This window comes from Pleurodeles waltl, chromosome 4_1 (assembly GCF_031143425.1).
Source record: "Pleurodeles waltl isolate 20211129_DDA chromosome 4_1, aPleWal1.hap1.20221129, whole genome shotgun sequence".
In the NCBI taxonomy this organism is placed as follows: domain Eukaryota; kingdom Metazoa; phylum Chordata; class Amphibia; order Caudata; family Salamandridae; genus Pleurodeles; species Pleurodeles waltl.
The window spans coordinates 423,781,689-423,853,777 of record NC_090442.1 but is presented as its reverse complement, the minus strand read 5'-3'; positions in this window follow the sequence as shown (position 1 = coordinate 423,853,777).

The window sequence follows — 72,089 nt, the reverse complement described above, 5'->3', positions numbered from 1 at the left end:
CCAGGTGTTCAGAGGCGGAGCTAAGGGTCATGATGGAGGAAATCATCCGGGTAGAGCCACAGCTATTTGGACCACAGGTGCAGCAGACGTCCATTGCAAGGAAGATGGAGCTATGGCGGAGGATCGTGGACAGGGTAAACGCTGTGGGACAGCATCCAAGAACAAGGGATGACATCAGAAAGAGGTGGAACGACCTACGGGTAAGGTGCGTTCCGTGGTTGCAAGACACCAGGTAGCTGTACAGAGGACTGGCAGTGGACCCCCACCTCCTCCCCCACAACTAACAACACGGGAGGAGCAAGTCTTGGCAATAATGCATCCTGAGGGCATCGCAGGAGTATCAGGAGGACTGGACTCTGGTAAGTCAAATCTTTACTACTAAATCCCCCACCCTACCTGCATGCCATCACAAACTCCTACCATCACCCCCATCATCCCAAAACCAAGCCCTGCATGTAACGCCAATCAATGGACCCCCATCACAGACCTGCATGGACACCCATCACCCCAGGATGCCCATTAGAGAGAATCACCTAGCCCACAAAATCAAGACGCACACAAGCCTAAGCTGCCAGGGCTATCACAACCATACAGGGAAACAAACCCATGCACAAGATGGCACACGCAGATACAATAACACTGCATTTTCATCCCCACAGGACCCCTACTCAACGTCACTGGAGAGGAGTTGCCAGAAACATCCAGTCCCCCCCGAGGAAGCCCACAGTGATGACAGCAGCTCTGCACGCCTGGATCACGATGACCAACCTGGCCCATCAGGGACCTCTGGACAGTCGGTTACCCTGCCACAGTCCCAACCTGCTGCAGAGCCTCCCCCCTCAGGAAACACCAGCACAGCACCCACCCAGCGGGCCCATGCCACTGTCCCCAGGACACGTCAATCAGCAGTGTGTCCACTGCTACAGGGACCCCAGGCAACCCCACAAACACAGGACGTTCAGGGACCTGGGGTCAGTGGCAGTGGGCCCACGGTTCAGGGGACAGAGGCACAGGACAACAGGGAAACTGGGAGGAATGCTGTGCGACAGGGGGAGGACAGGCCCAGGGAACCGACTCTCCAGAAGGCACTCTCCAACATCCTGGGAGCATACCACCATTCCCAGGCGACCATGGGCCAGATACTGTACAAGTTGCAGGAGACCCAGCGGCTGTAGGAGGGACAGTACCTGGGGATCAAGGAGGACCTCAAAAACATCTACACCATCCTGGTCACCATTGCAGGGGTGCTGGCAGACATGGGCAAGACCATGAGGGAGGCAGTGGCACAACAACGTGCCCCTGACACCAGCCACACCGAAGAACAGCCCTCCACCTCTGCTGGCGCTAGTGGACAGGAGGCCCTGCCACAGGACCAACAGGCCACCAGTACCCCACCCCCTGCAGAAGGAGAACCACCCTGCAAACGGTCCCTATAATCCAGGCAGAATCCAGAGAACATTGCCAAGACCACTGCCAGGAAATAGGACTCTCCTGATTGTCACCCTTCTGTCCCACTCTGTCACCCTGTCCATCTTGAATTGCCATTACTCCCCTTCCTATGCCCCATTGGACAATGCACCTGTGATACCAAGAGACAGGACCCTAACTGGACTTTCCTCCACCATCACCCCAGCCCATTGCACATCCCCCTCTACGTATGAGCACTTAAATAAACACCCTGGGAACAAATACACATCTTGAGTCTGTCAAATGATTGAATTATGTATTAGTACAACATCCTGAAAACATTGCAAGTCATATGTACAGTCATGTATTCATTGGTATGACCTTTAGTGGGCAGCAGTAAACATACCAGGAGCCAGAGTGAGCCACAGAGATCTGAAAATAGAGATGCCAGAGGGTACAGTAAGTGGCTATAGAAATAGGGAAATCAGGCTGCCATGTACAATGTCCAACAGAAAACTGAAATGTAAAGTGAAGTTACAGTGTCTTACCTGTGTCGTTGGAAGTACTGCTGTATTATATTACTTCTGTTGTCCACATCTTCTTCCTCTGCCTCCTCTTCCTCACTGTCCACAGGCCCCACCGCTGCCACAAGACCATCTCCAGGCTCATCCTCCTGCAGAAAAGGCACCTAGCATCTCAAGGCCAGGTTGTACAACATGCAACGATGATCTGGAACACCTTCTTGGGTAGTACAGGGATCCACTTGTCAGATGGAGGCACCGGAACCTGGCCTTCAGGAGGACAAAGGTTCTTTCAATTATCCTCCTTGTTCGCCCATGTGCCTCATTGTAACGTTCCTCTGCCCTTGTCCTGGGATTCCTCACTGGTGTCAGTAGCCATGAGAAGTTGGGGTAACCAGAGTCACCTGCAAATATTGAGGGATACCTGTTAGACACACACTAACCCTTAGGGACAGCACCATACCCAGACACCAACTTATACTGGGTGGGGACCTTGGGCTCACCTATTAGACACACTCGGTGCCTCTGGAGTTGACCCATCACATATGGGGTGCTGCTATTCCTCAAGATAAAGGTGTCATGCACAGAGCCAGGAAACTTAGCATTCACATGGGAGATATACTGGTCCCCCAAACACACCATCTGCACATTCATCGAGTGATAGCTTTTTCTATTCCTGAACCCTTTTTAATTTTTCCGGGGGGGGGGGACAAATGGCACCAATGATGTTGGGGATATGTCCCAGGGCATGAAAGTCAGCTTTCACTGTGGCCAAATCCTCCACCTGGGGGAATACGATGTAGCTGCACATGTGTTTCAGCGCAGGGCTAACAACACTCTGGTCAACACATTGGAGAACATTGGCTGAGACATCCCTGATGCAATGGCCACTGTTGTTTGGAAGGAACCACTTTCCAGGAAATGGAGCACTGACAGGACCTCCACTAGACGGGGGATACCTCTGGGCTGGCAGATAGCTGACATCAGGTCTGGCTCCAATTGGGCACAGAGTTCTTGGATTGTGGCCCGATCAAGTCTGTAGGTTAGGATAATGTGTCTGTTCTCCATAGTCGCAAGGTCCACCAGGGGTCTGTACACTGGAGGATGTCGCCATCTCATATTCATCCTCAGTGGTTGAAGGCTATGGAGGAAAACGGTGAGAAGAGGGTCATATTCACACATCAATTGAAATAATGATGCATCTTTTCCTTTACAGAACCTGTATGTGAATGTGAGAGTCAGTTGCTGTGCCAATGTCTGCTGTGACGCAATTAGGTGCCATGGCCTGTGCCCCCCTGAAATGTCGGCTGCCTGACCTGTGAGGAGGGACAAGTGGAAATTAGGTAATTCCGCTGGCGTTGTGCACCGTTGTGGTAGGCGGTCGATGACCACTGTGCAACTTCGCATTGGTTATCATTGGGCCCTATGGGTTCCAGGAGCCAATGGCGATGTACACCAGCAGTGACGGTATGCACCGCCACGACCGTGACCGTCATTTTCTATCTGTGCTCTCACTTGTTACCTGACCGTCAAAAGGAGAGGACCTACACTGCAAGTGCTGCTGTGATCTGTGTCTGGAAGCTACATTGGCTCATGTGTCTGGGGAAAGGGCCTCTGCCTTCGCTGCGGAGGAGTTGAAGAAACTGGTGGATGGGGTCCTACCCCAGTACACGTTACTCTACAGTCCTCCAGACAAACAGGTGAGTACATTGTGAGCATGATGCGTGGGCCATGAATGTATGGATTGCTGTGTGTGTAAGCGACATGTAGGGGGGGGGCTGAGGCGTCCTGGCCAGGGTGCTGCATGTATGGTGGTCAATGTGTGTAAGTCAGGGGATGGGAGAGATCTGGTGGGCCATGAGTGTGACGGTATGGACGGTTAACTAATTTGCTTTTCTGCTGTCTTTTCCATGCAGGTCAGCGCCCATCAGAAAAAGGGTATTTGGCGTTACCATCGCCAAGGAAGTGCAGACTCTGGGGGTCTTTGACAGACGAAGCACCCACTGCCGCAAATGGTGGGAGGACCTGCGCTGCTTGGCAAGGAAGATGGCGGAGGCCCAGCTGGGGTTGGCCTCCCAATGAGGAAGGGGTGCCCATCGTACCCTGACCCCCCTGATGTTCTGCATCCTGGCGGTGGCCTATCTGGAGTTGGATGGGCGCTTGAAGGCATCACAGCAGCCACAAGGGGGTGAGTACAAATCCAGATTCATGACTGTGCACACGTTAAGGTTTACCTGGGTGGGGGATGTGGGATGTGGGTGCCTCTAGGCCAGGGAGAACATGGCAGGATATGTCCCTTGTTGGGCAGGCTCTAAAGCACTCCACCCCCAATAGTGTTACTGGGCATCTACTACTGGGCAGGGTCCTGTGGGTTTCAGGTGTGCAGCTAATGGCGTTAGGCATTGTACCCCATGGGCTGGTGACTATCTTAGTAACTGGTAGTGCATGGCCTAGTGCATAGGGCTGCTCCCTGTGAGTTGTAAACGCCAACGGTAGTGTTGTTGCTGGCATTGACCAAGTGTATCCTCTGTCTCTCCCCCCCTTTTTGTTTTGTCACCCTGTCCTTGTGTGCATTAGCATCATCAGGCAGAGGAGCAGAGGCACCGGCGACAGAGGGAGCTGCATCCCACATGAGCCTGGAGGCTGAATCCACCGACGGTGAGGGCACCAGTGGGACGGAGGGCGAGGGGAGCACCACGATGGGGACAGGGGACACCAGAGACACCAACTCCTCCTCCGATGGAAGCTTCCTGGCGGTGGTGGACACCTCTGTACCCACTCCAACAACAGGAACAGCCGCCACCCCCCCGACCAGCACCGCCCTCCCAGCAGCCCCTCCGCGTGTTTCCCATGCCCTCTCACCCAGGAGGGTGGGCATCTCCTTTGCCCCAGGCACCTCAGGCCCTGCCCCAGTCAGCCCTGCTGCCCTCAGTGAGGAGACTATTGACCTCCTGAGATCCCTCACTGTTGGGCAGTCAACCATACTGAATGGCATCAGGGTGTTGAGAGGCATTTGCAACAAACAAATGCATACCTGGAGGGCATTCACTCTGGTGTGGCGGCCCAACAGAGAGCATTTCAGGCTCTGGCCTCAGCATTGATGGCAGCCATTGTCCCTGTCTGCAGCCTCCCTCCTCCAACCTCCTCTACCCAGTCCCAATCCGCTCAACCTCAACCTATCCCAAGCACACCTTCAGACCAGCATTCACCCAAATCAACACACAAAAGTGGCTCAGGCAAGCACAAGCACCACACTTCATCTCACAGGTACTCACACATGCACCATCCCCATGCAGACACACCAACATCCACTGCCTCCACTGTGTTTCCCTTCCTCCTCGTTCTCCACCTCACTCCCAGTAGCATCTCCACTCACACCTGGATGCACTACATCCTCATCCACTACCTCTATCACCAGCACGCCCATCACAACACGCCCCTCACTGGCAGTCACCACCCCCACATCCATGTACACATCCCCTGTGTCCTCTCCCAGTGTGTCTGTCACTCCTTCTCCCAAAGCACACAAAAGCAAGCACCCACCCACCCAACAGCTATCCACCTTACAACAGCATCCAGTCCATGCACCTGCACCGAAACTCAGCAGACAGACACCTCCTACAACCACTCCTGCTTCCTCCACTCCCAAACCCTCTCCCTCTTCCCGTCCCAGTGTCCCTAAAATGCTTTTCCTGGCCAACTCTGACCTCTTCCCTTCCCCTACCCGTCCTTCCTCTCGGGCCAGGGTGGCCAGAACCCAGCCCAGCACCTCAGCCACCAAATCGTCATCCGCTGTGGTTCCTACAGCTATCAAAGGCTCAAAGGGGGCACCCGTCAGCCCAGCCAGTGTGCCACCAACCCCTGCCAAAACCATTCCGCCACCTGGCAAAACCATTAGCCCTGCCGCTAGCACCGCCGCAAGCCCCGCCACCTGCACCGCAACCTGCACCGCCACCTGCACCGCCGCAAGCACCACTACTGTCAGCAGCAGCAGCCCCAGTGGGTAGCCGTCCGAGGCTGCATGAGAAGGGCTGGAGCCTCCCTCTACCAATGGCAGCACCGGCACTTGCACCATGGCCAGCACCGCCGCAGGTTTGCACCCCCAAAGCCCCCTCCAGAACCAGTAGGAGAAGGCATCCACTCACCCAAACCTTGGCAGGATGAAGCACACTGGGCACAAAGCCCCCTCCAGAACCAGTGGAAGAAGGCATCCACTCACCCAATCCTTGGCAGGATGAAGCACACTGGGCACAATGCCCCCTCCAGAACCAGTGGAGATATGCATCCACTCACCCAAACCTTGGCAGGATGAAGCACACTGGGCACAAAGCCCCCTCCAGAACCAGTGGAAGAAGGCATCCACTCACCCAATCCTTGGCAGGATGAAGCACACTGGGCACAAAGCCCCCTCCAGAACCAGTGGAAAACCGGCACCCACTAGAGAGACTGTGGCCTTGCACTCCCCAGGACCAAGCAGTGGGTAAACCACCCACTTAAGAGACTGTGGTTTTGCACTGCCAAGGACCAAGCAGTGGGCAAACCACCTACTTGAGAGACTGTGGCTTTGCACTCCCCAGGACCAAGCAGTGTGCAAACCATCCATGAGAGACTGTGGCTTTGCACTCCCCAGGACCAAGCAGTGGGCAAACCACCCACTTGAGAGACTGTAGCCTTGCACTCCCCAGGACCAAGCAGTGGGCAAACCACCCACTTGAGAGACTGTTGCATTGCACTCCCCAGGACGTCGCTGTGGACAACCCACCCACTTGAGAGACTGTGGCCTTGTACTCCCCAGGGCATCGCTGTGGGCATGAAGCCCCCTCCAGGAGCAGTGGCGTTTTACCATCTTCCGGCTGAGGTGCAACCCTCTTCACCCTCCCCCTGAGGTGCCTGTGTGTTTTTGACCTGATGCTCCTGCAGTGTTCTCTCCGTATTGAGGCAGGAGTCAAGTGTGGGCTTGGCCTATGAGTTTTGGCCCAGTTGCCCACGGACATTTTGTGTGGACAATGTACCCCCTTATGTACATATTGTATATTTTTGTGAATACTGTTTTTAAAATTCTTACGTATATCTGTCTGTTTCTAAAATATCACTGATTTAACTCTATTGCTTTAGTCCTTGCATTCTTCCAGGGGGTTACGGGGTGTAAATGTAATGTTGATGCATGTGTTTGTGTGTATGGTGTTGTGGGTGAGGGTGGGGGTGGGGGGGTGGCGTTTTGCATGTGTGTGTCACTCTCTTTTTCCTCCCCCCTGTGTACTAGGTGCAGTACTCACCGTGGTCGTCGCCGCCGCCATTGGTACTCCTGGTAGATGAGGTGGTAGACCAGCATGGGGAGGACCTGCAGCTCAGGCTCCATGGCGTCCTGGTTCTTCGTTGAGTGTCGAGAGGTGAGTGGTTTCCTTTCCAAGTACTGTTTCCGCCGTGCTTTTGATGGTGTTGGTACCGCCCTGGAAAAGCTGGCGGATGGGCAGGTTGTGATGGGGTGGCCGGTGCATTGACTTCCACCTGTCTGTTGGCGGTTACCGCGGGGGTGTTTGTTGCTACTGCCATGGCGGTCGGAGTGTTAAAGTAGCTGTATGTTTTGGCGGTTTCCGCCGTGGTTGTGATTCCATTTTTTTTTACCGCCGGCCTGTTGGCCGTATTACCGCCACTTTAACACCGACCGCCAGGGTTGTAATGAGGGCCATAGTCATTATGAGAGATTTCTTTGAGCCTACTTTAACTTTTGGCACTGCGTTCGCTCACAGGAATAATTTAACATGTTTACTAACTCCTGTAGAGAAGAAAGTTTTAGATAACACAGAAGATAGAAGAAGAGAAATAAAGTCAAATAAAGACAAGGGAATAATAAGTAGAAAACCTGGGGTTGATTAAGCTTATACTGATATTACTAAACAAGGAAAACTAACAACAGATGCTGAATACGTGGGAAGACTTTGTATATGTAGACCGTGGAATAAGAATGATAGAGTGTTTTTGGGAAAGAGTGAGTGTAGGCATGTTTTTATGTTTAGGAGTAAGTGGGATTTTATGATGAATGGGCAGGATCTACCAGTACCTGGAATTTACTATATTTGTGGGAGAAGTGTATGTTACCGTCTTCCTAGGGGATGGTATGGAACATGTTATTTGGGAATAGTCTTTCCAAAAATCTATCAATTGGAAGACTTGAGTAAGATTCCTGAAACAATGAAATTTCAAACGAGACACAAGCGAGAATCAATTTCTAGCATTGTGGGAGACATTTTTGGGGCTATAATTCCTTCAGTAGGAGTAGTCTTGAATTCGATCAAAATACAAAAGTTGTCTACAATAGTGGATAACATGTTGACAAGATATTCTGTAGCTAATATTCTTCTAGATACTGAGTTGGCTGCTACAAGAACTATGGCACTTCAGAACCACCTTGCTTCAGACATTCTTTTAGCAAAAGAGGGCGGAGTTTGCAAATTGCTTGGTTTGAATCATTGTTTCTCATTTATACCTGATAATTCAGGAAAAGTTAAAGAGTTGATTAAAAATGTAACAATTAACAAAGAAGATTTAAAAGAACTAACAGAAACTACTGTTTGGGAAAAAGCTGGCAAGGGAATTAAAGCTGTTGGAAATTGGTTTAGCAATGTGGGAAGAAGTGTTAGTTTGACAATAGCAAAATGGGTGTCAATAATTTTATTTTGTTTAATTGGGATTTGGGGCAGATATAAATTGATAAAATGTTTAAAAAGAAGAAATTTGGAGAAAAATAGGAGTTTTGAAATTCAAATGACTAAATTTTACAGGAAAAATAGAAGGAGAAAGAGAAATAATGCGAAAATAAATGAGACCACATTTTGAAGAATTGATGATAATAAATAAATTTATTATGGATTGATGTGATGACATAAATAGTCATCAGAGAAGGGATTGTGAGAGTGTGAATTTTCTAGCATGTTTATTAATGATTTTATTATATTAGTTATATGTTGAATTAACACGTGAAAAATGGGTGACTTATGAAAATGGTCACCACAGCTCATTTTCTGTTCTTAACTGAGTAAAATGCTGATTAAATGTTGTAGTTATTTTCCATAATTCAATGCTTACATTAAAGTGTGTTTGATGCTCTAATAGATGTGTCCACATCTACCCCTAGTGGGTTGCTGCATTAGGTCTTACAAGGTCATGTTTAACTGAATCTTTGAAGAAGTTGAATGTTCTATTGTTTCAGAATGTTACTAATACGTGGTTTCTTCCTCAAGGATGGAAGTGGATGTAACAAATAAGAAAGTGTCTTCCTGAGAAGAGAAGTTTAGATGAGATGGAACAATGAAGCTACAGATGAGACGGAAGAGGGAAAGTTACTATTGAGAACATATCCTGGTTGACGAAATGATGTAGCATTTTAGGTTATCAATTAAAATGACTATTGGCTGAAGTGTAACCACCCCATGAACTGACCAATCATAAGCTTTTTGAAGATTAGTATAACAACCTGTGTAGGATTTCTAGGTGAGAGGATTCAGATTCGAGGAGAGAAGTTTTAGTTAGAGAGATCAAAGACGTTAGTTTCCAGTGTTCTTGCTGATGATTCGAGTCGTATTAGCAGTGTGGGTTTAGCAGTTGTTAGGCCCGATTCTTCTGAAGACATATCTGATGGTGACCCCTTGCTGAAGTAGACTACATATTGTTATCAATTGGGTAATGTATGATATTGTAATGTCATATGTGTCTATTTTGCTTTATTGGTACCAGCTGCAATTTATAATCTGATTTCAGCGTATTAATAATGTTTTTTTCTAATAACCGGTGTTAAAGAGATTTTTCTAAATTTATTTTTCTAAATTCTTTTTACATGAAGCCCAACATGTTGATGCTAATTCGTGGTTAGTGAGGGTATTAATACTGAATGCTGAAGATTTATAGTGACACATTTGAATGTTGTACCAATGCATAAATTGCCATTATTACTGATTTTGGTGTTGTTAATCAGTGTTATAGTTTTGGAGATTATTTGCTTGATTGTTTTGATTAAACTTAGGTATATTAGACATTCTAATCAACCGTTATTAATTCTATATGCCTATCATTTGTGTTTGCGAGTTATTTTCCTGACTTTAGCATTGTTAATCTAGGGAAATACATTTTATAATCCTTCTTAATAAGCTGGTGTGGTTATTGATTGAGGTTCAAAATTCTTAACTATGGTGATTATACTTGATGATTACATGCCACATTGATGACATCCCCTCAAACCTATGTCGCTTTGATTCATGGACCTCTTGCGCAGAATCCACTTATTGGTATGAGTATTAGCTAGGATTCCATGGCGCTGCAGTATATGCAACGGAGGACAAACAGGGCAAGCTCCTCTAATGAACAATAAAGAAAACATGCGTAGCCAAGTTTTTATCAAGGCTAAGTACTTACAGACAAGAAAAATACATAACTTGTAACAAACACAATGGTACCGTCACAGACCACATTGCCACCACACAATAGGTAGATAGATTGTATACATCAAACTTACCTTTAAAAATGCATACTACAATAACTACATTATCACCAGTGTATACTAGGAACCATGCAACTTGTAATTCACTCTTTAAAAACTACACAGACCATGTAACCATCAATCTAGGGGTGGATAAATTGTTTTATTATGTAAAGTGCTCTTATACCCAAGGGTCAGGTTTGTGCGATATAAAACTTTCAAATAAATAAATAAAGGTGAGCACATGATTATATGTATGTACGTTGTGTACATATTAATCTTTTTCTGTGTTTTACGTATATGTATTACATCATTCTCTATCTCATATTTAGAAAATGTATGTGTAAATGTGTTTCTGCATATAGGTTTGTGCTGCTTTCCAGGCTCATATAGATCAGAGTAGAGTATGAACATATGATTAGCTGGAAAAACAACTATAATAAAAGCGTATGACAATATATTTTGACATAGACAAATACAGTCTCAAAAGTCTATTGCTAGGCATACCATACATGGTATGTCTGAACATGTAACTATTACTACAAGCATTTGCATATGGATTGGTTGCAGATATACTGTATAGGGATGTATTCTGTGTACATCAGTAGTAATAAGTATAATGTTTATATATGTGTATGATACTAAAGGTTATTGGTTCTTTGAAGTTATGTTCTGAATTTAGTCACACAAAACCAGAGAAATTCAGCAGTTATAGTTAGAGTTACTTGAAATAAGTATAACTCATGGCCTAAGGTAACTATAACTCGAGCTCTCGCCATGCATATCTTCTTCATCAATAATTTTACTGCAACTGTTCCAGTGATATTATCAATGATGTCACAGAAGATGTCATAAGTTATATAATATCAGGGGTAAGTAGCAGTGCAAGGTTCCAGTGTGCAGTGGAACCGCAGGGGAGCCTCAAGGCCCCCATGGTCCTAGCTGGCTCCCCGCCTCCTGTGGTAGGTGGCATTGCTTTTGTACACAGGGAGCTGCTAAACATGCAGCTCACTGTGTGCAAGAGCGATAGTTTCCTCTCTTTCCCTGACGGCATGTCTACAGACAGAGAAAGTGATTAAACCTCCACTTTGTCCATTTTGACAGCTCTCACCTGCTGGAAGCAGAGTGTTTGCTCTGACTTGGCGGGAGCTGTGCCCACTCCCGGGACATAGCAGGAGCCGCCCCATGTATGGCACCACGAGGTGAGCCACGCGACCCCTCTAATCTTTGAATTAGCCCCAGGGAGGGACGGACCCCCTTCTTCATGCTATTTTAGCCCAGTGGAGGTAGCGGTCCCCGGGGCTGTGGAGGGCGCTGTTCCCCCTTCATTGACAAATATTGTCCTGGGGAGGTGGCAGTCCCCAGGGCTGTGGGGATGGCATGCAGGCCCCCTCATAAATTTCATATTTAGGCCCGGGAGGTGGCAGACCCAGGGCTTTGGAGGGGGGTGGGGGCGCATGGGACCACCCCACATGAATTTCATTTTTAGCCCCAAGGAGGTGGTAGTTCCTGGGGCTGTCGGGGAGGCCGTACCGGTCCTCCCCATTAGAAAGTATTGTTTTTCCCCAGGGAGGTAGTGGTACCCGGAGTGCGGGGGTCAAAGGGCCCCCTGCATACCTCAATATCATCACCCCGGGGAGGAGGTGGTCTCGGTGGGCATTGAAAGCTCCCTCCTTTTTAAGTCCCCAGCCCCCCCAAGACCTGGCCCACCCGGTGGTCAAAATAAAAGAAAAGGCCAAGAGACACACCTGATACACCTACACACTGCACTATAAAATACACCCCTATACAACCCACAATTCTTTGCAACCAGAACGCCACACAGCCATATAGAAGAAATAACAATCCCACAATTATAAATAAAATACTTTGCCACCTATACACATTTCACCACACATACATCACACACCTGCACAACACACAATTCACTTTTACACACAACAACTGTCACCCACTCACATCACAACACCAACACCTCATCACTTAAATTTTTTTCAGCCTTATTCCTTTAACACTACCTGACCATCTTTACCCCCACAAAAATACCTACGTATCATGTATGATGAGTTGAGGGTCATCGTGGATGAAATTGTCAGAGTAGAGCCACACCTATTCGGAGCACAGGTCCAGCAAACATCAACAGCCAGAAATATGGAGTTGTGGTAAAGAATAGTCGACATGGTCAATGATGTAGGCACCTATCCATATACAAGGGGGGCTCAGGAAGAGATGGAACGACCTCCAGGGGAAGATGCGTTCCATAGCATCCAGGCACCAGCTGGCAGTACTCAAGACTGCCGGTGGGCCCCCACTACCTCCTCCTACTTTCACATCTTGGGAGAAGAAGGTCTTGGACATACCGCATCCTGAGGTCCTGATAGGAATACCTGGGGGAGTGGAGTCTGGTAAGTCACCACAACATTCATTTCAACCAATTGTATTCTCCTGCATGCTCCCTCACCACCTTATCCCACCTCAATTAACAAACCACCCACCACCCCTCAGTCCAAATGTGATAATATCCCTCACTGTCATGCCATTTGTCCAGTAAATTCATCTGGCACCACAGCTCTTGGGAATGGCATGTGAAGTACTGGGAACTGATAGCACTACAACTCCCAGAAGGCAATATCCCACCATTATGAAAACCTGAACAGTGCACCAAAAGTGAGTTGTCATGCATGTGAAACTAACTACCAATCTAACCCATCATGAGTGTCCAACTGTGAAGCAGTTTATGGTAATAACAGCAATGCCAAGGCCCACTCCCACCATCATTGCATGCAAAACACAGCTACTGCTGAGTGCCCTGTCAAACTGCCCTTAAAACAAATACACCTAAAATAAAAATATACTCACCTGGGCTAGAAATCTAGATGCCAAAGTGGATTCACATGCAGTACATCCAGATAAAGGTCAATGTGTATTGATTACTCCCATACTGTGTCCCTACTCTGACACTATTGTGTAGTGTCCAGCTTTTTATTTTGTGCCATGTATCATGCCAGACACTTCACTAGGCAACAAAGGTGAACATCAAGGTCAATAGTCAGACAACAGGAGATGTTATTAGCAGTCTAATGATTACCAACATAGTTTAACATCTTCAAGCATGGTATATGGTATTGAAATGACAGTCTCATGTTGTACTAAGTAAACTTTTGCAGTAGCTGTCATTGTCATTTCTGGGGATCATGTTAAGGCACTGTGTGCATCTCACACAACATCACTAATACTCTAAATGAAACATCACTTGTTTATCACGTACTGCAACTCTGTGTTCCATTCTCCCACAGGTAACCTTGCCATTGCCACCATGGAGAGCATACCAGAGACTGCTACTACCCTTCTGGTTGAAGGTCTCAGTGAGAACAAGGCCCCTGAATGTGTGGACATTTAGGACGAAGCTGGGCCATCAGGGACACCTGGTCAGTCAATAACTGTCAGCCTCACCCTGCCCACAGCGACTCCTCCCAGCCCTGTTGCATCAACATCACAGGCAACCATTTACATCCAAACCTGTGTCCCATGGAACTTTCATTTATTGTGTGCCCCCTAGTACAGGTACCTGAGTCTCACCCTGCCACCCCTAACAATGATGGTCCTGCCACCACTGGGAGTGGGCACACTGTGACAGGAGCACAGACACGTGGGGGGTAGGGTGCGTGGGAAGAATGGGGACAACCATCAGAAAGTTGTGCAGCAGTTGCAGGCACAAAATGCTCTCCTGGCTTCCATTCCTGGGGTGCTGAGGGACATTAATTCTACCTTGAGTAGGTCTGCCACACACCATCAGGCCTCTTCCACTAGTAAGTACCCTTCAGGCCCTTCAACATCTGCGGCTGCTAGTGGAATGGAGTCCCTGCCAGGTGAAGGGCATGCCTCAGATACCCCACACTCTGTAGCAGAGGAACCCCCACACAAACATGGAGTCCACCCAGACATCCAGGAGGAGCAGATGGCAAGACCAAATCCACTGCTAGGAAGTAAACCTCTCCTGACTGGTTCCCCTTGTGTGCCACGGATACACCCTGTTGACTGTTCTGAAAACGAACTCCATTTTCTTGTGGTGCAAGGACACTGGACTTGTGTTTCCTAACGGTGTAGCAGCTACCCTGATGATTTCAGCCAACATGCCAGAACCCTTCACTGTTAACCTTGTGTTTTTTGCACATATTATTTTGCACTCCCAAATAAATAACACTTTAATACAGGTCCTGTGTAAGTGTCATTCCTCAACCAAGTACAACTTTCATCTATGCCAACTATGGTATCAATATGTCCCTCTGTATTGTACAACTTTTGATATGGACATAACATGTGTACTCTATCACTAGGAGACTCATTTCATTGGGTTTGTAACATGGACAGAAGCAAGTACAGCTGTATTCTCCATCTCCACACATTTATTCCTAGATTTTCAAACAGCAGATAGAATAGTACTGCTAGTGACTTCTGATTGTCAGCTTATGTGTCATACACTACTAAGCCATAGGATAGAGAGGTTAGGGACATCTCAGTCTTTCTACAAGCCAGGAAGCATTCAGATTGGTCCATTGTAACACCATGTAAAGCTTTATCACATACCCATACCTTAGCTTCCTAATAATCATACCCCATTATTGAGATCAGTACTGATGTCACCAGTCCAGGGACTATTCACTTACATTGCTCATGTACCTGTAGGCTTGCCACTTACCTATGTCAGTCCACAGAAACATGCATATTGGTCTGCAAAGTGGGAGCACACCGACAGCTATGTTACAGGTAGGTCACTTACAATAGAAACCATTATGATGATAGAGGCTCTGGTTCAATATTTTCACGTGTCAGGCACATATGGACACACACAGGACATCATTTGACCACTTCCAGTACCAAACAGGTCTTCCTGGTGGGAAAATGCACTTCCACCCAGTGTCCTGACAGACTGGCCATATTAGATACACCCCACATACTCATGCCAATCAGTACCTTGTTTCATCCTTGTCCACTTCTCATGTCTGCCTGCAATTCCCATTTGCCTCTCACACTGTCTGTGACTTGCCACTGATGAAGAGCCAACAGAAACTCAGCAAATCTGTGACTGACAGAGAAGAGGGATAGGACATAGTTGTAAACATACATACATTCTGACAAGTCATTTTCACAAGTGTGACTTTGCATGTGCAGTAACAAATCAAGACCCTGTATACCATTCTTTTCTGTACACAATACCAAATTACAAACTGCATCCACAACTACCTGATTAGCGTTAGAGCTATCTATGACCTCATGGATGATGCTAGATAGAAGGTGACATGCCAGCCATCAATTATAGGTTACAAAATGTAATCTTACCATCAAGAAGACATCACATACCTTGAGTCAGCTGAAGTACTGATTGATGAGATCTGCCCTGGAGTCTCCATCTTCATCTTCATCTAGCTCATCATCACTTGGCAAATCTGCATTTCCACACACAGGTTCTGCTGCCTCCCCTTATCTGGTATGAATTGTATCTGACATCCCAGGGCAAGGTTGTGGAGCATGCAGCAGGCAACACTTATTTGTCATACCTTGTTGGGTGAGTAGAGGAGGGCACCCCCAGATATATCCAGGCAGCAAAATCTTGCCTTCAGGAGCCCAAAAGTCTGCTCAACTACACACCTCATCCTTCCGTGGGCCTCATTGTAGCAGACTTCCCCTGGCATTGTTGGGTACCTCGTTGTCATTAACAACCAAGGATGGTTTGGATAGCCTGAGTAAGGAATAGGTATAACAACACAAACATATATCTGGGACATGCACATTTGTGATAGCAAGAGAGAAACATAGCAAACACACATGTCAAATGTGACTTAACAACCAGCCAGGCACTCTCTATGTAGAGTCATGTCATCAGCAGTGGGATTTTGCTGTTGTGCATGATGAAGGAATCATGGACTGATCCTGGATACTTCGCACAGAGTTGTGAAATGTACTCAGCTGCTAAACATACCACGTAGACGTTGATGGAGTGGTAGTGTTTCCTGTTCCTGTATACCTGTTCATTGGCACATGGGTGCCATCTGTGTGTATGTGGAATATGTCCCATTGCATAAAACTCTGCCTTCACATAGGCCAAATCTCCACATTGGGGAAACATGATTAACTGTCCAGGTGCTACAATGCACACAGTACATCCTTCAAAACCAGACTGAACACAGGCTGAGACATAACAACAGTTAGGGCCACTGTATTGTGAAAAGATCCAGTGGCCAGGAAGTGTAGCTCTGATATGATTTGAACAATGAGAGATATGCTATTGGGATTGCAAATGGCAGGCATCAGATATGGCTCCAACTGATCACAAAGGTTCATGATTGTCTGCCTACTCAGGCAATAGATCTGTATAATATATCGGTCCTCTATGGTGTGAAGGTCTATTAGTGCCAGTACACTCGAGATTGTCTTCCTCTCCTCATGCCTGGGTAACAATGTGTAAAAATAAATAGATTTTAGGTGACTCTTACAATGTACACATAATGAATATGTTCATATACAAGTCAGACATATCTGCTGTCATTGCCAGAGACAACATATGACTTCTGAAGTACAGCATCTTGCTATGTATCCTATGACACTCCCCTTGGTTCACATTCACTGAATCTTTTAATGTACTATACAAGCATACTTATCTGTGACTGTCAGTGTTTGATAGTACAACTTAGTGTACATGTGAAACATACTTGTTGCACCTATGCTACATTACCCACACACATAGGATGTAGAGAATAGTTGTACATTTCCATTTCCACCATTCCCTCTGTCCCACAGCTTTTACTACTCACATGCACAATTAGACTATTAAACATGAAGGCATCACTCACTGACATTTCGCACAATATACTGAATTGGTAATGAAGCAGATTCCCCTACTTTCCCATACATATTATTGCATCAAAATGGCAGCTGCCTGACCTACTGTACTGTGGATGTCGTCATGGCGGTAGGCGGTTACAACTGCAGTGGACATTGCCAATGGAACACATTGATGCCTTTGGTTGACTTGGCCCAATGGCGATGTCCACCGGAGGTGATGGTCCTGTAATTTGGCGGGCGTGACTGCCATCTTCTGCCTGGCACTGTTGCCATAAGACCTCTATTACGTGAGCTGATGTGTACTGCCTCTGAGGGCTATCATGCCAGGTAATGCAGGTGATAGGGCCCCAGCCTTCACCCCAGAAGAGCTGGACAAGTTTGTTGAGGAGGTCCTACCCCTGTATGAACCGATATATGGTATACCAGAGGAGCAAGTGAGTCCAATGGTATACCACTGTGTGAAAGTTGGAGTGTATGATGGTTTGTATGAAATGTGAATTAGTGAAGGTTTCACAACTCATGTCTGGGTGTAAGGAAATGTGTACGTGTGCATAAGTAGACATACAGTAACGTCACATGGTAGATGGTGTGTTATGCAACTTCATTCATACACAGTATAGATTGCAATACTGACAACAATGATGTAGTGAAAAATGTTTCTGTAGACACTCCATGTTATGGACAATGATGTCTGCTGCTCATATGTGTGTAGTTAATTGTAGGTAGTGATTATGCATGTTGTGTGGGACACTCCACTTCACACATGGGCTGCTTGACGATGCTAAATTGTGAATGTTTGAACATAGAGAATTTGGAGGATGGGAAGTTTGCCTACTTGCTGTGACTAAAGTGTTTTGACCACTTGTGTTGGTATGGTGCACGTGGACATGAGTTTCTCCTTTTGTCTGTGTCATCCATGCAGGTCAACGCCCATCAAAAAAAGGGAATTTGGCATGCCATCACCAAGCAAGTGCAGACCCTGGGGGTCCACAGCCAGCGGAGCACCCTCTGTAGCAAGTGATGGGAGGCCCTGAGACGCTGGGCCCTGAAGACCTCGGAGGCCAAGCTGGGGATGTCCTCCCAACAAAGGAGGGGTGCGTGTTGGACCTTGACCCCCCTAATGGCCTGCACTTTTGCAGTGCCCTACCCTGAGATGGATGGGCGTTTGAGGACAGCACAACAGCCATGAGGGGGTAAGTACTGACCACAGACATTTAAATCCCTCTGCCATTTCAGTGTTTGATGTGTAAGTATCTTAACTGTAACAATGTGCTAAAGGTAAGGAGTCTCCTAGGAACCCTTAGAACAGTTGGTACCATTGATATACAGCTGTGGACATGGTAATGTGTATAGGGAAATATAACTCACCTATGTTAAGCCTATTGTATGACAGCATGTGGTGATGCACATGTGATGCTGTCTTATGTGTGGCTCTACAGTGCTATACATATGTGTAACCTGCTGTATCATCCTTCCCACCTACTTATCCATACTCCAGATATCCTGTTGGTAAGTTGTCCATCTCTTTGGTCTCAGTCCATTCCTATTCTACTGGATCGACCTCTGTGCAACATAGGCTCTGACAGGTGAGAAACAGGCCAAATATACCTGAGTTGTGAAATAGATGTCAACTTCATGTGTGGGTGTTATCTCATTCGGATAGTTTAAATGGCATACTTGCTACACTCACTCAGATGTTTGAAAAGGTGTCCCCACTGTTAAGTGTGGACTGTACATTGGAAAATGTGATGTTTGATCAGGGTGGACATCCTACATGATGAAAAGCATGGTGGTAATTATACATTCCTAGTGCAAGACATATCATAGACATGTGAGTTCAGACTAGCTGTACCATGTACGTTTTATTGAAAAGGTAAGTGGCTAGCCTGCTATTCACTTATCCATTTTATTTTGTCCATCCTATATTGGGCAGGACATCTCTTATAAAGGTACAACATTCACTGTATTTTGGCAAAATCTTGTGCACATTGGTACTTCCTTCCATTTGTAAGATTTAAGATGTAGTTTTTAGGGGCGAGCGCAAAGCACTCCGTCCCCTGAAGTAATCTCTCTTTGGGCTTCCAACCACACCCATGTCACGTCAGTCACTTTCATTGGTTGGTGGACTTGCCTTTTAAAATCTGCTTACTTTCATTTGTGAAAGGCATGCATACGTCATGCCTTTTCCGGTGTTTAGCCCACCTACACAGCACCGGTAAACTACTGAAAACATACGAGGATCAATGTTTTCAGCATGGTTTCCGGACTACCTTATCTGTTTATTTTCCACAGAGCGTGATTGCGCTGGGGTTTACATAGCGCGATCGCGCTGCATTTTTTTTTCTTTTAATTTGTGTGGCAAGAAAAGTCCTGTTAGGAGTTTACAACGCTAATAGATCTAACTCGAACAAATGCGAGACCCGTTGCATTGAAAATGCTTGTTGTATACTTACTTTTGCTATTCTGAATATGTTTTGAAGTATTTTAGTGTGGATAAGCTCATTTAACCATGGCTACATAGTGTTGATGGTGTTTTAGTTGACAGTTACATGTTGGTGGAATGGTATATGTTGTCAGTCAAATTGCTGGACTCTAGGTGTATGGGTCAATCATGGTTACTGTAGATGTGGTTTATATCAGTGTAGCTGTACTCCAAAGATGTAAGGTGACTCAAGTCTGAAGTGTTGATGCTGATGTTGATCATTTGATCAGGTAATCTGGAGGTTGCAACTCAGCATGGTTGGTGGAATTGTATGTGGCCCTCATGCACACAATAGGTTTCCATAATATTGAAGGTGTTGGCATGCTCCCTCTGGCTGCATCCTGTGTGCTATGTAGACCCCTATTGCTATACATGTCTTTGTTTTCTATGTGAGAATGACTAAAATGAGTAGGTTCTGATTATCTGTGCAATACCTTGCAAAAACACAGTTGAGACATGTACTGGAGAAATTGTTTCGGAGTCTATCATACTTCAAACTTGGACATGCCAAATGGTGTAGATGCATCTGAGTAATTTGCCATTGTGAATGTTTTAGACACAGTCACACTTTAGAGACGTTATAGCTAAGAACATGGAATGTGATGAGGTGACTTTCATTGAACATCTGGTTATGGACTGAGCAAGTGTAGATTTGGAGTAGGTATGAATTTGATATAAAAATGAACACTGGTTTCCATTGATGGTTTGTTGTTTCACAGTGATGCTCTGTTTAGGGACACACATTTTACAAATCATCTTGGGCAGGAATGGTGTGTGTTTTAGCTGTACTGATAGGATGGTGATGTAGTGGTCAGATAGTAGGCTCATGTTGGGTTGAAATTGTTGTCATATAAGGTTGTGGGAAGTATGTTGTTGTGACATGACGTTGGTTCACAATGTTTCCTACATGGGGGTGTTTTACACATAGATGTGATGTTACTGTTATATGTGGTGTAATGTATGTGTATATAAAGAATGTGGTGACCCTACCTTTCTCTCTATTTCTCAGCATCAGCATCGGTAGGCAAATGAGATGGGGCACAGCTGAGTGGGGAAGCTGCTGACCACGGGACCCGGAGTGCTGATACCACTGATAATGAGGGACCCAGTGGCCTGGCAGGTGAGGGGACTGCCACAGGGGAGACAGGATCCACATCTTCATCTGTGGAATCCTCCTCCAGTGGACACTCTGGGGGTTATTCCAACTTTGGAGGAGGTGTTAATCCGTCCCAAAAGTGACAGTAAAGTGACGGATATACCACCAGCCGTATTACGAGTTCCATAGGATATAATGGACTCGTAATACGGCTGGTGGTAAATCCGTCACATTTCCGTCACTTTTGGGACGGATTAACACGTCCTCCAAAGTTGGAATAACCCCCTCTGTGTTGGTGTCGGACCCATCTGGGACCACCCCAGCACCATCTAGGTCTGCCACCCCCCTTATTACTACCGCCGTCCGTGTAGTTCCCCACCCAGTTGCCCGTGCCCACTCACCCAAGAGGGTGGGTGTCTTCTGTGCCGCAGGCACCTCTGCCCCTGCCCCTGTCAGCCCTGCTGCCCTTAGTGAGGAGGCTATTGACCTCCTGAGGTCCATCTATGTGGGTTAGTCGACCATCGTGAATGCCATCTAGCGAGTGGCAACTCAAGTCCAACAGAGTAATGCGTCTTGGAGGGCATTCACGGTGCACTAGTTGGCCTACAGAGATCCTTTCAGGCTCTGGCCTCCACACTGACCCTTTGTGTCCCCTCACCCTTCCATCTACCTCTTCCCAATCCCAAACCCCTCTTCGCAGACCCAGCCAAAGCACACAGACAGACAGACAAGCATGCACCCACCTCAACATCCAAGGATAGCTCAGACAAGCACAAGCACCACAAGGCACACCACTGGCATGCACACAAACAACATTTTGATGCACACACAGCAACAGTCACAACCTGCCCTGATAACCCCTCCACCCCCAGCATCACTGACAGCATCTGCAGACACTATACCAACATTAGCTGATCCAGCCACCACACCAATCCCGCCCACAGACAGCACGCAGCAGACCCTCAGACATCCACCATAGTCACCACACCCACAGACACCACAACCACTGACACACCTACATGCAGCACATTCACTATACCTGCAGTCACCACCCCAGCAGACAGTCACCCACCCACCCACCATGGCATCCCCCAATACATCCACCCCCATCATCCCAAGACACGTAAACACCAGCACTCACCCACCCACAAGCATACCTCACACAAACATGCACCCAAGACATCCACACCAACACCTCAGACAACCACTCCCTCTCCCTCCACACCCAAACCCTTTTGCCATGAAAGTCCCCATGTGTGTAAGAAATCTTTCCTTTCTGAGTTTGCACTTTCCCCCACTCCTCTCCCACCCGTGATACTCTTAAACATTGAGTGCCCCTCTCCAAGCCCGTCCCTTCTACCCCAAGCCCTCCCTTGCACCCCCTGCAAGTACCCATGCCCCTCCCACTGCCAAGAAGTCTACCCCTCCTAAGAAAACCCAACCCTCCCCTAAACCTAAGATGAAGTCAAGACCCCCGTCCCAAACCAGAACCCAAAGGCCTCCCTCCAAAACCTAAACCCAAACCCTTCCTCTGCCACTCCCTTCCCTGATAACCCCTGAGGTGCCTGCCTGCCCCCTTGATGCTCCTACCTCTGGAGGTTACATGGCAGCAAAGATGTGTGCATTGTGTGCATTGGCACTCTTATTTATGGACTGGCCTATGGCCTTTGTTGTTTTTCCTAATTATAATTTGAACCAACCTGTTGTTGGTTTCCTGCTTCAATCTTTGTTATGCATATCTTTCCCTAGTGTGGATGTGTTCCTGGCTGACATTAGTTGTGTGTCTGTATCTGTGTGTGTGTGTGCTGCTTGGGCTACCTGTGTTGTTTAGCCAGTATGTGAGATTGTGTGCAGTGCTTTTGTCTGAAAGTGGCAGGGTATGTTTTGTGTGTTGGACATTTATATGTTGAAGATTTTTTGTGGTCTTGGGATTGAGTGATGTTTGTGTTGAGACAAGTTTGTGGGTGTGTTGTGTGGCTTTGTGTGCTTTGACTGTGTGCATGTGCATGTTTTATGTTTGGTATGTTAGATACGATGTTCTGTGTAAGTCGTTCGGTAAGTAGTATGGTTGTGTATTTGTGTGTATTTTTTTTGCCTCTTGGTGTTACGCTGTGATGTATGTGTGATGCGTCCCTCTGTAGTGTCCCCTGTAGGTCCCTGCCATGAGATTGGAAATGGTGCAGTTGTGTTTTGGTTGTGATGTGTTGTGGTGTTGTGGGATAGTATGTGAATGTGGGTCTGTACAGTGTTTCTGTGCGTACCTGTGTGTGTTTGTGGCGCTTGTATCTGTTGGTCATAGCGTGCTTGTTGTTTATTTGCGAGTGTGTGTGTGGCTGTATCTGAGTGTGCGTATTCATGTGCTGTTACGTGTGAGTGTTGCCTTTGCACCCCCTTTCTGAATGTATGTTGCGTAAGTGTACAAAAATGACAATATATAACAGTATTAGGTAGGTGTGTGTACTTACAGTTGCTGTCGTTATTGTTGCAGATTCCAGAGTTGTTAGGCGAGCAGGAGCAGTGGGAAGATGTGTAGTTCAGGTTCCATGGCAGCTCCAAACAAGTATGGCTTCTTGAAGGTGAGTGTCTCCTTTTATGCAGTTTGATTCCCCCTGGGTTTCTGTGGTGGTGCGACCACAGCGGAAATCTTGGCAGTGTGTAACCTCGTAATCTGTCCAGTGGAAACATGGGGCCATACGTACTAAAGCTTTTTCCCATAGAAACAGAATGGGTAAACTCTTTTGATACATCTGGCCCATGGTGAAATCTGTTGTGAATACCGACTGGTCATTAGTTGGATGGTCTTCTCCGCGAACATAGTGGTCCTGAGACAGCCAAACCTATAATCAGGCCCTAAATGTTTGCTCCATGTATGGTAAGAATCTCGCCCACATATAGCCTACAGATGATCCATCACTTGCCTCCTAGTTTACTAATAGCATTGCCATCAGTGCAGAAGTGTTTCTCAGTTAATGCTTAAACACTCACTTTTAATAAATATCTTACAAAAGCATAATGTGGTAGCACACTGTCTTTTACAGACAGTGGGTGTCATTCTGACCCTGGTGGCCACCGACCACGGGAGCACCGCCAACAGGCTGGCGGTGCTCCCAAGGGCATTCTGACCGCGGCGGTTCAGCCGCGGCCAGAAAGGGTAAACCAGCGGTCTCCCGCCGGTTTACCACAGCTCTACAGAATCCTCCATGGCGGCGGAGCGCGCTCCGCCGCCATGAGGATTCTGACACCCCCTACCGCCATCCTGTTCCTGGCGGGTCTCCCGCTAGGAACAGGATGGCGGTAGGGGGGGCCGCTGGGCCCCTGGGGGCCCCTGCAGTGCCCATGCCCATGGCATGGGCACTGCAGGGGCCCCCGTAAGAGGGCCCCACAAAGTATTTCAGTGTCTGCCATGCAGACACTGAAATACGCGACGGGTGCCACTGCACCCGTCGCACCCCTGCAACTCCACCGGCTCCATTCGGAGCCGGCATCCTCGTTGCAGGGGCATTTCCGCTGGGTCGGCGGGCGCTCTTTTGGAGAGCGCCCGCCGGCCCAGCGGAAATGTAAGAATGGCCGCCGCGGTCTTTTGACCGCGGTGCGGTCATTTGTCGGCGGGACTATGGTGGGCGGCCTCCGCCGCCCGCCATAGTCAGAATCAGGGCCAGTATGTTTCCAAGAAACATCCAAAAACCTTCCCACTAACTTGCAGCTTTATTGATAAAACTATATAGTGCTTTAACAATAATCAGTGAAAATTGGGTTTCAGAAAACAAATTTATCATTAGCACAAAACCAAGTAAAATGTTTTGATTTGTTTTCATTCTAATAAAATATTTTTTCTTCACACAGAAGTACAAAAAATGGGCTTTCACAACTACTGAAATATATTTTGAAATGTTTGTACAGTTGATTTAGTTATTTAAATGTGTATTAATGGAAACCTGACACCCTACAGCCTTTGATTTCACACTCTTTGTACAGCAGGTCAGACAGTTCACCTGGAATCTGCAGTCAGAAGGAAAATTAATTGTAAGAAGACAAACTGATTTTGGACCTCTGTCTCTGAAAACAGAGCCAAAGTCGCAAGCTAACAATATTTAGAGGCGTCTTTATTGAGCCTTCACTTTTTGACTGAACAGAACACCTGCTCTTTGTCAACTCCCGAGAAAGGGCGAGTAGGTCTGAGTAGGTTCTAAAAATAGCTCGACCTGATGAAATTTGACTCGCCATAGCGAGTGGCGAGTAGATTTTTGGAGTCCTGATAAACCTATATTTATGTGAATGTATATATACTGACAGTGTATGTATACTCAGACATGGCAAACTATGCTTCTCATGGTATGGAGATAAGGTTGCTGTTATACATCTGTCATTGTACATTGAACTATGCTTCCAGTTATAAGCAGATACACTTATATAAGGGAGCAATAATTTGTATATTACACCACAAGGTACATGTGTATATCAGACCATGTAAATATTGCTTCTTCTATACATGTGGGTGTATATATAGAAGGGGTTATGCCTGCTACTAAACTTTCACTAAGTGTTGTGTGTACATGTATGTATAAGTTAGTTTTAGATATTTGATCTGGCTCACCCAACTAGCAGACACACATGTCCACTATTTACAGTAACAGTATACTACTACTTTCACCTTTCGAATCCATTCCGATAATTCTATTCCTACTCCAAACACTACTAAAAACACAAAAACACAAACTTGACACAACTAATCCACAAATAAAAAAATACATATTACTAATCTACTAAATATTTAACTCTAATCTTGTGTCCTGGAATAGCATGCTACGTGCCACAAAACACACCAATGTCTCGTCAGGGTTAGTAAGCAATATATAAATACAATTAACAATTACAGTTACAATTTTGTGATTTGCCTTAGGAAGGATTATGATTATTACGTGAGGCGGGTAGATACCCCCTACTGCAGATTTCTTACAAGGAATTTAAGAAACTGTTGCTGAATTCTTTTACTATAGTCCTTTTACTTTTTTTGGGATTCCTTCACTTTTTCAAAGACTGAGCTAAATTTGACTAAAGTTTGCCCATTTCATTGGTGGTTGGTGTGGGGCTACTAAGTCTAAGATTGTGTACCAGTAATACAGAGAAGTCAGAGGGCCTGATTTAGACTTTTGCAAACAGGGTACTCCACCACAAACATAGCAGGGTACTCTGCTAAGCTGACAGTCCACTTGCTTTATTTAGAGTCGGCTAGCGGTGACCTTCTGACTCTGCCAGCGTAAACCTTACACCAACTGACTTGAAGCTGTAGGTGTAAGTACATCAGACCGTTTGCCCTATCTAGAGCAGAGAGGTTGATGTAGTGACTTTTTAGGGAAGAGCCAGCGAGTGCATACATTAGTGCATGTGTCTTGCTTGCAAGAGACTCTTGTATACATTAAATGGTAAGCCCATGCTTACCATTTGTGTGTTTCAGCGTCACTCTTTTTTAGAGGCTCCTTCATTGGATATCACAGGCAAAATGTCATTTTCGGTGATTTGTGTGGAGCAGAGACCAAGCACAGATTAATTAAAGTTACTCCATGCGGGTCTGATGCTGTCGCCGTGATCACGGTATTAATTCTTCCCCATCCTACACCCCCTGCCTGCAACTCTCTCCATAGCGTTTGTGCTTTGTGTTATATCGCTGCTTATCACGGTTTGCTATGGAGACGCAGACACTCTTTTCAGCCTCGGTGTATGTTAATCAGCAAATAAATGTACGCTCATTCATGCATCACTATAGAAATGATCATCTCTCCCTGTCTCTCTCTATGGTGCTAGTTTTGGCCAAGCCTTCAATCTCCCCTGTTCAGACTACAGAGTGAGTATAATACAATGAAAGCGTGTAACAAGAGCATTGGCATTCACATAAAGAAGCTATGCTCTTCTTGTTTCCCTCAAGCATGTGAGTGCACATTTGCATCAAGTCACACAATAGTGCCTCAGAGAGCCAACAGTTCTGGGAGACATGTGCACTTGTACAACTGTAAGTCATTATGTTTTCCTCTTTTATGCCCAATTAAACTCATTTTTCACACTTTTCTCCTTGTCTAACAAGATCCCCAAAAAGTAACTGGGGAGAGTAAATCCATTTGTTGGCTCCTTCTGGAAAGCATATTTTTCATCTTGCACTGGTATAAGGCCAGTTAAAAAAATGGTATGCATGCCAGTGTTTTGTGTTACACCCCACATGGACTTGTATTGTCCATGCTTCCATTTGCTGGGGGGAAATAACATTGTTGTGACTTCCTCTGGACTGGTTTACCAGGTTTCGTGTTGTGTATATGTTCTGTGTAGGAAAATGGGCCTTGTTGCAGTTACCCCCCAACTTTTTGCCTTATATTGATGCTGACTTGACTGGAGTGTGCTGGGACCCTGCTAACCAGGCCCCAGCACCAGTTTTCTTTCACAAAAAATGTACCATTGTTTTCACAATTGGGACACCCCTGGCACACAGATAAGTCCCTTGTAAAAGGTACCAGTGGTACCAAGGGCCCTGTGACCAGGGAAGGTCACTAAGGGCTGCAGCATGTGTTGTGCCACCCTAAGGGACCCCTCACCTAACACATGCACACTGCCATTGCAGGTTGTGTGTATTAGTGGGGAGAAAAAGGCAAAGTTGACATGGCATCCCCCTCAGGGTGCCATGCACACAAAACGCTGCCTGTGGCATAGGTAAGTCACCCCTCTAGCAGGCCATAAAGCCCTAAGGCAGGGTGCACTATACCACAGGTGAGGGCATAGCTGCATGAGCAATATGCCCTTACAGTGTCTAAGTCCATTCTTAGACATTGTAAGTACAGTGTGGCCACATTAAGTACATGGTCTGGGACTTTGTCAAAACAAACTCCACAGTTCCATAATGGCTACACTGAATGCTAGGAAGTTTGGTAACAAACTTCTCAGCATAATAAACCCACACTGATGCCAGCGTTGGATTTATTTAAAAAAATGCACACAGAGGGCATCTTAGAGATGCCCCCCGTATTTTACCTAATCCTTCTGTGCAGGGCTGACTGGTCTGTGCCAGCCTGCCACTGAGAGATGAGTTTCTGACCCCATGGGGTGAGAGCCTTTGTGCTCTCTGAGGCCAGAAACAAAGCCTGCACTGGGTGGAGGTGCTTCACACCTCCCCTCTGCAGGAACTGTAACACCTAGCGATAAGCCTCAAAGGCTCAGGCTTGTGTTACAATGCCCCAGGGCACTCCAGCTAGTGGAGATGCCCAGCCCATGGACAGAGCCCCACTTTTGCCGGCAAGTCCAGAGGGATAATTAGGAAAAACAAGGAGGAGTCACCACTGACTGACCGCTGAAGTGACCCCCTCCTTGCAGAATCCTCCATCTTGGTTTGGAGGATCAGGGCCAATAGGGATAGGAATGTGCCCCCCTCACCAAAGGGAGTGGGCACCAGGAGGGTGTAGCCACCCTCAGAGACAGTAGCCATTGGCTACTGCACTCTAACTCTAAAAATGCCCCTAAATCTTATATTTAAGGGCTACCTGAACCCAGAAAGTCAGATTCCTGACGACCTCAAGAAAAGAAGAAGAACTGCTGAGGTGACAACCCTATTAAAATCCTAATGGTCTGCAGTTAAGTCATTGAGTGTGTGTTTCTTCTATTGCTTCTGTGTGTAAAACAAATGCTTAACACTACTCTCTGATAAACCTAACTGCTCGACCACACTACCACAAATAGATCATTATTATTATCTAGTATTGCCTCTGTCAAGCCTCTGGGGAACCCCTGGACTCTGTGCACACTATGGGGGTCATTATGACTCCGGCGGTCAGCGGTAATATGGAGGAAAGTACTGGCAACAGGCTGGCGATACTTTCCCCCATATTATGACATTGGCGGTTTGGCTGGAGCCAAGCTGCCAATGTACCACACCGACCACCACAGCGGTAACGGCCGCTGGGCTGGTAATAGCAATCTCCAGCCCAGTGGCTGTGACCTGACCGCCTGCGGGATTATGACCCCACCTACCACCATGGTTTTCGTGGCTTCCTTACCACCACGAAAACCATGGCAGTAGGTACTATCAGTGACAGGGAGCCCCTTCCATGTCACTGATAGGGGTCTTCCCCACCCTCCCTAATTTAACCCCCACTACCCTTCTTGACAAGACCCCCTTCATACACACCCCTCCCTTCACACATGCACACATGCATACACACAACCATTCCCATATTCATCCATGCATGCATATATCCATTCACACACACATCCACACACACTTACATACATACACGCAAACACACATTGACACAACTCAACATACATGCACTCACACCCCCAAACATGCACACACATACAAAATGCCACACACATCCTCATACACGCACGCACAGACATACACCCTCCCACACACGCACAACTAGCCCCACCCCCCCTGTCGGAGCACCCACTTACCTGTGTCCAGGGGGTCCTCCGGCAGGAGACGGGGCACTGCTGCCAGCAGCAGCGTTCGCCAGCAGAACACCTCCAGGCCGTATTAATTCTCATAATATGGCCTGCTGCGGTCTACTGGCGTGGTGCTGCTGCTGGCAGCAGCGCCACCTTATTGCCATCCGCCGGCATGGCCACAGCCGGATTTCCGCCATTCCTCTGGTGGAAATCCGGCTGAGGTCAAATTATGACGGACGGCTGGTAGCCGCCGCGACGGTCTTTTGGCAGCCGTCGCTGCAGCGGTAGGTAGGTTTTTACCGCCAGTGTTATAATGAGGGCCTATATCTCATTTTGATGTAGTATATAAAGAGCCAGCTTCCTACATTCTGTGCTCGCTGTAATTTAAAAGTGAACTTTGTGCATCACTGTATCTAGTCCAAGCACATCCCAGGACATTACAGCGTCACAGGGGGTGAAGTAGCAGTCCCATAATCTCTTTACTTACTCTAGTTAGGTCATGTATACTCTATTTTGTAATTAAGTAACATTTACCACTAACTTAACGTTCTTACCTGACCTTATCCCTTTTTTACTGTACTTGTTTCTTGCATTTTCCTGTACAAATATGTTTGTGTGTCATTCCTGAGTTCCTGACTACAACAGTAAAAAACAGCTTGCGGCAGATGCACTCTATGCCACTGCACTCTATACTAACTTCTCTGCACCACTGCACTGTAGGCCACTATACTCTGCAACACTCTACGCCACTCTGTTTTACGCTGCACCACTGTACTTTGTGCCACTCTACTCTGCTCTACTCTATGCCACTTTACCCCATGCCACTGTACTCTACACCACTCTACTCTGCAAGATTGAACTTTCGGCCACTGAGCTCTCTATTATCCACTACTGCAAGGGATGCCACTCTTCACCATTGTGCTCCATGCCACTCCACACCACTCTGTTATACTCTGAACCACTGTACTCTACACCACTCACCACACTCTCTGCACCACTCCACTCTGCACCACTCCACTCTGCATCACTCTGCTCTATGCCACTGCACTCTACTTTGCTCCACTCAACTCTATACCTCTCTACTGCACTCTATGCCATCACACTCTGCATCACTCCACACCACTCTAATCTATTCTGCATCACTATGCTCCATGCCACTGCATTCTATGCCACTCTACTCTACACCACTGGACACTAAGCCAGTCTAATGTACAACTCTGCACTCTACCCTGCACCACTCCACTCTACCTTGAACCACTCCACTCTACGCCACTTCACTATACTCTGAAACAATCTGCTTGACGCCACTCTACTCTACATCATGCCACTCTACTCTACTGTACTCTATGTCAATGCACACAACACCACCTTACTCTAAACCAATGCACCCTACTTCAGTCTACTATGCACCACTATACTTTAGGCCACTTCATTCTAGGACACTCTACGAAAGTCCACTCTTCGACACTACACTCTACGATACTCCACCTTATGATGCTCTACTCCATTAAACTATACACCACTTTATGACATTTTACCTCACTCTATAGCACTCTACTCTACTCTATTCCACTCTACACCACTACTCCACTCTACAATGTTCTACACAACTCCCTTTATTCCTCTCCATGTCACTTTACTCCACTCTATTCTAAGGCACTGTAGGAAAGTACCATCTTGCCTGGCATGTTACCCCCATTTTTCACTGTATATATGTTGTTTTAGTTGTATGTGTCACTGGGACCCTGGTAACCCAGGGCCCCAGTGCTCATAAGTGTGCCTGAATGTGTTACCTGTGTAGTGACTAACTGTCTCACTGAGGCTCTGCTAATCAGAACCTCAGTGGTTATGCTCTCTCATTTCTTTCCAAATTGTCACTAACAGGCTAGTGACCATTTTTACCAATTTACATTGGCTTACTGGAACACCCTTATAATTCCCTAGTATATGGTACTGAGGTACCCAGGGTATTGGGGCTCCAGGAGATCCCTATGGGCTGCAGCATTTCTTTTGCCACCCATAGGGAGCTCTGACAATTCTTACACAGGCCTGCCACTGCAGCCTGAGTGAAATAACGTCCACGTTATTTCACAGCCATTTTACACTGCACTTAAGTAACTTATAAGTCACCTATATGTCTAACCTTTACCTGGTAAAGGTTAGGTGCAAAGTTACTTAGTGTGAGGGCACCCTGGCACTAGCCAAGGTGCCCCCACATTGTTCAGAGCCAATTCCCTGAACTTTGTGAGTGCGGGGACACCATTACACGCGTGCACTACATATAGGTCACTACCTATATGTAGCTTCACAATGGTAACTCCGAATATGGCCATGTAACATGTCTATGATCATGGAATTGCCCTCTCTATGCCATCCTGGCATAGTTGGCACAATCCCATGATCCCAGGGGTCTGTAGCACAGACCCTGGTACTGCCAAACTGCCCTTCCTGGGGTTTCACTGCAGCTGCTGCCAACCCCTCAGACAGGCATCTGCCCTCCTGGGGTCCAGCCAGGCCTGGCCCAGGATGGCAGAACAAAGGACTTCCTCTGAGAGAGGGTGTTACACCCTCTCCCTTTGGAAAATGGTGTGAAGGCAGGGGAGGAGTAGCCTCCCCCAGCCTCTGGAAATGCTTTGTTGGGCACAAATGTGCCCAATTCTGCATAAGCCAGTCTACACCGGTTCAGGGGACCCCTTAGCCCTGCTCTGGCGCGAAACTGGACAAAGGAAAGGGGAGTGACCACTCCCCTGACCTGCACCTCCCCTGGGAGGTGTCCAGAGCTCCTCCAGTGTGCTCCAGACCTCTGCCATCTTGGAAACAGAGGTGCTGCTGGCACACTGGACTGCTCTGAGTGGCCAGTGCCACCAGGTGACGTCAGAGACTCCTTCTGATAGGCTCCTTCAGGTGTTAGTAGCCTATCCTCTCTCCTAGGTAGCCAAACCCTCTTTTCTGGCTATTTAGGGTCTCTGTCTATGGGGAAACTTTAGATAACGAATGCAAGAGCTCATCCGAGTTCCTCTGCATCTCTCTCTTCACCTTCTGCCAAGGAATCGACTGCTGACCGCGCTGGAAGCCTGCAAACCTGCAACATAGTAGCAAAGACGACTACTGCAACTCTGTAACGCTGATCCTGCCGCCTTCTCGACTGTTTTCCTGCTTGTGCATGCTGTGGGGGTAGTCTGCCTCCTCTCTGCACCAGAAGCTCCGAAGAAATCTCCCGTGGGTCGACGGAATCTTCCCCCTGCAACCGCAGGCACCAAAAAGCTGCATTACCGGTCTCTTGGGTCTCCTCTCAGCACGACGAGCGAGGTCCCTCGAATCCAGCGACTCTGTCCAAGTGACCCCCACAGTCCAGTGACTCTTCAGTCCAAGTTTGGTGGAGGTAAGTCCTTGCCTCACCTCGCTGGGCTGCATTGCTGGGAACCGTGACTTTTGCAGCTACTCCGGCCCCTGTGCACTTCCGGCGGAAATCCTTTGTGCACAGCCAAGCCTGGGTCCACGGCACTCTAACCTGCATTGCACGACTTTCTAAGTTGGTCTCCGGCGACGTGGGACTCCTTTGTGTAACTTTGGGTGAGCACTGTTTCACGCATCCTTGTAGTGCCTGTTTCTGGCACTTCTCCGGGTGCTACCTGCTGCTGAGAGGGCTTCTTGTCTTGCTTGACGTCCCCTCTCTCTCCTGGTCCAATTTGCGACCTCCTGGTCCCTCCAGGGCCACAGCAGCGTCCAAAAACGCTAACCGCACGATTTGCAGCTAGCAAGGCTTGTTGGCGTTCTTTCGGCGGGAAAACACTTCTGCACAACTCTCCACGGCAAGAGGGATCCGTCCACCAAAGGGGAAGTCTCTAGCCCTTTTCGTTCCTGCAGAAACCTCAGCTTCTTCTGTCCAGTCGAAGCTTCTTTGCACCCACAGCTGGCATTTCCTGGGCATATGCCCATCTCCGACTTGATTGTGACTTTTGGACTTGGTCCCCTTGTTCCACAGGTACCCTAGATTGGAAATCCACAGTTGTTGCATTGTTGGTTTGTGTCTTTCCTGCATTATTCCTCTAACACGACTTCTTTGTCCTTAGGGGAACTTTAGTGCACTTTGCACTCACTTTTCAGGGTCTTGGGGAGGGTTATTTTTCTAACTCTCACTATTTTCTAATAGTCCCAGCGACCCTCTACAAGGTCACATAGGTTTGGGGTCCATTCGTGGTTCGCATTCCACTTTTGGAGTATATGGTTTGTGTTGCCCCTATCCCTATGTTTCCCCATTGCATCCTATTGTAACTATACATTGTTTGCACTGTTTTCTAAGACTATACTGCATATTTTTGCTATTGTGTATATATATCTTGTGTATATTTCCTATCCTCTCACTGAGGGTACACTCTAAGATACTTTGGCATATTGTCATAAAAAATAAAGTACCTTTATTTTTAGTATAACTGTGTATTGTGTTTTCTTATGATATTGTGCATATGACACTAGGTGGTACTGTAGTAGCTTCACACGTCTCCTAGTTCAGCCTAAGCTGCTCTGCTAAGCTACCATTATCTATCAGCCTAAGCTGCTAGACACCCTATACACTAATAAGGGATAACTGGGCCTGGTGCAAGGTGCAAGTACCCCTTGGTACTCACTACAAGCCAGTCCAGCCTCCTACATTGGTTGTGCAGCGGTGGGATAAGTGCTTTGAGACTACTTACCACTCTTGTCATTGTACTTTTCATAAGAGAAAAATATACAAAACAAGGTCAGTTTATATACACGTAGCCAAAAAGTTTTGCATTTCCTCTTTTCACTCTTTTCTAAGTGCTGAAAAGTACTTCTAACTTTCTAAAAAGTTCTAAAAAGTTTAAAAAGTTTTTTTTTCTCTGTCTTTCTAAAAGCTCTGACAAACTTTTTATCTTTTACTATCACTTTAACTCTCTCTAAAAATGTCTGGCACAGGCCAAAATGTTGATCTGTCCAAACTTGCATATGATCACCTTAGCTGGAAAGGAGCAAGGAGTCTCTGCATAGAGAGAGGTTTGAGTGTAGGGAAGAATCCTTCCTTGGAATTGTTACTTAACATGCTTAAAGAACAAGATAAGGCAAGAAGTGCCCCATCTGTTGAAAAAGTAGCTAATGGTTCCCAATCTGATCCAGGGACTCCCCCAGGAAAAGATTCAGGAAAGAAACTTCCTAGCCTGCCCATTACTAGACAGTCTAGCATAGTTGGTAATGATGTGGAGTCACACCATACAAATAGTGTTGTCTCACATCATAGCAAAAGCATTTATTCTCACCATACTGGTAGTGATGTTTCTGTTAGCCAAGCTGTTAGGGTGGCCTCTGTAAGGGACAGGTCTCCTTCTGTCCATTCTCACCATACTTCTGTTTCAAGGCATGTCCCTCCCACCCACCCTGATGACAGATTGTTAGAAAGGGAGCTCAATAGATTGAGAGTGGAACAAACCAGACTGAAGCTCAAGAAGCAACAGCTGGATTTGGATAGACAGACTTTAGAAGTAGAGAAGGAGAGACAGAAACTGGGTTTAGAAACCCATGGTGGCAGCAGCAGTATTCCCCATAGTCATCCTGCAAAAGAGCATGATTCCAGGAATCTGCACAAGATAGTTCCCCCTTATAAGGAGGGGGATGACATTAACAAGTGGTTTGCTGCACTTGAGAGGGCCTGTGCTGTACAGGATGTCCCTCAAAGGCAGTGGGCTGCTATCCTATGGCTATCATTTAGTGGAAAAGGTAGGGATAGGCTCCTTACTGTAAAAGAAAATGAAGCTAATGATTACAAAGTTCTTAAGAATGCACTCCTGGACGGTTATGGCTTAACCACTGAACAATACAGGATAAAGTTCAGAGAGACCAAAAAGGAGTCTTCACAAGACTGGGTTGATTTCATTGACCATTCAGTGAAGGCCTTGGAGGGGTGGTTACATGGCAGCAAAGTTACTGATTATGACAGCCTGTATAACCTGATCCTGAGAGAGCATATTCTTAATAATTGTGTGTCTGATTTGTTGCACCAGTACTTGGTGGACTCTGATCTTACCTCTCCCCAAGAATTGGGAAAGAAGACAGACAAATGGGTCAGAACAAGGGTGAACAGAAAAGTTCATACAGGGGGTGACAAAGATGGCAACAAGAAGAAGGAAGGTAAGTCTACTGACAAGGGTGGGGACAAATCTAAAAATGAGTCTTCATCAGGCCCACAAAAACACTCTGGTGGGGGTGGTGGGCCCAAATCCTCTTCTAATCAAAACAAGGAAAAGAAACCATGGTGCTATTTATGTAAAATAAAAGGCCATTGGACAACAGATCCCAGTTGTCCAAAGAAAGGCACCAAGCCTCCTACCACTACAACCCCTACTGCTACACCTAGTGTCCCTACTAATAGCAGTGGTGGTGGGAGCAAACCTACTAATAGCCAATCCAAGGGAGTAGCTGGGCTCACTATTGGTAACTTAGTTGGGGTTGGCCTTGTTAGGGAGGCCACAGAGGCTGTGTTAGTCTCTGAGGGGGCTATTGATTTAGCCACCTTAGTTGCTTGTCCCCTTAATATGGATAAGTACAAGCAGCTACCCCTAATAAATGGTGTTGAGGTTCAGGCCTACAGGGACACTGGTGCCAGTGTGACTATGGTCATAGAGAAACTGGTCCACCCTGAACAACACCTACTTGGTCACCAGTACCAAGTAACCAATGCTCACAACAACACACTTAGCCACCCCATGGCTGTTGTAAATCTCAACTGGGGGGGGTTACTGGTCCAAAGAAAGTTGTGGTAGCTTCAGATTTACCTGTAGACTGTCTATTAGGGAATGATTTGGAGACATCAGCTTGGTCAGATGTGGAGTTGGAGGCCCATGCAGCAATGCTGGGCATCCCAGGGCATATTTTTACTTTGACAAGGGCTCAGGCCAAAAAGCAAAAAGGACAGGGAAGCTTGGATCCTGGAACAATGGACCAAGTGCTCCCTAAAGCTAGGGCTAGTAGAAGCAAACCACTTCCTACTATCCCTTCCTCTACAGTGGATTCTACTTCTGAGGAAGAAGAATTCCCTCCCTGTGCAGAACCTACACCAGAGGAGCTGGAAGCAGACACTGCTGAGCTTTTGGGTGAAGGGGGGCCTGCCAGAGAGGAGCTGAGTGTGGCACAGCAAACCTGTCCCACATTAGAGGGTCTCAGACAGCAAGCTGTCAAACAGGCTAATGGGGATGTCAGTGACTCTCACAGAGTTTACTGGGAGGACAACCTCTTGTACACTGAGCATAGGGATCCTAAACCTGGAGCTGCCAGGAGATTAGTGATTCCTCAGGAGTACAGAAAGTTCCTCCTAACCCTGGCACATGACATTCCCCTAGCTGGGCATCTAGGACAAATGAAAACTTGGGACAGGCTTGTTCCCCTGTTTCATTGGCCTAGAATGTCTGAGGAGACAAAGGAATTTTGTAAGTCCTGTGAAACCTGTCAAGCCAGTGGCAAGACAGGTGGCACCCCAAAGGCACCCCTTATTCCACTGCCTGTGGTTGGGGTTCCCTTTGAAAGGGTAGGGGTTGACATAGTTGGCCCCCTTGACCCTCCTACTGCTTCAGGCAATAGATTCATCTTAGTGGTAGTGGACCATGCCACAAGATATCCTGAAGCTATTCCTTTAAGGACCACTACAGCACCTGCAGTGGCAAAGGCCCTCCTGGGAATATTTTCCAGGGTGGGCTTCCCAAAGGAAGTAGTATCAGACAGGGGAAGCAATTTCATGTCTGCATACTTAAAGGCCATGTGGAAGGAGTGTGGTGTAACGTACAAGTTCACAACACCCTATCATCCACAAACAAATGGACTGGTGGAGAGATTTAATAAAACTCTCAAAGGCATGATTATGGGTCTCCCTGAAAAACTCCGCAGGAGATGGGATATCCTTCTACCATGCCTCCTTTTTGCCTACAGGGAGGTACCCCAGAAAGGAGTGGGCTTCAGCCCCTTTGAACTTCTTTTTGGACACCCTGTTAGGGGTCCACTCACACTTGTAAAGGAGGGTTGGGAACAACCTTTAAAAGCTCCTAAGCAGGATATTGTGGATTATGTACTTGGCCTCAGATCAAGAATGGCTGAGTACATGAAAAAGGCCAGTAAAAACCTTCAGGCCAGCCAAGAGCTCCAGAAGCAATGGCATGATCAGAAGGCTGTTTTGGTTCAGTACCAACCAGGGCAGAAAGTGTGGGTCTTGGAGCCTGTGGCCCCAAGAGCACTCCAAGATAAATGGAGTGGACCCCACACAATTGTTGAAAAGAAGGGAGAAGTCACCTATTTAGTTGACTTAGGCACTGCCAGGAGTCCCCTTAGGGTGCTCCATGTCAACCGCCTGAAACCCTACTATGACAGGGCTGATCTCACCCTGCTCATGGCAACAGATGAGGGACAGGAAGAAGACAGTGATCCTCTACCTGATCTCTTCTCTTCCACAGAACAAGATGCTCTTGTGGAAGGTGTAGTTTTGGCTGACTGTCTTACTGCTGAGCAGAAAGACAATTGCATAAATCTCCTAGATCAATTCTCTGAACTCTTCTCTACTGTGCCAGGTACCACTTCTTGGTGTGAGCACACTATAGATACTGGAGACAGCTTGCCTGTCAAAAGTAAGATCTATAGGCAGCCTGACCATGTCAGGGACTGCATAAAGCAAGAGGTCCAGAAAATGTTAGAACTAGGAGTGGTTGAACACTCTGACAGTCCATGGGCTTCTCCTGTGGTACTGGTACCAAAACCCCATTCCAAAGATGGAAAGAAGGAAATGCGGTTTTGTGTAGACTATAGAGGTCTCAACTTGGTAACCAAAACTGATGCTCACCCTATACCCAGGGCAGATGAGCTCATAGATACACTGGCATCTGCCAAGTATCTAAGCACTTTTGACTTGACTGCAGGGTATTGGCAGATCAAATTGTCAGAAGATGCTAAACCTAAGACTGCATTTTCAACCATTGGAGGACATTACCAGTTTACTGTAATGCCTTTTGGTTTGAAAAATGCACCTGCCACTTTTCAGAGGTTGGTGAACACAGTCCTGCAAGGGCTGGAAGCTTTCAGTGCAGCATATTTGGACGATATAGCTGTCTTTAGCTCCAGCTGGGATGATCACCTGGTCCACCTATGGAAAGTTTTGGAGGCCCTGCAAAAGGCAGGCTTCACTATCAAGGCTTCAAAGTGCCAGATAGGGCAGGGTAAGGTGGTTTATCTGGGACACCTTGTTGGTGGGGAACAGATTGCACCACTTCAGGGGAAAATCCAAACAATTATTGATTGGGTTCCCCCTACCACTCAGACTCAGGTGAGAGCCTTCCTAGGCCTCACTGGGTATTACAGGAGGTTCATTAAGAACGATGGCTCCATTGCAGCCCCTCTTAATGACCTCACATCCAAGAAAATGCCTAAAAAGGTATTATGGACAGCAAACTGTCAGAAAGCTTTTGAGGAGCTGAAGCAGGCCATGTGCTCTGCACCTGTCCTGAAAAGCCCTTGTTACTCTAAAAAAATTCTATGTCCAAACTGATGCATCTGAATTAGGAGTAGGGGCAGTCCTATCACAACTTAATTCTGAGGGCCAGGATCAACCTGTTGCTTTTATTAGTAGGAGGTTGACCCCTAGAGAAAAGCGTTGGTCTGCCATTGAGAGGGAGGCCTTTGCTGTGGTCTGGGCACTGAAGAAGTTGAGGCCATACTTGTTTGGCACTCACTTCATTGTTCAGACAGACCACAAACCTCTACTTTGGCTAAAACAAATGAAAGGTGAAAATCCTAAATTGTTGAGGTGGTCCATATCCCTACAGGGAATGGACTATACAGTGGAACATAGACCTGGGAGTAGCCACTCCAATGCAGATGGACTCTCCAGATATTTCCACTTAGACAATGAAGACTCATCAGGTCATGGCTAGTCTTATTGTCCTTCGTTTGGGGGGGGTTGTGTAGGAAAGTACCATCTTGCCTGGCATGTTACCCCCATTTTTCACTGTATATATGTTGTTTTAGTTGTATGTGTCACTGGGACCCTGGTCACCCAGGGCCCCAGTGCTCATAAGTGTGCCTGAATGTGTTACCTGTGTAGTGACTAACTGTCTCACTGAGGCTCCGCTAATCAGAACCTCAGTGGTTATGCTCTCTCATTTCTTTCCAAATTGTCACTAACAGGCTAGTGACCATTTTGACCAATTTACATTGGCTTACTGGAACACCCTTATAATTCCCTAGTATATGGTACTGAGGTACCCAGGGTATTGGGGTTCCAGGAGATCCCTATGGGCTGCAGCATTTCTTTTGCCACCTATAGGGAGCTCTGACAATTCTTACACAGGCCTGCCACTGCAGCCTGAGTGAAATAACGTCCACGTTATTTCACAGCCATTTTACACTGCACTTAAGTAACTTATAAGTCACCTATATGTCTAACCTTTACCTGGTAAAGGTTAGGTGCAAAGTTACTTAGTGTGAGGGCACCCTGGCACTAGCCAAGGTGCCCCCACATTGTTCAGAGTCAATTCCCTGAACTTTGTGAGTGCGGGGACACTATTACACGCGTGCACTACATATAGGTCACTACCTATATGTAGCTTCACAATGGTAACTCCGAATATGGCCATGTAACATGTCTATGATCATGGAATTGCCCCCTCTATGCCATCCTGGCATAGTTGGCACAATCCCATGATCCCAGTGGTCTGTAGCACAGACCCTGGTACTGCCAAACTGCCCTTCCTGGGGTTTCACTGCAGCTGCTGCTGCTGCCAACCCCTCAGACAGGCATCTGCCCTCCTGGGGTCCAGCCAGGCCTGGCCCAGGATGGCAGAACAAAGGACTTCCTCTGAGAGAGGGTGTTACACCCTCTCCCTTTGGAAAATGGTGTGAAGGCAGGGGAGGAGTAGCCTCCCCCAGCCTCTGGAAATGCTTTGTTGGGCACAGATGTGCCCAATTCTGCATAAGCCAGTCTACACCGGTTCAGGGGACCCCTTAGCCCTGCTCTGGCGCGAAACTGGACAAAGGAAAGGGGAGTGACCACTCCCCTGACCTGCACCTCCCCTGGGAGGTGTCCAGAGCTCCTCCAGTGTGCTCCAGACCTCTGCCATCTTGGAAACAGAGGTGCTGCTGGCACACTGGACTGCTCTGAGTGGCCAGTGCCACCAGGTGACGTCAGAGACTCCTTCTGATAGGCTCCTTCAGGTGTTAGTAGCCTATCCTCTCTCCTAGGTAGCCAAACCCTCTTTTCTGGCTATTTAGGGTCTCTGTCTCTGGGGAAACTTTAGATAATGAATGCAAGAGCTCATCCGAGTTCCTCTGCATCTCTCTCTTCACCTTCTGCCAAGGAATCGACTGCTGACCGCGCTGGAAGCCTGCAAACCTGCAACATAGTAGCAAAGACGACTACTGCAACTCTGTAACGCTGATCCTGCCGCCTTCTCGACTGTTTTCCTGCTTGTGCATGCTGTGGGGGTAGTCTGCCTCCTCTCTGCACCAGAAGCTCAGAAGAAATCTCCCGTGGGTCGACGGAATCTTCCCCCTGCAACCGCAGGCACCAAAAAGCTGCATTACCGGTCCCTTGGGTCTCCTCTCAGCACGACGAGCGAGGTCCCTCGAATCCAGCGACTCTGTCCAAGTGACCCCCACAGTCCAGTGACTCTTCAGTCCAAGTTTGGTGGAGGTAAGTCCTTGCCTCACCTCGCTGGGCTGCATTGCTGGGAACCGCGACTTTTGCAGCTACTCCGGCCCCTGTGCACTTCCGGTGGAAATCCTTTGTGCACAGCCAAGCCTGGGTCCACGGCACTCTAACCTGCATTGCACGACTTTCTAAGTTGGTCTCCGGCGACGTGGGACTCCTTTGTGTAACTTCGGGTGAGCACCGTTTCACGCATCCTTGTAGTGCCTGTTTCTGGCCTTCTCCGGGTGCTACCTGCTGCTGAGAGGGCTCCTTGTCTTGCTCGACGTCCCCTCTCTCTCCTGGTCCAATTTGCGACCTCCTGGTCCCTCCAGGGCTACAGCAGCGTCCAAAAACGCTAACTGCACGATTTGCAGCTAGCAAGGCATGTTGGCGTTCTTTCGGCGGGAAAATACGTCTGTACGACTCTCCACGGCAAGAGGAATCCGTCCACCAAAGGGAAAGTCTCTAGCCCTTTTCGTTCCTGCAGAAACTTCAGCTTCTTCTGTCCAGTCGAAGCTTCTTTGCACCCACAGCTGGCATTTCCTGGGCATATGCCCATCTCCGACTTGATTGTGACTTTTGGACTTGGTCCCCTTGTTCCACAGGTACCCTAGATTGGAAATCCACAGTTGTTGCATTGTTGGTTTGTGTCTTTCCTGCATTATTCCTCTAACACGACTTCTTTGTCCTTAGGGGAACTTTAGTGCACTTTGCACTCACTTTTCAGGGTCTTGGGGAGGGTTATTTTTCTAACTCTCACTATTTTCTAATAGTCCCAGCGACCCTCTACAAGGTCACATAGGTTTGGGGTCCATTCGTGGTTCACATTCCACTTTTGGAGGATATGGTTTGTGTTGCTCCTATCCCTATGTTTCCCCATTGCATCCTATTGTAACTATACATTGTTTGCACTGTTTTCTAAGACTATACTGCATATTTTTGCTATTGTGTATATATATCTTGTGTATATTTCCTATCCTCTCACTGAGGGTACACTCTAAGATACTTTGGCATATTGTCATAGTATAACTGTGTATTGTGTTTTCTTATGATATTGTGCATATGACACTAGGTGGTACTGTAGTAGCTTCACACGTCTCCTAGTTCAGCCTAAGATGCTCTGCTAAGCTACCATTATCTATCAGCCTAAGCTGCTAGACACCCTATACACTAATAAGGGATAACTGGGCCTGGTGCAAGGTGCAAGTACCCCTTGGTACTCACTACAAGCCAGTCCAGCCTCCTACAGGCACACTACTTCATTTTACTCCACTCTATGCCACTCCACTCTACTATTCCACTCTATGCCACTCAACTCTGCAATACTCTACTCCACTCAATGACATTCCACTCTCCTGCAATTCTCCTCTTTATGCCACTCCACTCTACGAAGATCTACTCTACTCTATGCAATACCCTTGCCACTGAAGGAAGACTGGTGGTGCTGTAAAAATTAGCAAGATTGGTCTGCTTTTCCCCGATTACTTTCATCCTACTATCAGAGCTCCTGGTTTTCTACTGGGAGCAATATGTGCCAACTATTGAAGTTATCTAACCATATATGGTACTGAGAGGTGAACCTCTCCCCACCCCTCTTTTTGGGAATGGATTTCTTTCCCTCCCAAACATTCTTTTCGAGTATGAAACTCCGGGGGATGTCTTTCGTGGAGAGCACTTTTAGGTTTTTGTCTTTTCTTAATTGCCATCTTTCTCTTTTTTTTATGAATATTCGTTGGTGGACAGACTGTGGTTTAGTCAGCATGACGAAATAGGGCCACATATAACATAAGTGGTTTGTGGCTGTCATTATGTAATAATTATAGTCACTTCAACCTCTCTGGTTGTCAAACCACACGCGATTTGGGTGCATGTTGGTGTTGGTGGCATGCCTTACAGGAATGTAGGGGTTCACTTTTCTAACTAGTAGGATTGGCGATATAGTCACCACTGTAGGTTATTGGTCGAGCAATTAGTCAATTGATTTCTCTTGATTTATAGATCTTATTGAAGATAGGACCAGATTCTGCCTTTATAGGATTATTAACTAGATACAGTGGATTTGTTACGTGCCCTGAAGAAGGTGGGTAACCAGCTGGTCACGTGGCACCAAAACCTGCGTTTGCACGATTTCTGGCTGGACAAAATTATTAGCCATTACCCTATTTGGATCCTGGACAAAATGTATTGAGTTGATTTATGGACTTTGAAGATGGTTAACATAAAGACGGATTTAGCAAACCACAATCAATTCTCAGGAGTGTAACAATATTCTGATTGTGTACAAAAGTGTAAACAGTCGTATTCAGAAAATAATGTCTGTGCAATATATTTATTATTATTTGTTAAAAAATGTTTTTATGTGGGGGCATATGAATAGAATTGTCCTGCTAGTGTCTATTTATAGTTTTAATTACAGTGAGTCTGATGTGAGAGTGATTAGTATGAGTGTAATTTGCAGGCAGTATGTTTTTTAGGTCCTACTATTGAATGAAATATGATGTATGATGACATTGAACATAACTTTGTATATGAATAAATAAAAATAATACATTTATATCATTGCTCTGGTATTTATAGTACTAATGCTTGACGTGTAGCTATAAATCTTGGAAGGATTCCATTTTGGAAACCCTGTCTGGAGGTGGGTTGTTTTCTTTTTGTTCTGATTATTGTCCCTGTCCCGCACCTTTATCTAAATTTTCAGGGCACCCTTCTTGTTTGACACCCTTTGCCACTCCACTCTGCTCTACACCATCCCAAGACACTACTCACTCTGAAACGCTTAGTCATTCAACTCTCCTCCATTCAACACCCTTCCACCCTATGGCACTCTGCTACCTGCATGACACTCCACTCCATGACAATGCACTTCATTTCACTCCACTCCACTCAACCCTACACCACTCCATCGCACTCCGCTCTACTCCACTTTATAACATTCCACTCCACACCACTCTCTTTTACGCCCCTAACTTTTAGCCATGCTGAATAGCAGCCACAATGGTGTGCAACATGGCTAAAACATATTTGCAAAGCCAATAGCTCTTGCATAGGCGAGACCTATTACCTTTGCCAATGCTTCTTTTCTTGTTGGGCCTGCCAGGAAAAGTCTGGTGGTCCGAATAGAAAAAATAAGAAAGAAATGACCTACACACCGTGGTAGAAAACTCATAGGCTGTCAGGGTTATCAGCATTTTGTTGAACAAAAACAAACTGCCACTTTAGGAATGTGTTTTGTAAAATAAAAAACTTTAGTGAGTGGCTGCTCATAAACTTTGAGTGCCTTCAGACAGGGTGGGGTGGCAGCAGGTCCTTTGAAGGCACAGAGATCTCAACCAGGCCAACGGGGATCTCTAAATATGGTAAAAGAGGGCACTAAGACTTTAACAGTCTGTGCTACACAAAAATGTACCAATCAAATAATAAAATAATTGATGTTTTGCTTCACTACCCATTGTGTACACGACATAGAAGGACAAGTCTTTGCCCCAAACCTGTACTAACTGAACACGTCAAGTCCAAAAAGCTAGTCACATTTACTAGCTGGTAGAACCACGGAGGTCGCTTGTATGCTGTTGTTTTGTAGTTTGACTGCATGGAATCAATAAAAAAGAAATTCAGGATTTATGGTCAACCCACAAGTCATAGCTGTCCCCTCAGCTTTGTTCCTTCGTATAATTTAAAATAATATTACGCCATTTTGAGACAAAACTATGATTGCACTGGGCAACGCACATAAAGGGCGGTCTACCCTTGGGTGTTTAATTATCTGTCATAGTAAGCACTCCAAAGTCTCGGGATGGGCTGTTTAGTTTGTGGTAGTTAATCCCCGTGATATGTTAATGATTCAATTACTTACCGGCAAACTTTGTTACTCTGAATACCTTTTTCTCATACCAATACTTACTTAAGTAAGGTGTTTAACCTCTACCCAGGCACCATGTGACCTAGCTAGAACCAATTGAAGGTTTTAGAGCTATACGTTCCAAGCCCCTCCCACCGGTATGGTGGATAGACGGTCATGAAGCCCACAATACTCCCTGTATGTCCCTAAGCCAACACGAGGATTCAGGGTGTGAATTGGGTGATGGGAAGGAGGGTCGTAAGTATTGGTATGAAAAAAAGGTATTCAGAATAATGAAGATTATGGGTAAGTAAATTAATAATTACCTCCTTGTTGTACCTGGCTTTTTGACAGGGTCATCCCCAAACTTTTTGCCTCCTTCTCCTATTTTTTCTGACCTGTTGTTGTTGGCTTTTGACCTCTGGGCACTTTACCACTGTTAACCAGTGCTAAAGTGCATATGCTCTCTGTGTAAATTGTACTATTGATTGGTTTATCCATGATTGGCTATTTAATTTACTTATAAGTCCCTAGTAGAGTGCACTATATGTGCCTAGGGCCTGTAGATTAAATGCTACTAGTGGGCCTGAAGCACTGGTTGTGCCACCCACTTCAGTAGCCCCTTAACCTTGTCTCAGGCCTGCCATTGCAAGGTCTGTGTGTGCAGTTTCACTGCCACTTCGACTTGGCATTTAAAAGTACTTGCCAAGCCTAGAACTCCCCTTTTTCTACATATAAGTCACCCCTAATGTGTGCCCTAGGTAACCCCTAGAGCAGGGTGCTGTGTGGGTAAAAGGCAGGACATGTACCAGTGTAGTTATATGTCCTGGTAGTGTAAAACTCCTAAATTCGTTTTTGCACTACTGTGAGGCCTGCTCCCTTCATAGGCTAACATTGGGGCTGCCCTCATACACTGTTGAAGTGGCAGCTGCTGGTCTGAAAGGAGCAGGAAGGTCATATTTAGTATGGCCAGAATGGTAATATAAAATCCTGCTGACTGGTGAAGTCGGATTTAATATTACTATTCTAGAAATGCCACTTTTAGAAAGTGAGCATTTCCTTGCACTTAAATCTTTCTGTGCCCTTCAATCCACGTCTGTCTAGGTTTAGTTGACAGCTCCTTGTGCATTCACTCAGACACACCCCAAACACAGGGTACTCAGCCTCACTTGCATACATCTGCATTTTGAATGGGTCTTCCTGGGCTGGGAGGGTGGAGGGCCTGCCCTCACACAAAGGACTGCCACACCCACTACCTGGACTCTGGCAGACAGGATTGAACTGAAAGGGGGCTTGGTGCATTTCTTAGACACTCTTTGAAGTCATCCCCACTTCAAAGGCACAACTTAGTATTAAACAGGGCCTCTGCCCTACCTCATCAGACACTTGCTGGAGAAGTAACCTGAACCAGAAACTACATCCTGCCAAGAAGAACTGCCTGGCTGCTCAAAGGACTCACCTGTCTGCTTTTCTACCAAGGACTGCTGCCTTGCTGTTGGCCTGCTGCCTTGCTGAACTGCCTGGCTGCTTAAAGGACTCACCTGTCTGCTTTTCTACGAAGGACTGCTGCCTTGCTGTTGGCCTGCTGCCTTGCTGAACTCTTGTCTGGCTGTAAAAGTGCTCTCCAAGGGCTTGGATAGAGCTTGCCTCCTGTTCCCTGAAGTCTCAGGACCAAAAAGACTTCTCTTTTTCACTTGGACGTTTCGTGCGGCGAAATTTTTGACGCACAGCTTGTTCCGCGGCGAGAAAAACGCCGCACACCGACGCTGATCGACGCAACGCCTTCGGGACTTTGACGCACGGCCTTGCAAGGACAACGCCGCCCGACTTCCAAGGAGAAATCGACGCGACGCCTGCTGTGAGAGTGAAATTTCGACGCACAGCCCCGCGGAACGACGCACAGCCGGAAAACAAGCAGGAGAATCCACGCACAGACCCGGGACATCTGGTAACCCCCGCGATCCACAGAAAGAGACTGTCTGCGCGCCGGAAAACGATGCACGACTTCCCCGCGTGAAAAATAACGACGCAAGTCCGTTTCTGCTGGGGAGAAATCGGCGCACACACCATTTTTCCACGTATCTCTTCTTCTGCGGCCCGTTGAGGAGATTTTCCACTCCAAACCAGGTACTTTGTGCTTGAAAGAGACTTTGTTTGCTTTTTAAAGACTTAAGACACTTTGGTGGTCATTCTGACCTCGGTGGTAAAAGGCGCCTACCGCCGGTCAGAAATCCTCCATAATTCCGCCGCGGTCGCGGTAACCCGCCACGGTCATTCTGACCCGCAGCAGCCAAACCTCCGAAAATCCGACAGCCACAACAGACCGCCAGACCAGCGGTCGGCGGAAAAGTGGAGGTGACCAAACCTCCACCGTCACGCCAACAGAAATACGCCCATGCCATTACGACCCACGAATCCACGCGGCGGTCTTTCAAACGCGGTTTTCCATTGGCGGTACACACCGCCGCGGTCAGAATACACACAAACGAACAAAACTCAGCCACATTGGACGATTTGAATTCCACACACCTGATACACATACACACACCACTCCCACACACACAATACAATATAAAACACACACCCACATCACCCACAAACCCCTACGACCAAAAATTCAGAAAGAAGCACTGAGAGACACATCAGCGATCACAGAATACCATCACACAGAGGCACACTACACCATCACCCACACAATATCCACACACAAAACAACACACACCACCACACTCAACACACTTAACTACACATACTCCACCCCACACATCATACACACCACTCCATGGCACCCCAAAGACACCCCCGCTTCACAGACGAAAAACTCAGGGTCATGGTGGAGGAAATCGTTCGGGTAGAGCCCCAGCTCTTCGGCACACAGGTCCAATACACCAGCATTGCCCGGAGGACGGAGCTATGGCAGAGGATTGTCGACAGGGTCAACGCTGTGGGACAGCACCCCAGAAATCGGGAAGACATCAGGAAGCGATGGAACGACCTACGGGGGAAGGTGCGTTCCATGGTATCCAGGCACAACATCGCCGTGCAGAAGACTGGCGGAGGACACCCACCTCAACCCCCACAATTTACAACATGGGAGGAGGAAGTCTTGAACATCCTGCATCCTGACGGCCTCGCAGGAGTCGGCGGAGGAATGGATACTGGTAAGTTGAAGCTTCAATACTGCTTCCCCCCCACCTGCATGCCAAATCATACCCCAACCCTCACCCCCATCCTCGAACCCCACCCTCACCCCCACCCCCATCCTCACCCCCACCCTCACCCCCACCACCATCCTCACCCCCACCACCATCCTCACCCCCACCACCATCCTCACCCCCACCCCCAGCACACCTATTCCCTGCCAATGTCTCACCATCACAACCCACACATCCCAAAACCTAGGCCTGCATGCGTCCACTAAGCATGGACACCCATCACCAAAGCATGCCCAATGCATATACACATCCCCCCCACAAGCCACCCTCACCAAAGCCCCCACACACGAATGCCAGCACTTGGGGACACGGGAACCCACAGATACACCCATATGCCACACATTGAAACTATAACCATACCTCTATCCCCCTGCAGGACCCGACCGTCAACACACCGCCACGGAGGGCCCAGAATTCTCCACACCCCCCACCCAAGAGGCCGTCAGCGATGACAGCAGCTCTGTCGACCTGGACACTGATGACCAGCCCGGACCATCGGGGACCTCTGGACAGTCGGTTCCCCTCACACAGGCACAGGCCACTACAGACCCAAACCCCTCTGGGAACACCAGCACAGCTCCCACCCAGCGGGCCCATGCCTCTGTCTCCAGGGCGCGTCAATCTGCGGTGTGTCTACCACTACAGCAGCCCACCAGACCCCCACCTCCTGCAGGAGAAGAACCACCCCGCAAGAGGGCCCTGAGATCTCGCAAGAAGACAGAGTAGGATGTCAAGACCCCCGCCAGCAAAGGATACCACCTGATGTCAGCCCACTGTCCCACATTGTCACCCTGTCCATCCTTGAACTGCCCATGCTCCATCTCTCCACAGGCCTCTGGACAATGCACCTGTGTGACTGTTACTCTGGACTCTGCCATGGACATTCCTTCACCATAGCCCCCACCCACTTGAAACCACCCATCCCATTTTGAGCACTGAAATAAACACCTATTTTGCACAAAACTATCTGGAGTCTGGCTGTGATTTCAAAATATTGTAATTGACATGACATTGCAAATATGTCCTTGTACATAGTGAAGTCAACAAACAGCTGCCACAAAGCTGTAGTCCATGGGGAAACGAAGCACAGGACTCGTAGTGGGGACCCCAGATCTGAAATAGGGAGGGAAAAGCCACAACTCAGTCATCATACACTGGGGCAAATAGACAGGCAGCAGAGATGCAGGAGAGTAGTTCACATTTACTAAATTATGTTTGAATTGTTACCTGTGTCCTATTGGAAGTACTGTTCAATGATTCTGTCCCTGTTGTCTGTTTCAGCCCCGTCGTCTTCCTCCTCGTCACTCTCCACAGGTTCCACAGCTGCCACAACACCACCGTCTCGACCATCCTCCTGCAGGAAAGGCACCTGGCGGCGCAAAGCCAGGTTGTGAAGCATGCAGCAGGCCACGATGATGTGACACACCTTCTTAGGTGAGTACATTAGGGATCCCCCTGTCATATGCAGGCACCGAAACCTGGCCTTTAGGAGGCCAAAGGTGCGTTCGATCACCCTCCTAGTACGCCCATGGGCCTCATTGTACCGTTCCTCTGCCCTGGTCCGGGGATTCCTTACTGGGGTCAGTAGCCACGACAGGTTGGGGTACCCAGAGTCCCCCAATAGCCATACACGGTGTCTCTCTAGCTGTTCCATCACGTAAGGGATGCTGCTATTCCTCAGGATGTAGGCGTCATGCACTGACCCTGGGAATTTGGCATTTACATGCGAGATGTACTGGTCAGCCAAACACACCACCTGGATGTTCATGGAATGGTAACTTTTTCTGTTCCTGTACACCTGCTCCCTGTCTCTTGGGGGAACCAAAGCCACATGGGTCCCATCAATGGCACCAATGACGTTGGGAATATGTCCAAGGGCGTAGAAATCACCCTTCACTGTAGCCAATTCGCCCACCTCAGGGAAAATGATGTAGCTCCTCACGTATTTCATCAGGGCAGACAACACTCTGGATAACACCTTCGAAAACATGGGCTGAGACATCCCAGAAGCAATTCCCACTGTTGTCTGAAATGACCCACTTGCCAAGAAATGGAGTACTGACAGGACCTGCACCAGAGGGGGAATCCCTGTGGGTTGGCGGATGGGGGACATCAGGTCGGGCTCCAGCTGGGCACACAGTTCATGTATAGTGGCACGGTCAAGCCGGTAGGTCAGGATAATGTGGCGTTCTTCCATTGTCGACAGGTCCACCAGCGGTCGGTACACGCGAGGATTCATCCGTCTCCTCGCCAAACCCAGCGGACGGTGCCTAGGAAGGACAACATGGAGCACAGAGTCAAGCAACCCACAGTTACGTACTCACAGCTTGCACAGTAAACGATTCTCTATGCAGTGAATGGCGTGTCTGAGTGGCTATGCAAGGCCTAGGGCTGTGTGACGCAGTTGAAATTGAGCCATGTAGACCCTCGAAATGGCAGCTGCCTGACCTGTGAAGTGTGACAATGGGATGTGAGGTCAAAGCGCTGGCGTGGCACACCGCGGCGGTCGGCGGTCGAAGACCGCGGCGCGAAGCCGCATTGGTTAACATTGAAGCCTATGGGTTTCAGGAGCCAATGGCGAAGGGCGCCGGCGGTGGCGGTACGCACCGCCGCGGTACGCACCGCCGCGGACGTGACCGCCATTTCCTATCTACTTATCCACTTGCGACTTGAACTTTCACAGGAGAGGACCTATACTGCAAGTGTTGCTGTGACCTCGGTCTGGAAGGGACAATGGCTGCTGCGCCTGGGGAAAGGGCCCCTGCCTTCACTGGAGAGGAGTTGGAGAAACTTGTGGATGGGGTCCTCCCCCAGTATGCGCTACTCTACGGTCCTCCAGACCAACAAGTGAGTTTAATTCTATATGGATTTGGAGCCACTGGCTGGCTTGGGGGCCTGGCGGGGATGGGGGGCATGTTGGGGCTGGCGGGGGGCCTGGCGGGGATGGGGGGCATGTTGGGCCTGGCGGGGGGCCTGGCGGGGGGCCTGGCGGGGATGGGGGGCATGTTGGGGCTGGTGGGGGGCCTGGCGGGGATGGGGGGCATGTTGGGCCTGGCGGGGGGCCTGGCGGGTGGCCTAGCGGGGATGGGGGGCATGTTAGGCCTGGCGGGGGGCCTGGCGGGGGGCCTGGCGGGGATGGGGGGCATGTTGGGGCTGGCGGGGGGCCTGGCGGGGATGGGGGGCATGTTGGGCCTGGCGGGGGGCCTGGCGGGGGGCCTGGCGGGGATGGGGGGCATGTTGGGGCTGGCGGGGGGCCTGGCGGGGATGGGGGGCATGTTGGGCCTGGCGGGGGGCCTGGCGGGGGGCCTGGCGGGGATGGGGGGCGTTGGGCCACTGGCAACGAAAATGCAGACAAACTTGAACGTGGTATTTCTCCCTCCCTGTACGTGTCACATAGGTCCGCGCCCATGAGAAGATCGGGATTTGGCGTGCCATCGCCAAGGAAGTCCGGACCCTGGGGGTCCACCATCGACGGGGCACCCACTGCCGCAAGAGGTGGGAGGACATCCGCCGCAGGACCAAGAAGACCGGCGAGTCTCTGCTGGGGATGGCCTCCCAACGTAGGCGGGGTGCCTGCCGTCAACTGACCCCCCTGATGTTCCGGATCCTGGCGGTGGCCTACCCTGATTTGGATGGGCGCGTGAGGGCAGCACAGCAGACACAAGGGGGTGAGTACAAGCATTATCTACTCTGTTGTCGCGCAGTGGAGGTGTCTGGGTGGGGGAGGAGGGCTGTGGGTCCCCCTAGGCCAGGGCGATATCTGTAGGCTGGGCACCCCCGTAAGCCCCTGTGTCCCCAGCCACCACCCTCAGTAGTGTGTCAGTACAGCCATCCCTGGGCCGTGTCATCCATGGGTGCAGTTGTCAACTCTAGGCGTGTAGGGCATGTTCCACGGAATGCGTAGCGGACCCCAAGTGCGCAACTTAGTGCAGGGGGCATCTGTGTCTGTCATGTCCGCTAACTGTACCGGTGATCCATGTACTCAAAATCTCTTTATTTCTCTCTCCCCCCCCCTTTTTGTTTGTCTTTCTGTGCTTGTGTGCATCAGCATCATCAGGCGGAGGAGAAGTGGCATCGGGGCAGGAGGGAGCTGCATCTCACATGGCCCAGGAGGGCCATGCCACAGAGTCTGACTGGACCAGTGAGACGGAGGGCGAGGGGAGCTCCACAACGGGGACGACTGGACCCTGCAGCGACACGGACACGTCCTCGGAAGGGAGCTCCCTTGCGGGGGTGGCACCATCCGTGCCCCCCGCCATTACAGGTACAGCCGCCACCCAGCGCACCATCTCCGCCCTCCCAGCAGCCCCTCAGCGTTCGCCCCGTGCCCGCTCTGCCAGGAAGCCGGGCATCTCCTTCGCCCCAGGCACCTCAGGCCCTGCCCCTGTTACCCCCACTGCCCTCAGTGAGGAGGTCATTGACCTCCTCCGAACGCTCATTGTTGGGCAGACTACCCTTTTGAATGCCATCCAGGGGGTGGAGAGGGAGGTTCATCGCAGCAATGCGTACCTGGAGGGCATTCATTCGGGTCAGGCTGCCCATCAGCGATCGTTCCAGGCTCTGGCCTCAGCACTGACGGCAGCCATTGTCCCTGTCTCCTGCCTCCCTCTACTAACTCCCTCCTCCCAGTCTCCTGTTCCTCTGCCTGTCCCACCCACACCATCAGACCAGCCTGCACACACCTCAACACCCAAGAGCAGCTCATCCAAACATAAGCACCACAGATCACGCAGACATTCACACAAGCAACATTCTGATGCAGACATGCCAACAGTCACTACCACCTCTGTGACCCCCACCTCCTCGTCTCCCTCCTCCCTCCCTGTGACGTCTACACTCACACCTTCATTCACCTCACCATCAGCCAGTGTTTCCATCACCAGCATACCCTCCACTACAGTCCGCACACGTGCAGTCACCACCCCCACTGCCATTTACACGTCCCCTGTGTCCTCTCCCACTGTGTCTGTCACCCCCTCTTCCACACCACACAAACGCAGCCACCCACCCACCCAACAGCCATCCACCTCACGACAGCCTCCCGCTCCTGCACCTGCACCCAAAGACAGCAAACTTGGCTCGCCTACAACCACATCCTCTCCCTCCACTCCCATACCCACTGTACCTACCACTATCCATTGTCCCAAGAAAATCTATCTCTCTACTGCTACCTTCTTTCCTGACCCTGAGCCCCCCCCTCCTTCTCGTCGGGGTAAAAAGAGCACCTCAGCCACCACCAGCCCTGCAGCCCCCTTGACAAGGGTGCAGGGGTATTGGAGCCCACCAGCCCGCAGGTCTGGATCTTCGCCCAGCAGCAAGGGGACAGCCAGCCCACCCCCTGGGAAGAGGAGCAGAAGGCGGAAGGGCCGCCGCCGGAGCCCGGATTCGATATCCCCCCAGGACACTAGCCAGCCACCGTCAACAGCCACAGCTCCAAAGGGAGGAAAGGGCCACAGACTCCCGACTAAGGAGGGCAAGGGCAGCAAAGCGGAGAAGTCAGGCAGCAGGCCTGCTGCCCATGGAGGACCCGTCACAGCTGCCCAGGAGGAGCCCGCAACCCCCATAGCCGCTGCCCCGGGAGGAACCGGCACAGCTGCCCCGGGAGAGCCCACCACCCCCATAGCCGCTGCCCAGGGAGGACCCAGCCCAGCTGGCCAGGAGGGCCCCACCACCCACAGCCCAGGTGGGCATTGAAGGAGCACCATCCCCGCTGCCCAGGAGGGCACCACCAGGCAATGAGCAGTTGGCCATAGAATGGCCGCCGTCTCCAGCACCGCTCCGCTGGGGACCGCCGACTCAAGAACCGCTGAACTGGGCCCCGCCGTCTCCAGCTCCACTCCCCTGGGGACCGCCGTCTCAAGAACCGCTGAACTGGGCCCTTCAAGGCAAGAACCGCTGAACTGGGCACCGCCGTCTCCAGCTCCGCTCCGCTGGGGACCGCCGTCTCAAGAACCGCTGAACTGGGCCCTTCAAGGCAAGAACCGCTGAACTGGGTCCTTCAAGGCAAGAACCGCTGAAATGGGCCCCGCCGTCTCCAGCACCGCTCCGCTGGGGACCGCCGTCTCAAGAACCGCTGAACTGGGCCCTTCAAGGCAAGAACCGCTGAACTGGGCCCTGCCGTCTCCAGCACCGCTCCGCTGGGGACCGCCGTCTCAAGAACCGCTGAACTGGGCCCTTCAAGGCAAGAACCGCTGAACTGGGCCCTTCAAGGCAAGAACCGCTGAACTGGGCCCGCCGTCTCCAGCTCCGCTCCGCTGGGGACCGCCGTCTCAAGAACCGCTGAACTGGGCCCTTCAAGGCAAGAACCGCTGAACTGGGCCCTTCCAGGCAGGAACCGCTGGCCCTTTGGCAGACGTGGCAGGGCAGGATCTGTCTCGGGCAGGGCTGCAGGATGTCCTCTGGCCAACATGCCTCCTCCAGTGGCAGTGGAGTCTGTTATGGACTGTTTGGACTGTGGCTTTGCTCTCCCCAGGATGGCCCAGTGGGCAGGCCACCCACTGTATGGACTGTTTGGACTGTGGCTTTGCTCTCCCCAGGATGGCCCAGTGGGCAGGCCACCCACTGTATGGACTGTTTGGACTGTGGCGTTGCTCTCCACAGGATGGCCCAGTGGGCAGGCCACCCACTGTATGGACTGTTTGGACTGTGGCTTTGCTCTCCCCAGGATGGCCAATGGTCATGGAGTCCCCTCGTGGATCTGGCGTCGTGTACTCAAGTGGCTGAGGTGCCCCCCCTTCCCTTCCCCCTGAGGTGCCTGTCCTTTTTTCTTTCTGATGCCCCTGCAGTGTTCTCTCCGTGGAGTTCTTGTCGTGGGACTGGGCCTTGCCCCTTTGCTCAGGACCCCTGTGGTCCACGGACAGTGGTTGGACTACATTTAGTAGCTGTATATATTTTGTACATAGTTTATTTATTTATTTGGATTACTGCTGTCCATTTTTCAATATATCAGCCCGTTTGAGATCTCTTCTTTTGGTCTTTGCATTATTTCGGAAGGGGGGGGTTTGTGGGTTGTGACAGTGATCTGTGGGAATGCATTGATGTGTGTGTTGTAGTGGGTGTGGGTGGGTGGGTGTGTGCCGGTAATCTTTTCCCTCCCCTGTGTCATAGGTGCAGTACTCACCGATGTCTTCCGCGCCGCCGGGCGTGCTCCTGGTACAGGAGCAGGTATAGGAGTGCAGGGATGACCTGCAACTCGGGTTCCATACTGCCGGAATCGCGCGTGGAGTATGTGGAGGTGAGCGTTTTCCCGTTCGTAGTCTGTTTCCGCCGTGTTTTTATCGGCGGTGCTCCCGCCCCGGAAAAGGTGGCGGATTGGTGGGTCGTGATAGGGTGGGCGGTACATTGTCTGCCGCCTGGCTGTTGGCGGGGACCGCCGCGCTGTTTGTTTGTTCCGCCGTGGCGGGCGGAGTGTTAATGCGGCGGGCTGTGTTGGCGGTTCCCGCCAGGGTCAGAATTGCATATTTTGGACCGCCGGCCTGTTGGCGGGTTGGCCGCCGCTTTATCACCGACCGCCAGGGTCAGAATGAGGGCCTTTATATCACTTTTCAGTGATATCTTTACAAATTCATATTGCATCTTTAATCGTTTTGACCTGCAATTACCCAGATAAATATTATATATTTTTCTAAACACTGTGTGGTGTATTTTTGTGGTGCTATATGATGGTATTGTATGATTTATTGCACAAGTGCTTTACACATTGCCTTCTAAGTTAAGCCTGACTGCTCGTGCCAAGCTACCAGAGGGTGGGCACAGGCTAATTTTAGATTGTGTGTGACTTACCCTGACTAGAGTGAGGGTTCTTGCTTGGACAGAGGGTAACCTGACTGCCAACCAAAAACCCCATTTCTAACATTGGTGATCAGCGGTGAGGATAGGACTTGTGTTTGTGCAGTGACATACAGTAGTTAAGTATTTCACTACCTACCCACAGTTGAAGGTCAACTTGATTTTTCATCTTTTTGCTTTTGGGTCTCTGATGTCCTCCTGGATATACTATTGATGTTTTGGACTTTGGATTTTGGTTTTTGCCGGCAAGACCTTATCAGAATGGGATTGTGTACCTACTCATTCTTTGTACCTACTGACCACCTCACTAAGGCTGACCTAAGTAGGCTTTGCAGAAAATGGGGCCTTCCTGTATCAAGGAGATCTACTAAGATGGAAATGCTACATAGTCTGGGGGGAAGAAAGATGGGCAGAGAGAGAGGCAGCAAAAAACCAAATGACTAAGTACCCCTCAGATGAGGAGGAGGACTGCTCAAATGAGGAGGAAGACTACTCAGATGAGGAAAGAGAACCAGTGAGAGATTAATGGCTCCTAGATCGTGAGCGGTGGATGGAAGAGCTAGATGAGTTTCTTGAAAGGGATGAGGCAGCAAGACTCTTAGCCCTGGAAGAAGAAAGGATTGCAGCTCAAGAGCTGAGCTGTGAAGAGCTGAAACTGGAGGCCGGAAGGGCTGAGTCCAGTTCAGATGGTGGCAGCAAAAATCTTACATCCAGTACTGCTGAAGAAGGGCACAAGCCCAGAGATGTGGTGCCCAACTTGAAGAAGGGAGTTGACACACCCCAGGTGGTTCAAGGGTATGAGGTAGTTCCCGTCATGCACAGGGTCCCTGAGAAGGATTGGGTAACTGGCACAGGGAGTCATATTCCTACTGGGGGGAGGGACACTTTACTGGCTCTAGCAGAGAGTGACAGAGAAAAGGGTTCCCCCCTGGTGGACGTCCTGGATATAGAGTGTAGAGACATCCCAGAAGAGTATGGGTTGAGTGTCAGGGACAGTCAGATACTGTCTCACCAGTCTCAGGAGGGTAATGTAGAGTGCTTTTCCAAGGCTGAGTTACTGGATGGTTGGGTGAAGGGTACTGTGGTTAATATATGTGAAGGGCAGAGTGATGTAATTGCTGGAGAGCATATGTCTGGCCCTTATTTTCCAGAGCTACACAAACACCAGGTGGAGTGTGAGTTCTCTGACCCCAGGGAACTTACAATGGAGGCAGACTTCTGGGTGAGTACCAGAGAGTCTGAAGAGGCATTTGGGGGTGCTCCTGAAGGGAGTGGTCTAGGTGGTTCCCAGCCAAGTGAGGTGGGAGAGGATTGTAGTGTCCCAGGTAGGTCCCAGGTCCTAGAGGGTTCCATGAGGGAACACCAGGAGGGAAGCCTAGCCTGTACCGTAGGGCCATCTGTTCAGGGAAGCCCCGCAGTGTCAGAAGAACTTGGGGGGGTGGCTGTAGCCAGCATCCCAACAGTTCTGGTGTCTGACAGTACGACTCCGAGTGAGGGGGTGCAGAAGTCCAGACATAGGGTTGAGAGGGGGTTGCGGACCCCAGTGGAGGACCTGGAGAGTCAGGGTTCAGCTCTGAGAGCAGAGCCCCCCAGGAATGACCCAGGTGAAACCGTTTCTGGTTTGGGGGAGACCCGGACTCTGGCGGATGGGCAGAGGTCAGGAGTCCTGCGCCAACCAGACTCTTGTGTGGCCCTTGGGGATGGTGTGTCCCTTATGGGGGGTGAGAGTGCCCCCCAGGAAGTCCTGCTGTGCCAGGCAATTGTCCAATCTCAGGGTGTTGACTCTGGGTTGGATGGCCAGGTTCAGAGGTTAAACTCTGACCCGGTGGGGGGTAGGTGTGCCCCCCAGGAAGTCCTGGTGTGCCAGGCAATTGTTCAACCTCAGGGTGGTGACTCTGGGTTGGATGGTCAGGTGCAGAGGTTAAACTCTGACCTGGTGGGGGGTAGGTGTGCCCCCCAGAAAGTCCTGGTTTGCCAGGCAGTGATCCAGTCGGAGGGTACAGACCCTGGGCTGAAAGGCCAGGTTCAGGGTGTCCCCCCGGAACTGGAGGGAGGGACTACTGATAACAGTGCCCCTACCATGTTGTCTTCTGAGGAAGCCACTCCTAGTTGGAGGGTGCTGGACCCCAGAAGGGAGGGAGGGGGAGGGAAGCCTCACCCCGGGCCCTATTCCAACCTGAAGGTACAGACCCCAGGTTGGAGGGCCAGTTGCAGGTTAACAGGCCTGCACTGGTGGAGGAATGGTACAGGGCGACTTCTATAAGCACCCTGACCATGTTGGACTCTGGGGGTACCGCTCCAGGAGGGAGGGTACAGAGCCCCAGAGGGGAGGACCAGGTTCAGGCTGTCATCCCTGACCTGGTGGAAGGGTGAGTGGTTAAAGGGTGCCCAGCACCTGGGGCTACCGCCCCCACTCTCCACAGCCACAGTGGTGGGAGAGCTTTGAGAGGCCTGGGGCCTGGCTCTCATCCCTGGCAGCTGTCAGTAACCATTGTGGCTTGCTGTCCGGGTGGACAGAGTTATCCCTGGGGAGGGGACAAGTGTCACACCCCGGGGGTAGAGTGGGCAACACCACTGTGTTGGTCCTGGTGGTACTATCCTGCTCCTGGGATACATCTGTGAGCAAAGTAAGGTTAGGTGCTGCACAGATGGGATCCGCAGGTAAGGAGAAAGGTTCCCCATGGGTTGGCTTAGTGGGCCCTGAGAGTATGGACAGAGGGATCCAATTGGAGTCAGGAAGGCAAAGAACTGGAGCATGCCCCTGCTGTTGTGGGCCTGGGTCCTTGTTCTGTCACCTCAAACAGGGAAGTACATCAGGATAGTGATTGTTCTCCCCAGGCTTTAGGCTGGTAGGGGGTCATGTTGTACCTGGCTTTTTGACAGGGTCATCCCCAAACTTTTTGCCTCCTTCCTCCTATTTTTTCTGACCTGTTGTTGTTGGCTTTTGACCTCTGGGCACTTTACCACTGCTAACCAGTGCTAAAGTGCATATGCTCTCTGTGTAAATTGTACTATTGATTGGTTTATCCATGATTGGCTATTTAATTTACTTATAAGTCCCTAGTAGAGTGCACTATATGTGCCTAAGGCCTGTAGATTAAATGCTACTAGTGGGCCTGCAGCACTAGTTGTGCCACCCACTTCAGTAGCCCCTTAACCTTGTCTCAGGCCTGCCATTGCAAGGCCTGTGTGTGCAGTTTTACTGCCACTTCGACTTGGCATTTAAAAGTACTTGCCAAGCCTAGAACTCCCCTTTTTCTACATATAAGTCACCCCTAATGTGTGCCCTAGGTAACCCCTAGAGCAGGGTGCTGTGTGGGTAAAAGGCAGGACATGTACCGGTGTAGTTATATGTCCTGGTAGTGTAAAACTCCTAAATTCGTTTTTGCACTACTGTGAGGCCTGCTCCCTTCATAGGCTAACATTGGGGCTGCCCTCATACACTGTTGAAGTGGCAGCTGCTGGTCTGAAAGGAGCAGGAAGGTCATATTTAGTATGGCCAGAGTGGTAATATAAAATCCTGCTGACTGGTGAAGTCGGATTTAATATTACTATTCTAGAAATGCCACTTTTAGAAAGTGAGCATTTCCTTGCACTTAAATCTTTCTGTGCCCTTCAATCCACGTCTGTCTAGGTTTAGTTGACAGCTCCTTGTGCATTCACTCAGACACACCCCAAACACAGGGTACTCAGCCTCACTTGCATACATCTGCATTTTGAATGGGTCTTCCTGGGCTGGGAGGGTGGAGGGCCTGCCCTCACACAAAGGACTGCCACACCCACTACCTGGACTCTGGCAGACAGGATTGAACTGAAAGGGGGCTTGGTGCATTTCTTAGACACTCTTTGAAGTCATCCCACTTCAAAGGCACAACTTAGTATAAAACAGGGCCTCTGCCCTACCTCATCAGACACTTGCTGGAGAAGTAACCTGAACCAGAAACTACACCCTGCCAAGAAGAACTGCCTGGCTGCTCAAAGGACTCACCTGTCTGCTTTTCTACCAAGGACTGCTGCCTTGCTGTTGGCCTGCTGCCTTGCTGAACTGCCTGGCTGCTTAAAGGACTCACCTGTCTGCTTTTCTACGAAGGACTGCTGCCTTGCTGTTGGCCTGCTGCCTTGCTGAACTCTTGTCTGGCTGTAAAAGTGCTCTCCAAGGGCTTGGATAGAGCTTGCCTCCTGTTCCCTGAAGTCTCAGGACCAAAAAGACTTCTCTTTTTCACTTGGACGCTTCGTGCGGCGAAATTTTCGATGCACAGCTTGTTCCGCGGCGAGAAAAACACTGCACACCGACGCTGATCGACGCAACGCCTTCGGGACGACCGAAACTTTGACGCACGGCCTCGCAAGGACAACGCCGCCCGACTTCCAAGGAGAAATCGACGCAACGCCTGCCGTGAGAGTGAAATTTCGACGCACAGCCCCGCGGAACAACGCACAGCCGGAAAACAAGCAGGAGAATCCACGCACAGACCCGGGACATCTGGTAACCCCCGCGATCCACAGAAAGAGACTGCGCGCCGGAAAACGATGCACGACTTCCCCGCGTGAAAAATAACGACGCAAGTCCGTTTCTGCTGGGGAGAAATCGACGCACACACCATTTTTCCACGTATCTCTTCTTCTGCGGCCCGTTGAGGAGATTTTCCACTCCAAACCAGGTACTTTGTGCTTGAAAGAGACTTTGTTTGCTTTTTAAAGACTTAAGACACTTTATATCACTTTTCAGTGATATCTTTACAAATTCATATTGCATCTTTAATCGTTTTGACCTGCAATTACCCAGATAAATATTATATATTTTTCTAAACACTGTGTGGTGTATTTTTGTGGTGCTATATGATGGTATTGTATGATTTATTGCACAAGTGCTTTACACATTGCCTTCTAAGTTAAGCCTGACTGCTCGTGCCAAACTACCAGAGGGTGGGCACAGGCTAATTTTGGATTGTGTGTGACTTACCCTGACTAGAGTGAGGGTTCTTGCTTGGACAGAGGGTAACATGACTGCCAACCAAAAAACCCATTTCTAACACTCCTCAAACTTTATCTTGTACCAATGCTTACTTAAATGAGGACATACTAAAGCAATGGTAGCACAACCTGAATCCCAAAGAAAAAAACAACTGTTGATTAATGCAAAAGAAATTACTCTATTCATTGCAAACCAAGAGAGGAGAATAAACAGCAAGCAGAGGGTTCAAGGCTGAACTGCAGGCAGAACCTCTGCACCAAAATCTAAAGAGTCTCCCACCTCCAGACGATAATGGGAAATGAAGGCAGATGGAGATGCCCGGAGGCCGCCCTACAAATGTCAACAATAGAAACACCAGCAGCTTCAGCCCTAGGGGTCATCATTCCATCTGTAGGCTTCCTCTGTACCCCACCTGGCAATTGTCTGTTTTGTGAGGTGTAAACTAGATAAAGAGAGACCTTATCCACCAACTTAGGGTAGGGGTAGATTCCTTCAGACTAAGAACACCAAAAGTGTTTTAAAAAGTATTGTATTGTCTGAAAACCTGTGTCCTGGAGAAATAGTTGTTCACCGCCCTTACAACATCCAAGGTGTGCCATGCTTCTTCCCCACGAGTAGAGGGAACAGGAAAAAAGGAGCGCAAAGCTATTTTCTGTGGTTGATGAAAAGAGGAGACCACCTTAGGAAGCAACCCCAGGCCCTACTCGAGAATCAACCGATCAGCAAAGAAGTGTAGATAGGGAGGCCGATTAGACAGAAACCCCAATTCCCCCAGCCTATGGGTGTGTGAAATAGTCACAAGAAAAAAACACCTTGAAAGACAGAAATTTAAGAAAGACACTCTTTAATGGCTCAGAAGGAGACGATTGCAATGCCTTGAGCACTAGAGGAAGATTCCAGTCAGGAACAGTAGACTTAAGGGGAGGCCTTAGCAAAAATAAACCCTTACAGTAAGCGAGAACCTAAACTATCCATCTCCTCATCACCCCAGGGAGCCTGAACAGCCTTTATCGTTGCCCACTGTACTCCCGAAGTAGAAATTGCCAAACCCTTCTAGAAACCATCCTGTAAAAATTGGAGAACCCAGGATTGGTGACAAGTAGTAGGGTCCAGAAACCTGCTTTTGCACCAGATAAAGAAAGAAGAATGATAAAGTCCATAGGACTTCCTATTGGAGATACTCCGAAAATGTTGAATAGAGTCTGCCACAGAGGAAGATAATGCCTCTATTCTCAGACCCCTCCTTTCAGTAGCCATGCTGTCAGACATTTTCTCCTGCAAGTGTCTGGGGGAAGAATTGGAGTCCTTAGTGGGCAGGAATCAGAAGGAAGAACCCATTCCTCAGCCATTGCAAGCAATTGCAATAAGGGGAACACCAATTTTGAGGTCAGAAGGGTGCAATCAGAATGAGGCGCTCTTGTCCGGTCCGCACTCAGGCCAGGAGTTTTGGGCTCAAGGGGGAGGTAAGAAAGACGCACAAAAGAAGGGAAGGCCAGGGATGTGTGAGCACATCCACCCCCCCAACACCCCAGAGTTGGGAACCTAGACAGGAACACAGGGAGGAGAGCATAGTCTGAAGTGGCAAACATATCCACATGGAGGGTGCAGAATCTGTGACATAACTGGGAAAATATACCTGGCGCCAGACAGAATTTGTTGGAAGACAGAAAGATTCTACTGAGCTTGTCAGCCTGTACATTGTCCGCGTCCCGGATGTAACTGAAGACAGAGAGAGCAGATGAGTCTCCGCCCAACTGACAATCTGAAAAGCGAGAGCCTCCAGGCATCGAGAACTTGTCCCCGACTGCTTGTTGACATAGCTCTTTGCCACAGTGTTGTCTGTCTGAACTAGTAACACCTGATTGTGAAGGAGTGGTGAGAAGTTGATGAGTGCTCAGATATATTTCTCTCAACTCCCTCCAGTTTGTGGAGCGGAGTGATTTGTAAGGCAACCCCTTTTCCTGAATTGAAAAAGCTTCCAGCATTGACCACCACCCTATTTTGCTTGTGTCTGTAGTCAAAGTCCTGGGATGGGGAAGTGCCGCTGGAAACCCCCTGGACAAGTTCATCGGGACCAACCACCATTGCATGAAATGCCAGATGTCAAGAAAGACCTGTACAAGATGATCCCGCAGTTGCAACCCTGGCTTCCAAGGAGACAACACATAACAAACTAGTGGCCCGAGGTGGAGTTGAGGCCATGGGACCATGAACACACAGACTGCCTGTAAAAGAAACACATTTTAAATTACCCAAAAAGAACAGTAAGGATAATACAACCTTGTACAGAAAGAAGGCAGCCCACCATGTGTCCCTGCAGGCGCAACCACTCCTTTGCCAATGTTGCTGTTCTGCTCCCCTGATCCCACACCAGTTTCCTCAGAGTTTGTAGCTGGTCCTATGGGAGGATGACCAGCCCCAGGTCCAACTGGAACCTGGCACCACATATGAACTGAAGATCCAGAGTGGGTTTGAGATGAAACGTTTCCCAGCTAATAAGAGGACCAAAGCCCAACATAACATTACGGACCAGCCTGATCTGAGATAGGAGTACAGTTTGAGATGGTCATCCAAATAAGGGTGGAGCAGAACACTGATCATATTGTAATGGCCAACAAATGGAGCCAGCACTTTGGTGAAGACTCTCGGAGATGCCGACAGACCGAAAGGCAGCAATTTGCTTAATGATGGTCATCTAGACAGAAGCGGAGATACTGTTGATGTGGTGGGTAAATTGGGATGTGAAGGTACACATCCTGCAAATCCAAAGAGGCCATCCGTTCCCCTGGCTGAATGAGAGGAATTATCTTCTTGCGGGTATTCATCTTGAACCTGGAACCTGTTCAGAAATACATTCAGACCTCGTAGGTTGAAGATCAGTCTGGATTTCCCTATTGGCTTCTGGACTAGAAATACTGTGGAATAGAAACCTTCTCCTTCCTGGCCTTTTGGAACAGGGGCAATTGCATGTTTGTGCAGACACTCTGTAACTTATTGAGCAAGAGCAGACACACTGGCAGGATTTTTGGAAAAGAGGCTTGCATAGGACCTGATGGAGATGGGATGACAGCAAAATCCAGAGAGTAACGTAGTTCTGTAAAGTGAAGGACCCACGGCATCGGAAACATGAGCTCACCAATGCTGAAGAAAAAAAATGACATGCCTCATCAACTGAGAGTTTGGCTGCACGCAAGCAGGAGGCACCAGTTCCCAAGACACCTGGCCCACCAAACTGTCAGGAATGGACCATATGTTCAGCTGACAGCTTTAGGAAAAGGAGAGACCCTAGCTACACTCAACCAGCTACTCCAACCAACCCGTAGGCCCACGAAGGGAAGATCGAGTCTCTTGCGCCTGGGTTCAATAAAACGTCCCCAGGGAACCCAAAAGGCTCCATCTTTGGAAAACTGAGGACAATAAAAACAAACAATGTCCCCCACACTCCTGATACTTTGGAGTACCCAACTTACTAGAAGTAAGTGGGGAGCAACAGCGAACTTCATACCTTGAGAGGCCTCGCCTTACCAGGCTTACCTGAAAAGTGGTTCCACAGGCTTCATGGTCAGGTACTGATGAGCAAACGAAAAGAACAGGAAGTAATGTGGTCTCCATCCCCCTTTATTCTCTATATTGGTGGGAGGGGCGTGGAGAGGGAGGGAGTGTATAGCGCAAAAACTTGGTTCTAGCTAGGTCACATGGTGCCTGGGTAGAGGTTAAACAACTCATTTAAGTAAGTATTGGTACCAGGTAAAGGTTGAGGAGGTAATGTTGAGCCTCTTAACATGCTGTATTCCGGACAATTGCACGATATTCTTCAAAACGTCTATAGCTAATGTACTGTTTAGACTGTACCGTAAGTAAAGCACCACTTGGCATTCGTTACTAGCAGTAGTAGGCAGACCTTCTAGTTGAAGACTATCCAGACAAAAGCTCCGTAGAATTCTAATCATTGTTCTTCATGGGATTTTGCTTTCAATGAAAGAACCACCGGACTCATTGCTTATGTATGAGCTGCGCCCTTTGTGGGGGAACTGTGATTGCTGCAATTATACGAGCACAGCTTAGTGAGTAGCCCACCAATTCATGGGGCTCTTCCAGTGAAGGTTGAAACCTCTTGAGCGAAGGCCAAGCCTTATGATTGCAGACTTCGATAAATGTGGTCGCATCATTTATTATTTAGTCAGCACATGGGACAGGTACATTTCCTCTTACTTGCTTTATTTATTTTTCCTGGACGCACATGCAAAATCAATATAGATCTCAAATGCATTCATTATTAATTTCCGTAGTGGTCTGACTGCCATTATGTTATCCTGCTTAGTAATACATTCTGTCGAATGGGCCTCGAATGCCGAATAACATTCTCAAGTGCTACTTTTGGCAAGACGTTTGGAAAGCTTTTATTTTTATTTAGTAAGCATGACAGGAAATGAAGTGAAAGCATGATATATTTTTCTTGTTTTGAACCTGAAAAGCAAATATGCTAGTATCTTTGGATGATCAGTGCATGCATGTCTGAGGAAGCTAGTCGTTCAAACCCGAATTAAGTAATCCACCGGAATGACTCAAGTCATATATTACATGATGTTATTAAATACTTATAGCGTGCTACGTACACCGAGACTTCTTGTTGACATAGCTTTTGAATCAAACATAACCACAAAACAAAGAAAGAATAACAAGAATCCTACGGGTTCCAAGAAACTAATAAATACTTAAAATGTAAAAGCAAAGTTTTCAATTGTTTGTGAAAAGCTTAAGTGGAGAAAAGTGAGAGGAACTCAAGGGGGAGTTCCTTCTACTCCTTTGCTGTTGCTACTGGAGCACAGGTGCTGTCACCGAACGAAATAGTGGAATGCAGGATGTGTTGTGGCGTGTGAAATAAAAATGTAGCTGCCATGAAAACTGTGTATTGAGCGATGCATGATAATTAGGCCCATAGCTATACTTTTTTTGCGCAACATTTGCGTAATTTTTTGACGCAAAAGCGGCACAAAGTTACAAAATATGGGGCATATTTATACTCCTTTTGCGCTGAATTTGTGTCTTTTTTACGCAAATTCGGCGCAAAACTAACTCCATAATTATATCTTGACGTTAGACCAGTCTAACATCAAAATATTGGAGTTTGCACCATTTTTTAGATATGTGAACCTACCTTGCGTCAATGAGATGCAAGGTTGGCATTCCCATCTAAAAAATTATGCTAACTCCATAGCCCCATATTTATCACCGCATGCTAAAATGAGGCGCAGGAGGGAGGAGGGGCTAAATGAGGGTGCAAAGCTTGCTTTGCACCTTTATTTAACGCCTGGGTCAGACCAGGCTTAAAGGGACCTGTGGACCCACTCCCCTGGTTAAACAGTCCACAGTTGCCTTCCTCAAGCCCCAGGAACGCCCCCACCCACACCAGAGGGACACCGGAGGATGGGGGACCCCATCCCAGGTAAGTATAGGTAAGCAAATATTTTTAAAATTAAAGTACCATCGGGGCCCCAACTTGGGGTCCCCTGCATGGCACAGGGTGAAATGGCCATGCCCAGGGGACACTGGTCCCATGTGCTGGTCATTGGGGTGGTGGGCAGACTCCTCTCTTTTCAAAGACACGAGTCATGTGGTATGGATGGTTTTGCATCAGAAAATGACTCTAGGCTGGTTAGAGTCACCTTTTGTGACTCTAACCAGCCTAACATCATGTTTTGGTTTAAAAATCCCATTCTCCCTTACCGCCAGCCCCACCCGGCTCATGTCATTTTTTTTTAGGCTAGCCCACCCTTTGCACCGGCTTGCGCCATTCTATAAATATGGCGCCCGGCTGGTGCTCAGGAATGTCCAAAGCCGGTGCTAAACTTTTTTTGTAAAACTGCATTTTATTGGTATATATGTGTGTCTAAATTTGTTGATATGTACATGGTGTTTTATTATATACGTAAGATTCAATTTATGTTTTTATAGCGACAGGTGGGACAGTGTGAGACAAGAAATACACTGCAGAAAGAGGTTTCGATGGAAGAAATGGACAGTTTATTTTCCAGTGATCAATTAAGGTTTTCACTGATGTCGCAATAACATATATCTTTCCCTGGTATAGGCTACTTCACATTGATTTGGCTTTATAGCCCAGGCTTAGTGGGGCTACAATGGCTCTACACTGTTGTAGTGAGGTCAAATGAGCCAGATGGGCAGGTACTAGACATAACCTCCAGTAGTTCCTTTGTGGAGATATCCTTGAGCTAGCACCATGTATTAACACATTGTTTGCATTGGTGCCTGCCATATTATGCACTTGCATACTATCTACTATGGCCTAAGGCCACCTGATTGCTAGGAAAGATTCTTCTTTTTATTGCATGTATGCTAATTATCACATAAGAATCCGTGATGTTTTTGGTATTATGATAAGGTGCTTTTTGTTCAACATTTATGTAATGTGTGGTGTTTAGTTTAGTCTTAATGGTTGGACAATTCTAGGTACGAATTCCTATGGGATTCTTACGACTTGATATCATGAATCACGAGGAAACTATTCCATGCTAGGACTGTGAAACACTACAAATATAGGGCCTCATTCTGACTATGGCGGACGGCGGAGGCCGTCCGCCATAGTTCCGCCGACAAATGACCGCACCGCGGTCAAAAGACCGCGGCGGCCATTCTAACATTTCCTCTGGGCCGGCGGGCGCTCTCCAAAAGAGCGCCCGCCGGCCCAGAGGAAATGCCCCTGCAACGAGGACGCCGGCTCAGAATTGAGCCGGCGTAGTTGCAGGGGTGCGACGGGTGCAGTTGCACCCGTTGCGTATTTCAGTGTCTGCTTAGCAGACACTGAAATACTTTTCGGGGCCCCCAGGGGCCCCGCGGCACCCCCTACCGCCATCCTGTTCATGGGGGGTTTCCCGCCATGAACAGGATGGCGGTAGGGGGTGTCAGAATCCCCATGGCGGTGGAGCACGCTCCGCCGCCATGGAGGATTCCCCCGAGCAGCGGAAAGTCGGCGGGAGACCGCCGACTTTCCGCTTCTGACTGCGGCTGAACCGCCGCGGTCAGAATGCTCGTGGGAGCACCGCCAGCCTGTTGGCGGTGCTCCCGTGGTCGGTGGCATCAGAATGACCCCCATAGTGTCTTCAACTCTCTACGGTAGAGAGGCACATGCTGGATTCCAGGGAGCTTGTTACTCCATCATCAACACATCCAGGCCTCCCGGCAGGGGGCATCTTACCCATATCAAACAGGTATAATAACACATTTTCAATGCCCAATCGCCCATCAATATATGTTTCTATATGCTTTCAGAAAGCCTAATGTAAAACTTTTCCATAAATGTATTTGTGATAGACTGTTTCATGGCATTCAGAAATGCACTTGGAAGAAACTCCTTGTTGGTAAGTCTTAATTTAGGTAGTCATTTTAGGGGCTTACTATTGTGACAAATAGGATTGATGCTTTCATTCTCTAAACAGATTGTTATGTTTAGGAACTAATTAGCTTTTAAAAGGAAAAGAAAGTTAGAACAAGCCTTCCATTCGAAACAATCTATAATTTACCGTGCACGTTATAGAAAATATAATCCCTATGAAATATGGGTTTGGAAATGACTGGGTTTGTGCCATAAAACGTACTAAACATATAATTTATGCAAAGGGATTACTTCATTTCCTGCCTTTGAAACTCTGCATAGTCAAAATTGGGGTCATCAATCCCTGGATGTATATCCTACTTTGAATGCCATCCTCCAGTGACCATCCAAGAGCTCAATTAACCATGTACATAATGTACATAATGTAATTAGCTACTAAATCAATACCAACACAACATTGGTACATCTACATTCACTATCACTCGAAAGCTACACATTAATGTAATTCCAGTCTCAAGCTCGTGACACTAGGTCTAACCCTATTCCTAAATATAACTTTAAATTTAAACCAGTCCCTTAGTCCAACCCTAACCATTTCCTAAGCCTACCTCTACCACAACCCTTCTGCTTGATCCAAGCATAACTCTAGAAGACTCACTTGGCCCCTTCAGGCGCCCTGCCATCCCACAAGAGCAACCGAGGCCCTTGCTCCCATCCCTTGAGAGAGGACCACCGGACATATTTTGGGATCCTTGCATGCCTATAGTGATTTCGCTGCTAACTGTGCATATATTGGTGCTAAGGATGTATTGTAGGCAGAGTAGGATGTCGTGCAAGTGCAATGTTTTTTTGACCCATTATGCATACTTTTTTACTCAGACTCCCAAAATGGCAGTGGCCTTCACGCGCAGGTTTTCTTTCTGCATGCCAGGGTCTTTGTATTTTCTGACTGGGTGGACCCAGAGAGAGAAAATTACATACACTGGGTGATCTTCACTGTGACCTCATGGCGGACAGCTCTTAACTTCAAGGGTTTCGGATGGCAGAGCCTGCTGTGGCCAGAAGCCCTGCCATTCTCCAACATCTAAATGGGGCAGAGGAATCATGAAGTTGGCAGACAAGGACATCTGCGTCTTTTTTGGCAGCTAGCTTGCATCTGCCAACTTCTGAATGAGGTCCTAATCCTTATTCTAACAACGAACCGAACACTAACTCTAAATCATACCCTCAGTTTATTCTATACCTAATTTGCAAATAGCAGCTGTAGACACTCTTTACCACACACTAAATTCTTCCCATTCAGTCTGACAATAATGGTACAAGCCCTCCCAAACCCTTATGCTCAAGAGCAGGACCTATTCGTGTTTTCAAAAGCCATTAATAAAATACAGTATTCTCTATATCTTGAGGCTGCACTCATTTATCAAACAATTGTAGTTCAGTAGTGCATACGTTTTCAAAAGTATTTTCAATATAAACAGACAAAGTACTCCCAGTGTGGAATAATTTGAAAAGAAGACTTAATGTTATTTATTTCCTTCTAACACACAACCAATGCATTTTGTTCCTTTCACTTGGAACTTCTTCAGGGCTGTGGCAACGTTTATAAAACATGTTAATATTATAGTATAAAATATCATATAACCACATTGTTTCTTTGTTTATATAAATTAAAATCCAAACAATCAGCACTTATATGTTGCCTATTATAAAGGACATTTGTATAAAATTCAGATATTCCATCCTGTGCCTACAATTATTCCATTTATTCCAAAATTCAACTAGTCATTTTTACATATGCTAGAGAGTGAAATTATTCACATTTCCAGATTTGCTATCCTATTTCTAATCAAATCAGTGTCCATGTCATAACTCAGATCGTACTATCCACTCTAAATTACATCAATACTAGTATAACACCATCATTTCATTTCATGTGGATTAAGTGAGCAAAAAGTTAAACACAACCTATTATATAATTTGTATAATGTATAATAAGTCCAATAGTTGCTGCCACGTCATAGCCAAACATAGGTTTCTTCTGAGTTGTACTATTGATAAAATAAATTCCAAAATACTAATTCAGTCCATGTAAACATGTACTGATATGTTTCCATTGTTTCTCAATCATATGCCGATCGACCGGTATTCCATCTATTGTATGAAGTTTTTAACTACCTTGTAACAAAATAGTATAACATCCAAAAACTCCAATGGAACCAAATTTAAACTTTTAAAGTGGTACAAGTTACAATGTAATTTCATTTTCTGTTAATTATGCAAAAGCAGTATTGCCCCCTAATCACATTTACCTTTTAGATTAGAATAAGTACATCGGCCCAAGCAGATAGTACGGCCAGTCCTGAGCAATTCCTATTATTGATTCTAACTACCTAAATCTCCTCTCATATACATATGAATTTAGTAATAACCACTTTGTATACAAGAGGACCTATCACAACAATTTCCTATGTAAAATGCCTTTCAGTATGCCACAATGTTTATGAAATTAAACTCTATGTAACCTCCATTGTCATACTTTATGTATCTAAAGTGTGGCCGTGAAATCACATTGTCATTTCAGAATATAGCCATATAGAAAACAACTTTTATTTTAAAAATGGTGATGTGCATCTGATATGGATTCAAATACGTACATCAAAATATTGTTCAAGTAATATGAAAACTGCATTTATCTAGATAGCCTTTAAATATGCCTGCCGGCTTCCCACAAATTAAGTCACCAATCCCAATATTTTATGTAATGGTTTCATCAATGCAAAACTGTTATCCTTCTAAACAAAGGTTTAAAGTACACATCATCCGACTGCATACTCTTGTACCAATAACACTGTTGCATGAACTGATTGCATCTATAACACAAATGTGTCTACCCCAGATGCATATCACCCAACACCATTCTTGAGATTTTCAATATGGCACACGTTTACCACATCGCTTCAAACAGTAACATTTGTAAATACACTTTAAAGTTCCAAGCCTTTTTATTGTGGCTTAAATCACCAATCCCTAAATTTTCGTAATATCTCACCAATGCAAAACTAATACACATCTGTTATTCCTTTACCTACAAATTCAAGGTACGCGCTTTCTCGCTAAATTCTATTGAACCAATTCCCACATTTTATTTACTGATCTATTGTGTAATGTAACCAATACAAAGTTGTACATATAAATACAGATTTAAAGTATGCATTATCTTTCTAGATGCTATTGAGCCAATCACCATGTCTCATTCACCAACAAGGTTGAACCACTGGTGCAAACAGGCCCACCCCAGAACTTGGAACCACTGGTCAATCTGTCCACTTAACAATGCTGGCACTGTAAGTGGTGATGTGCCCAAAACTAAACCTCTAACAACCTTTAGTCAATGCAATAAGACATCAAGGCACCAATCACAGAAATACACAAAGCATTCAAGACTGCCACGGCCAGGAATCAGCCTCAGACTCAGGGTTGTCCAGGGGTCAGGTTCACAAAAATACTTTCCAAGTCAGTTAAGACATTGATTTGTAAAGGCCCTAACAAGGTACAGCAGTGGCATAATCATACACAGGCCTTGAAGCTTGAGAGAATGGGTAGTTGGAAACCTGGAAGGCCTTTCACGGGCAGGGCTGTAAAGATCAGGCTTATTATTTTTATTATTATAAAAGACTTGTATAGCACATAGCTAACCAAACAGGGTTTCCCAGCGCCTTGAAGGTAAGGTAGGGCTAGCAGAATGAGACAAGATTAGAACATCCAAGGTTTCACATTTTTCTAAAAGATAGTCAGGGATGGACAGCTTCTCAGTGACTTGGGCAAGGTGTTCTACAGTTTGGGGCACAATGATAAGGAGTGACTGCCTATGCCAGCCAATTTAACTCTAGGAATCATACGAATGTACCAGTTGCTAGATTGTAGAGAACGAGGAGGCTGGTAAGGTACCACCAGTTCTTGTAGGTACTGCAGACCAGTGCTTGA